Source organism: Corylus avellana, chromosome 1 (assembly GCF_965113065.1).
Source record: "Corylus avellana chromosome 1, dhCorAvel1.hap1.2, whole genome shotgun sequence".
Lineage (NCBI taxonomy): Eukaryota > Viridiplantae > Streptophyta > Magnoliopsida > Fagales > Betulaceae > Corylus > Corylus avellana.
This window is the reverse complement of record NC_142490.1, coordinates 20081779-20153867: the sequence shown is the minus strand read 5'-3', so window position 1 is coordinate 20153867 and position 72089 is coordinate 20081779. Positions and strand designations below refer to the sequence as shown.

Genomic DNA, 72089 nt, shown 5'->3' with positions numbered 1-72089 from the left:
TTAATTAGCACACCCACAAAGTTTAAGAAAAATACATTTTACCCCACCTGGAGACATTTTAGGGCTTAATAGACGCAAAAATGTCAAAGTAATACTTTGGGGATAAAATATATTTTCTCCTAGATAAACCCAATTCCATCTTCTCAGTGGTAATACTTCAGACCACGCACCACCTCACTAGGGTAGGGGTCTGACCACCCCTCAAGACGTTTTTGAAGGTAGCTCAACCACTCTCTTGAGAGTTTTCAGTGGTGGCTCAGACCACCCCTAACTTTTCATAGGTGGTCTAGCTACCTCTAAGTTATTTTGGAGTCATGCATAAACATTTTCAAGGGTGGTCAGACCACATCCCAACTAAATCACAAATATAAATATATAATCCAACCCTAATTACCTTGCAACTGCTAGGGAACATTCTCACTACGATTTATACAGAACAGCAACCTTAAGCTAGCTGCAGTAACATATATATATATATATGCATGCACAAATAAACGAATGAAGAACTAAAACACGTGAGTTGAGCATGCATGCATGCATGGTGTTGTGTGGTTTTGCAGATCTTGAGCAATGGGGCATATAAAAGCATCGAGCACAGGGCAACTGTAAATTCAGAGAAAGAAAGGATCTCAATCGCCATGTCCTTCAACCCCAAATTCGAAGCAGAGATTGGGCCTGCAACTAGCATGTTAACCCCACAAAACCCACCATTGTTTAAGAGGATTGGAATGGAAGAATATGTGAAAGATTACTTTTCCCATAACCTAAATGGGAAATCATACTTGGAGAAAATGAGAATCAAAACTCATGAGGAAGACAGCACTACTACCACTACTACTACTGCCTGATGATGATAGAAAATGAAAATATCGTATGTTGTTAATTTGTGTGGCAATAAAGTCCTATGACTATAGTGTGTTTTCGAGTGGTAAAAATAATCCCATTTGGCTACAGCTCGAATGGGTCTAAATTGGTTAATTTGCTTAACTGTTTGTTTGAGGTTATGTTGTCTTATATATGATGCTTTGTAGAAATGAAAAATAAATGCATATATATAAATAAATAAATTGTTGTTGGTGTGTGACATGAATGTTTATTTTCTTGTTGTTTTCCTGATGGGCATCTAGCATCACGATTTAAATGATATCATGATACTATGTTGTGGAGCATCTTAAGCTTGAGAGGTCATGCTAGAGACAATTCCATAAGTAATGATCCAAGTAATTGAAGTTGAAACTAATTAAAATGACCCATTCTTCTTAGAGGGTCATTTTACTATTAAAATAATCTCTGGTGAGGTTGTTTTGTTAAAATGACCCCATTCCAAAACGTCCTTAACGCTAAAGTTTTTATAGTAAAAGCGGATATATATATATATATATAAGTTTAGATCAAGTCAATAGTCCTGTATAAGTCTGACACAATATATGAAATGATCATCAAGATCACGCACGTTGACCCCCTCAACAAAACACAACCTTGTCTTTTTCTTTATAGCTAATGATCCTTGTCTCAGAAACTGCAGTACCGTCTACACATGCAGTTTAATTAGAGAAGGAAGAGATTGAGAGGAAACTCAATTATAGGTGAGTCATCCCTAGATTGGGAGAGAGAAATATTGATATGCGATTTTTTTTTTTCTAATTAAAATATTGATATACAATTGTATCCTCTTGATCTTTTCAAAAACAAAAAAGCCTTTGAACGAGGAGGTCAACATATAAGAGTCGTGATTATAATGTTGTTGAACAAGCAAGCTAGCTAATATCCGGTTCCTGTTATTTATTCTAATATTTAATTGGAAGATGAATTGAATTCAAAATACACCAACTAGGACATGTTTGGTATGGAGAATAGACTTATAAAGGCTATTCTTATAGAATAGTCATTCTTTTGTTTGGTTGCACGAATGATTATTCTCCTATTTATAGGAATAGCTATTTCTATCATTTTTTTTAGAGGAATAGTTATTCCTTAAAGAATAGAATGGGGTTTTTTAGAAAAGCTCATTAATTTTTTTTTTGAAAACCTATTTAACAAAAAACAACACAAAAAAAAAAAAAAAAAAAAGGTTCAATGGATGGCTTGTAAGAAATTACATTTAAAGTATGTCCCTTATGTCACATATATTATTGTAATTATAAAATATATATAATTACGGTGTTCAATAATTTATTCCAATTGTGTGAAATCAAATATTCTGAATTAAATTGCTGATTTAATTCTTGTGGAACAAGTATTTGATTTCATTACTGATTTGATTTTGTGGAACCAATTAATTGTATTGATTATTTATTTGATTTTTTATTTCTTGATGGGAGGAATAATTAAGGTAATAGCTCTTATTAAGGGTCCCTGACCTACCTATAAATAAGGCTTGTGTATTCCATCAATTGGCACTCACGGGTAGGCATAGGTCAGAAGAACCTCTCAATTATTGTTTAGTTTTAGTTTGGTTGCTGTGAAGTTGTTTTCAAGCTGCTTAAGCAAAGCAATGGCCGGAGGTACATATATATTAAATTATTTCCGCTGCTAATTTTATTGCTAGTATTTAATATATTTGTTAATTCTTACATGTGATATCAGAGCCATCTCTGTGCCATATTTGCTCAGCATTAAGTTGTATTGTTTATTATGCTCGATTTGTGAATATTGTTTAGTTTTATATGTTGTTGATAATCTGATTGCAACAAGACATGCAATTTTAACACTCTGGGTGTTTTATTTCTGAATTGGTATTGCACGTATTGTTCTATTTTGAATTAAAACTAACAATTTTTGGGTGTTTTTGGAGAGGCTTTGACCATATTGCCCTTCTTGTCCCCGTACGAGAACCCTTACCAAAATCTGGTTCTAGCCTCACCCACTGCCACTGCCTAGCCACCGTAACCCACTGCCCTGGCCTCCACAAGCGACGTTTCGCCGCATAAAGGAAGCAGCCGCTGGTGTAGAAAAGTTGGAGGTCGACGATGGGGTTTCATGGGCCCAACCCTTGCTCGGCTGCAGCTTACTAGAGCAGCGGCCATCACGGCCACTTGTGAAGACAGCAGCGGCGTTGGCCGCATAAGGTGAGATGCTGACGGTGGAAGCCCCATACGGGGCCGCCTGTGATGGACAGAAACGGCGCCCACACGGGCTGCAGATTTCTGGCCAGAACGGCGGCCATTTCACCGGGGCTAACCACAAAAAAACAAGGTATGGGTTTAATTTATCCCAAGCCCGATCCAGTTATAAACAAATAAATAAATAAAAAAGGGGAAAACAGTTTGGGCTATAGTGGGTTTAGAACTTGGGTTCTTGTCACTTCAAGACCATTAGGCTATTCAGTTTATTATGCCTATAATGTTACATTTATCTTTATCTTATGATTTAAACTCCTCAATATTAAATTACTGTTTCTTTTAATGTATGAACTTAAGGATATATTTGTTCTTTTAATTGTTTGATGCCTAAAACTGAGAATAATTAACTGAGCCTCATGTGTTGGTGAATGTTTATGATACTATCCAAAATTACAATTGGAAAGCTCTGGCAAGGCAAGTCTTGGAACTTAAGTGTGCCGTTGTGCGCCCCCTCACTTACCTGGGAGACTATTCGGTTGTACTTTGAAAAAATACTGTTTACCCACTGACATGTTGGTTTTGTCTTTTATTCTTGGAAACTTTATTTTGGCATCTATACAGTTATTGATGTTAATGAAGTCGTGATTATTATAATAATTTTGGGAGAGCCACAGCATCCTGATTTTATGATGATAATTGCATCAAGATCATATATGTGAACTTCATAAGGAAAATTAACATCATGTTGTAATTAATTCATAAATTTAATTACTAATCCTCACAGGGACGTTATTATTTTTATGACTTTATTAGAATAAGATAATAAATTTAACTTTAAAAATAAAATTTCTCTTAGGCCCACAGGTACGGAGAATTTTATTTATTAATGTTAAATTTATTAGTCCTATTAATAAAGAGTAAATTTCATGTGTGATGCAACCTTGGCCTATAGGTAGGTTAAAATTTACTATTAAATTAGCATTGGTTAATTTAAATAAATTAGATGTTAATGAAGTCGTAATTGTCATAATAATTTTGGGAGAGCCACATCATCCTAATTTTATAATGATAATTGCATCAAGATTATATATATGAACTTCATAAAGAAAATTAACATCGTGTTGTAATTAATTCATAAATTTAATTTGCCAATCCCCACAGGGACGTTTTTATTTTTATGACTTAATTAGAATAAGATAGTTAATTTAACATTGAAATAAAATTTCTCTTAGGCCCACAGGTATGGAAAATTTTATTTATTAATGCTAAATTTATTAGTCTTATTAATAAAGAGTAAATTTCATACGTAATGCATTTTTGCCCACAGGTAGGTTGAAATTTACTATTAAATTAACATTGGTTAATTTAAATAAAGTTATTTCATAGCATTAAAGTATATTATTTTTTCTTGGTTATTGGATGTATTCCTACTGCTTTAATTATTAGTATTTTATGTTCCAATAATTCCTAGTGGCAATTTTTCATGATTTAAAAGAAAATGTGCTTTTCACTTTGGGGTATTTGGAGACTGAATTGGCGTTTCGTATGGATGAAATCAAGTACGCCACATGAGATTATTAAGCATGAACGATTGTAGTGATTTAAATCGCTTAAGTATCAATGTTCATGAAATCTCATATCAAGAAAAGCATTAGGGATTTATTCCTTAATGTTTTAGGGCCAAAGAAAGGTCATTGAGGAACATTTAGTGAGTTCCAATAAGGCTTTGGCCTCAACCCTAATAGAAAAGCTTTAAAGTAAAACTTTTTACAGTTTCAAAATGTGTCTGAGCACATTATGGAAATGAAGGACATAACGGCTCGATCATTATAAAGTCCCTAAAGGTTGAGATTTTTTGAGTCATTATGGTAAATTTTATTTTAAATTCTCTCATCTAAATATGGTATTTTTCAAATATCTTATAGCACACATAAGGATAACTGATCAATAAAGAAACTTCTAATCATGTGTGTTCAAGAAGATGAGAGATTAAGACATGAGAATCTAGAAGTTACTCATGTTATAGAAAAGACCTTGATAGGCAATCATGTCCAATAATGGATGAATGAGAACAAGGTGCCAATAAAGTGTTATGGCAATTAAGATACTTGTTTCTCTTACACTAAGGAAAATTATGGGCATATAAAGAATGATTGCATAAAGTATCATAAATGACTTGAAATAAAGGTAATCTCATATATCTACTGTGTCATGAATCTCTTTTATTGACTCTCCTAAATACTTGTGGATTGAATTTAGTTTAGTGGTCCACGTTGTCAACATAATGTAGGGTTGTCTAAATAATATTTGTTTACAAGTGGAGATTGTTGGGATCTATAGATTAATTTTAAAAATTCAGTTATGTCATTTTGACCTTAATAATGTTTATATATATATATATATATATATATATATATATATATATATATATATATATATATTCCACAATTCTTTTAGAAATTTAATTTCTATTTTAGTTTGTTAAAATCAAGTTTGAACATTATTAAAATTTTTGAGTGGAATATTAATTGATCTAGATCCCAATTTTTTGGAAAATTAATCCCTGCATATAAATGTTGACATAAAGTAGAGTCTTATGAATGAGAAAATCCTCTATGTTATGGCATTGGAGATTGGAATATATCTCTATAAAGAATAAAATGTCGATAAATGACAGAGTTTTTTACGACTCTTTGAAATTTATCATCTTTGGTATTTATGTGGATTGCATTAAGGAAAAGCAGACCAACTATACCACTAAAGGTGCTAACAAAAGGATTTTTGAAATTTTCTTGAGATCATGTACAAGTGTAACATTTTCCATACTTCTTGCCTAAATGGTTAGATATATCCTATCTATTTCGGTAATAACCATATAAGGTTTATGTATCTCTATTTTCTAAATCATAGGGTTTGGGCATTAAATGCTTCAAGTACCTATAAGGTAGAAGTAGAGAAACAAAACAAAAGGAAGTCAAGATCGTAGGATTTGATAGAGGTAGATAGTATTATGGTAGGTACATGAAAAGGGGACATGAAAGGTAATACTAATATTCTACTCTCCTAATGGAGTGAAGCCTTGAAAGCCGTTGTGTGTACATTTTAACTGGGTTCCATTTAGGGTTGTCCATAAGGCACCTAAATTAAGGAATGAAAGGAACTAAGTTTAAATTGTTTACACATATGGGTTTGTCTTGCTATAGTGAGGAATATTATAGGTTATACTGTAAACTCAAAGGGGTTTAGGCTTTACTGTTCTTCATTTAGTCCTAGAATTGTTGAGTCTAGATATTCAAAATTTTTAGAGGACGCTGAACTTAGTGGGAGTACTAATCCTCAAGGGATTAAATTAGAGAAAGCACAAGAGTTTACTGAAGCCCCTTCACATGAAGGGTGTTGATTGTGCTTAAGGAAAATCAAATTGATTATCTTGAAACACAATCGGTTTCAAAACAGTCAACTCATAAGGAATAAGTTCAGAATGAACCTACTCAAACTTTGTCAAAAGTAAATGAAGTAGGATTAAGAAGATTCTCTAGAATAAGGTGACCAACAATCCCTAGTGATTATGTTGTATACTTTCAGGACTCTGATTTTTATGTCGAACCTAAGGACGATCCAAAAATTGTTTTCACATCATTTTGGGTGGAGATAACTTCACATTATGTTTCAATGTCATGAAGGAAGAGATAAAATCCTTGGCTAAAATTCAAGTCTGCAATCTTGTTGACTTACCAAAGGGAGTTGTAGCCATAGGCTGCAAATGGGTTTACAAAACCTAAAAGAATGCTTCCGGGTAATGTTGAACGATATAAAGCTAGACTTGTAGCCAATGATCTTACTCAAAAGGAAGGCAATGATTATCATGGTATAAGTAGCTCATTTTGGTTTAGAGCTATATCAAAAGGATATGAAAAACAATTTTCCTGAATGAGGATCTTAAGGAGGAGGTGTACATAAGACAACTTAAAGGTTTTATTGATAACAGTCAGAAAGCTTGCAAATTAAGGATATGAAAAATAATTTTCCTGAATGAGGATCTTAAGGAGGAGGTGTACATAAGACAACTTAAAGGTTTTATTGATAACAGTCAGAAAGCTTGCAAATTAAGGATATCTATTTATGGACTAAGATAGGCCTCTCACTAGTGGTATATAATTTTTTACAAGGTTATTGCCTCACATGGTTTTATTGAGAACCTTTTTAATCATTGTATATACCTTAAGGTCAGTGGGAGTAAAGTTACATTTCTTTTAGTTCTATATATAGATAATATTTTGCTTGCAAGCACTAATTTAGGTTTGCTACATAAAGTTCCTCTCACTAAAGTTTTGAGAGAGATTCAGAATGAAAAACTATGAATCTTCAGTACCACCTATTATTAAAGGGGATGATAATGTCCCAAAATGTATTGGAACAAAGGCAGATGAAATATATTCCATATGTATGCATAGGTCTAAATTAAACCTGACATTGAAATAGCAGTTGGACTATTGGGTCAATATAGTATTATGGAATATGCAAGAAACCAAGAACTACAGTTTAACTTAAAGATACACATACCATTAGGTGGTGTTTATTCAAGTTTGATTTTTGCTAAATGTGTAGATAGTAGAGAATCAACTTCAGTATTGAAGATACAGTAAGCAAATTACAGTTGCTACATCTACCATGAAAGCAAAAGGCATTACATGAATTAATTATACAGGCATTATGGTAGATACATTTTTGTTAAAAGTCTCAAGATTTTCGATTTTATAGTTAGACCCATAAAGATCCATTTTTGTTAAAAGTCTCAAGATTGTCGATTTTATAGTTAGACCTATAAAGATCTTTTGAGTTAATTTTACTGCAGTTATCTTTTCTAAGAATAAACTGAGTAGAAGCAGAAATATGTATATTGGCATAAAGTATTACTATGAAAGAGAACATTAAGTGACAATAAATGTCTATTGAGCATATAAGTATTGAATTAATGATTACGGATTTCGTGACTAAAGGTTTACCGGTAAAGAAAGTATAAAGTCATGTGGAATATATGAGATTCATTAATTCATTTGTGCTTAGTTTCTCTTTAATTGGTCTATAAACATAAAGATAATGTTATAAAGATTTTTGTGCGCATATATATTATTTTTATCCGTGGGGATAAAATTAAAGTTGGACCCGAATGACTTACAGGAAGTTCATTCATAAAGTACATTATCCATAAAGTACTCATTTAGGGAGGTATTGCACATCGTGATACATGGAAGGGGCGACTTACCATATAAAAGTTTTACCGCCATGATTCTTGTGTAATATTCCTTGAGTGAGTGGAAGGATTCCATGAATAGTTGGAATAAATAAAGTATTGACCATATCATAGAACTGAACACCATAAGGAATTTATGTATCATAAGGGCCAAGTGGGAGAATGTAAGAAATTCCATTTAAAGTATGTCCCAAGTTCCTTATGTCACATATATTATTGTAATTATAAAATATATATAATTACGGTGTTCAATAATTTATTCCAATTGTGTGAAATCAAATATTTTGAATTAAATTGCTGATTTAATTCTTGTGGAACAAGTATTTGATTTCATTACTGATTTGATTTTGTGGAATCAATTAGCTGTATTGATTATTTATTTGATTTTTTATTCCTTGATGGGAGGAATAATTAAGGTAACAACTCTTATTGAGGGTCCCTGACCTACCTATAAATAACGCATGTGTATTCCATCAATTAACACTCACTGGTAGGCATAGGTCAGAAGAACCTCTCAATTATTGTTTAGTTTTAGTTTGGTTGCTGTGAAGTTGTTTTCAAGCTGCTTGAACAAAGCAATGGTTGGAGGTACATATATATTAAATTATTTCTGCTGCTAATTTTATTGTTAGCATTTAATATATTTGTTAATTCTTACATGGCTACCTAGAAAAACCAAGGGGATGGTCTCACCACCCACTAGCCCCTCCTCGACGGACTCCAGGGGTAGTGAAGACCACCTCCATAGCTCGCAGGTGGTCGTAGCCACCTCCGATACTCATCGAGAGTGGCCTTCTCTACTCCCAATGGCACTAAGGGTGGTCACACCACTCTTGAATCTCCTCAAAGGTTTAAGACAAGGGGCTCTAGTGCTCTAAGTGGTCTACCAGCTTGAGGTGGAGAGGGCACAGCACAAGAAAGAGATAGATGCCTTGTTGGCTGAGAACAATGCGCGGGTAGCTCAGCAAGTGGCGAAGCAGATGGCTGAGAATAATGCGTCGGTAGCTCAACAGGAGGTTGAACGTCAGGCAATGTTTAACGCCCATTTACGCCAGCTCGAGGAAATGATGCGGTTTCACACCGCACCAGATAGAGCTTCCCCACCCTTTGCGATGGTGCGATCGTCGGTCGACAGTGGATCAGGTAATGACATTTTTTAATGGTCAATTTAGGTTTAGAACTGTCCTTATATATATATATATATGTGTGTGTGTGTGTGTGTGTGTGTGTGTGTGTGAACTTCTAAATTTAGAGTTTGGATATGTTATAGTTATTCTCATTAATTAATGATGTTGTAAATCCTGTTGAATTTGGTTTATATATCATGGTTGGTTTGGTGGTGGATGTGGGTTAGAGCTTTGTATTTGAAGTGTTTATTGGTATTATGAAATGGACCACTATGTTCCTTGTAGAATATTGAGAATCTAGTGTATGTGATTGTGTGAGAGTATGAAACGATCAAGTCTACACTAGATGAATATCATAATTTTAAGTAGTTAATATAACATGATATGAATATATATATAAACTCCTATGTGTTAAATCTCCTCAACAAATTAAAATATTATTGGAAGATTATCAAAATGCTACATGCATTATATTTATATTTCAAATTGTTGGCTTTAATTTGGTCTGGTATGAAATAGTGTTGGTTGAGATAATTATTTAAAGTTATTCATGGGCGTATAAATGGATATAACTGTATCGCACAAAGCAATACATGCATATCAATATCATTAAAAATAGTTGTTCAGAAATTGAATTTTGTAACTCTAAATATAAATGGATATAAATGCACTCAATTCTAGAGAGGGAGCTTTTCCTTTTTCTTTATCATCTCTTCCATTGAACCCCCAACATTAATAACCTATATGGAAGCTCTATAATTGCAATGGAAAATATAAAAAGCTCCCATGTCTCACATAATTGCCATGGCAAAAACGAAGCTCATATTCTCATATTTATAAATTTAACAAAAGTCTTGATTGCTCTATGACCATGCATATATATATATATATATATATATATATATATATATATATATATATATATTGACTTAATTTTTTTTCTTTTTTATATGAATTTTCTGTTAACTTCAACGTTTTACCTATTTTTGTTATATCACTTACTGTTGGGTGAATGTTCGGGCATTTTTCTTTCACTTTACATGGTGACGTTGCTCAATGATTGTATTATCATTTGCAGCTAGTGAATTTCATTTGTTTGGTGATTGTTTTATCGGTGAATATTGTTTGGTGATTGTTTGTTTTATCATTTGCAAGTAATGGACATAGTGGAGAGGATGCTATCGATGTCAATGATCAACATTGAATGTCTGGTTGGCTATTCACACTTATATATAAGTTACTTTGTTGATGTAATTGTATTTCTGATAGTTTTATTGATGATAACATAGATAGTTAAATTGGTGTATATTATGTTATTTGTGGTTGGCCGTTTGCACTTGGTATATATGTCATTTTTTGTGTCTTGAAGTTAGTTTTGGTGGATAGTTTGTGATTGATGTTAATGGATATGACTTATGTTATTTGATGGAAAAATTGTAGGATATAACTTGTGATTAATGGAAAAATTGTATGTTATTTGCATGGATCGATAGATAAATTGTATATCAAGTTAATTGTAATCCAAAATTCGGGCACAGTCCTGAAAAAATTCAAAAAATATATAGGGGGAAGGGAAAAAAAATTTAAAAAATAACCAATTTTTCTTATGTGTCTTTTTATGACACGTCAGAAATTCCTGACGTGTCAGAGACCATGACATGTCAGGATGTCCTGACGTGTCAATAAAGACATGTCAGAAATTGTTCTGACGTATCTCTACTAATGCGTCAGAATATTTTCTGACGTGTTATTTTTGACACGTCAGAAAATATTCTGATGTATCATTTTGGCACATCAAAAAATTTTCTGACGTGTCTAGATTTAACACATCAGAATATCAGGATATGTAAGTCAGCAAAAAATTGGTTTTTTGTAGTGCAAGCGAGCTGGCAATCCCTTGAAGTTGGGAGGTCACCAAAAACTTTTTTTAATAAATTATTATTATTTTATTTTATTAATAAATCTTGGATAGTTTATTTTATTTTTATAAATGAAAAAGTACACATATTCCGCTAGCTCCAACTACTGGCCAATTCATTGTCAATGTCTTCACTAAACTACCAAAAATGTCATTCTCTCCTCCGAAGCCAGCAAAAAAATAAAAATGACCATAAAAATTTTTCAATAAGACAAAAAAAAATGTCATTAAAAAAAAAAAAACTAAAACTAAAAAAATATTAAGAATTTAAACAAAAAGAGTATTTTTTTTTTCCTAATTAAAAAAAAAAATGATTTTTTTTCCTTTTTTTATAAGTTTTTTTTTTTTCTCTGTTTTTAGTTTTTTATATAATTTTATTGAGGGTTTTTTTTTTTATTATTATTATTATGGGGGACATTGACCTTTTTGGGTAGTTTGGGGGGTTGGGTAGCTTGGGGGGCTGGGGGACATTGACACAATGGAATAGTAGTTTGAGTAGGGCACGTGTATTTTTCTCTTTTATAAATTTTAGATATTTTTGGAATTTCAACTCAATTCTAATGAAAAACTATTTGTTGTCGCCAAATTAAAAATTGAGAGCCCCTATTGTCTAGTCCAAGTATAAACTAGCTTCTTTGCAGTATTCAATAGTAGATCAACACGTACGTCATCTCGGAACGAGAAAAAGCACTAAGATATATATATATATATATATATTCTACTCTTCGATCACCAGGGATCTACGCATAAACCCAACCCATCAAGACTAAAAAATACACAAGGACTCAGACAGCAGAGACATTAAATTTTAAAAAAAAATTATGGACTTCTGGTGATGTACGTGGACAACATGGAAAAGGGCAAGAAAGGCAAAATTGAACAACGAAACAAAGCACCGCCATAGCTGAAGATGACTATGTTTGGCATGTTTCGGAGTATAGGTAAGGTGAAAGGGAAACTGCGAGCAGATTTTCCACGCAATGGTTGGCGGCAAAGGAGATGCGTCAAAATTCTATTAGTTGCTGCAAACGAGTGAATTTACACTAAGAACCTATTTGGGGATTGCATTTGAGAAATAGAACTTTTAGTCCAAAAAAAAAAGAAAAAAGATTTTTGGAAAAAAATGTGTTTTGGTCATTTTTAGGCCTTTAGGATTCTTAAAAGCACTTTTAATTTTTTTACCAAATGAGTACTGTTTTCTTCGGACATATTTTTTTTAGTGTTAAAAGCACTTTTAAGCCTCTAAAAAACAATCACAAACAAGTCTTAAATCTTAATTGAAATTATTCCCTTAAAGAATATGAATGGTCATTCAATTCCAACTCCTTATATTCCCAATAATAGTCTTTTTCTTTTTTGAAAAATATGGAACTTCCATGAATGAAATTTTATCAGCATAAAACTCTTACAACATAGAGCATACAGCTCTAAAAAATCATAGCCAAAAGCTATGAAGGTTATAAAGTCATAAAAATGACTTCTAGATTCCACTAACCCATATACAATTACATTTAAGAAACATATCTGCTTCATGCATACTAGATCTAGGACATGGATAGCCCAAATATAAAACAAAAATAAAAAACAATTAGAAACTAAAAATTCGGCCGTGAGAGTTAAGCCTCCACACCGATTTACTCCATCCCCAACCCAAAGGCCAAGACTAACAAAATAAAACACAAAAACCCCACAAGCAGCAGAGGAGGAGTACGGCATCGTAGATATCCCTTTGGAAGACATGCCTTGGCCAAAGAAAACGATTAAATCTAAGGTTGAAGAGACTAGATCTGGATCTAGATCTACAAACTAGATCTAAAACAACCTACTAGAAACGGAGACTGGTGACGCCTAGAGAGAAGACACCGAACACTGCTACCGTAACTCTTGAAGTTCTTCTTAGCGTTGTTTAGAAAAAAAGAAATAGAAGGATTCTAAAGAGAAGGTTGAGCCTCTCTCTCTCTACAATAATAGTCATTTCTATTCCTAAATGAATTACAATTCCATATGCTAAACATACCATAAATTATAACATATCGTAATCGAATTCTCTCTAGTTTTTCTTCTTCTCCCTTTTGATTCAATTATCAACTAGTTGTAGTTCAATCGGCTGGGACCACGCCTAATGAAGCGGAGGTTACTAGTTCGAATCCCCCCTCCCCCCTCTTGTGCGGACATGTCACAAAAAAAAAAAAAATTATCAACTAGTTGTTACTCGTTAGAGAAACAAAGGTCACATGTGAATTATAGGAGGAGTACCCATCAACAACTATTTTAATGGTCAAATATAGAAGTTAAATAGTCCATTTTCTAGATATGGATCGATAAAGATCAAGTTCAAGATAATTATATATATTAGATTTTGTGTTGAAAAAATATATATAAATGTTGAATAACAAAACTTTTATATTACAAAACCTTAGAGAAATTGGACTTGCCTTCCCTTAATCATCATTTTTTTCTATCCGCATGGTTTGACAAAAATTTCAAGATTTAAGGCGATCTTCGAGAGTCACATTAATTAATGCTTGAGAGTGTCTACATCAATCACTAATTGTGGTTAAATTTCAATTAGAGTAACATGCTCTTAAACCTTTCATTAATTATAGCTTTAGCTTTTAGCAAGAATATTCTATATTCTTTCTTAACAAAAAAATAGCTATTCAAGTGGGCGGCAGCGATAATCCATATATGCAGTGTGTAATGACATTTAATTTTAAAGTTAAAATAAATCTTCAGCATACCATGATTTTTTTTTTTTTATATGAATAATAATTTTATTGGGAAAATTTTAGAAAATTCTACTGAACTTTCACTTGTTTTGACACTACCGCCCAAAGTTTAAAAAATCTCAATTAAGGGTATTGAACTTTTAATTTCTTATAATTACCCCTTTCCGTTAGGATTTTTTATTTTTTTAAAATGCCCAAAATACCCCTTCTTTTTTATTAAAAAATAAAAATTGCAAAGATGTTGCAAATATTTTTTTTATAAAAAATAAAATAAAATAAAATAAAAACTCCTGAATCTTCACATGCAATTTCTTTTTTTTTTTTTTAAAAAAAAAAAGGGTATTTTAGGACTTTCAACAAGATTTAACAGAAAATTTTAATGAAATTGAATAATTGAAAGTTCAATATCCTTAATTGAGAGTTTTTAAACTTCAAATGGATACTTTTAAAACGTGTGGAAGTTTATGGGAGTTTTGTAAAGTTTTTCCTAATTTATTTTTAAAAAAAATGTAAGAATCACATACTTTAAATGCAGGTGTCAATTTAAAAGTTTAAACTGAAAAAATATAAAAAATAAAAAAACTCTCCAATCTACCTCGAGACAAAACTATGTGCAAAATCCAAATGATGATGATGTGCATGAGAAAGCCCTTTCCTCCCTCTTCTTTTTCTTTTCTCTCAAAAATATCAAGCCTCTTTATTTACATTACTAAACAACTTTCTTCAATATTTTCCCACAAAAATTTCAAAACGTCTTCATCTATATATCACATCAACCATTTTTTATTATTATCTAAACAAAACAAAACAAAAATAAGAAGAAAAAAAAATTCTCAACACATCACATGAAAATGGATAGGCCAAGCTAATGCGATAACGATAAATTAAAGCTCTCCTTCAAATCGGGTCATCAGAAGAAATTTCTTCTTCTAACCTAATTTCTTGAGGTGCCACATGTGACACGTCAAGAAAATCATCATATAATGAAACATTGCATAATTTTTATTATTAATTAATAACCATATATATTTTGTTACCTAATATTAATTATTTCCAAATAAATTAAAGAATACAAATTAAGTACATATATCTAATAACCATATATAGTGAAAGAATTGCATAATTTTTATTATTAATTAACAGCCATATATATTTTGTTGCTTAATATAATTAATAACCATAAATTAAAGAATAAGCACATATAATAACCATATATAGTGAAAGCATTAATGCATATAAGAGACAAGAGCATTAACTAGTTTTATAAAATTTGAAGGGTTTTGAATATATCTCTTAATATATGACGACATATACCAATTACATATATATCAATTAAATTTTGTTACTTAATATAGGTACAAATAATTAATATTATTAATTAATTAATTTTTGACGTGTGAAATAATGGCACGTCAATAATTATTGACGTGTCAAAATAATACGTCACTATTTATTGACGTGTTTAAATGGCACATCAATTATTATTGACGTAGCGCATTTAATTGACGTGCAAAAATGCGCTACGTCAATAAAGTTTTTATTGACGTGGCAAAAAAATGTGTTACTGTTTGTCATGTAAAAAACACACCCTATTTTTTGTAGCAATTTGTGAGACAACGATCAACACCTTGAACTTGTACGATCGAGCCAGTACTCTCATATTAACTTTGCCATAACCATCTGTTTGGTGGACCTCAGCCCTATTGGAATATGCCAACATAAATAATGATTTCATTTTTTTGAACAATTCCATGGAATAAGCCCCCCGGCATTAGCATGTCACAATCACAAACGTCAGTTGCCTCCTAAATAGTAATTAAACTGATTAATTAATCAAATAATTGTCAATAAATGCGTCAACTTTATAAAAGAAAAGGAATTGGATAATTATGCACGTTTTTTAGAAGCTTTAATTAGAAATTGTAGGTACGTACGTAGGTGAAAACATCCATTACGCAACCTGGATAATTTCGGCTAATTTAGGTCATGACTTGACTAGCAACTATATATATTATAATTATAAGTTGAAAATTTATGTCTTCCTAGTGTGCTGGAGAGGTTTTTCAGCAACATGAATCAACAAAAGGAATTTTTGTTAAGTTTTTGCTCACGGGGTTGATATATATATATATATATATATATATATATATATAACTATATTTTTATTCCACAATAACGGACCCATTGAATTGAACCATTGTCAATATATATATATATATAACAACAATAAAAATGTAGTCCTCAAGAGGTAGCTCAATCGGTTAGGACCATGCCTAATGAAGTGGAGGTCACTAGTTCAAATTCCCCTCCCCCTCTTGTGCGGACATGTAAAAAAAAAAAACAATAAAAATGTGATTTTTATGATTACTCTAACTTAATAAATATATTAAGTTAATGATGAAAGGCCACCCACTCGTTTTTTTTTAATTAATGATGCACATAACTCAGGCCTTCTTTACAAACAAGTGCTAAATTAGGAAGTATAGCACTAAATGTACCTTAAATTAATGGCATTTCCCCTTTAAATTAAAGCTTGCTTTACATCTTGTCATGAATTTGTAAAATATGTAGATAAATCAAATCAATTATATATTCATTATTCCATCAAGGCCTATAAGTACTGTCCTGTTGTGATTTATTTATTTTCCTTTTGTTTAATCAATCGAATGAAACAATCAGTGATTGCGGGCATGATTTTCCTTCATTTTTTGTGATTTATTTATTTTCTCTTAGGGGACGTCAGATCGAATAGACGATTTGAATGAATAATTATTTCATACTTTTATTTCTAGTAATATCGAACACAACATATTTTTCCTTGATCTCAGTTGACTTCCGTTTCCTTGACCAGATCCCCCTCCCCCCTCTCTCTCAAAATGTTAACAAATATTTTAAGGGTTTTTTTTTTCTTTCCAAAATTTGTTTTAAAAATTACTTTTATTAACTATGGATTCTAAGAAAAAAAAAATTAGTGCATCCCGACCCTCCGCAAATTAAACTTCAAGGATTTTACCCCCCCGAATTAAGACCACTTTTACGTTTTAGCCTTCAAAGTTCAAAAAATAACATCTACCCTCTACAAATTAAGGCTAAAACACAAAAGTTGTCATTTTTTATGGGGTAAAGTGTTTTTTTTTTTTTTGAGAGTTTAGGTGGTTAAAAGTGGCATGCAATCCGCGTGACCGACATTCCATCCGAAAAGACGGAGAAACTTGTCACTGTTTGATAATTTGTACGGAATTAAATGTTACTTTTTGAACTTTAAATGCTAAAACGCAAAAATTGTCCTACATGAATTTCTAGTTTGTTTAATTGACCCATCCAGGTTATATTATATATATACTTCATTAATAACATTTAATAGTAATTAATTACGAGCTATATTTTTATTATTTGGCAAAGAAACTTCTCCAGTAGTGATTCAATTGTCTGGCTATATAATGAAGAGCCATCATCACACCAATTGACGGTGTAGGGTGCAGCACTTTGGCAAATCAATGGCAGCCACGGGTTCCACTTCTTCTGATCATTTGGTCCTGACCATAGAGGAGGAGCTCGCCAAAGATCCTCATATCAAACTCGTTCCTGAACGCTATGTCCGGGTTGATCAGGACCCTCCAGTTGTCGGAACCCTCTTCTCTTCAATCCCAACCGTTGACATGAAAAAACTGGCGTCTGTGGAAACCAAAGACTTTGAAGTTGAGAAGTTGCAGAGAATTTGCATGGAATGGGGGCTCTTTCAGGTCTCCTTGCTTCTCATTTTTATATAAACATTTAACGTAGAAGTTGTTTTATATATATTTATGTAATATGTTGTTCTCGTATAGTTGGTGAACCATGGAGTCAGCTCTTCACTATTGGAGAAGCTGAATCATGAGATTGAGGAATTCTTCAAGCTTCCATTGGAAGAAAAGATGAAGTTCAAGGTAAGACCAGGAGATGTTGAAGGCTATGGAACCATCGTCCGATCTGATGATCAAAGACTTGATTGGGGTGATAGGGTGTATATGATAATAAATCCTATTCATAGAAGAAAGCCATATCTCTTCCCAGAGCTCCCTTCATCTTTCAGGTTCTCTATCTCTCATTTTTCTTTTTCTTTTTCAAAAACCCGGGTTTGATATCCTGGACACCGTATAAATTAAGTGTCTATTAATTCCGCACACAGGCCGGATAAAGCTCAAGTTTGCATGGACGTAGAGTCGAGCTTTAGACCTGAAGCTTCATAAATCATAAGGGCGTAGTGCTCGAGCCAACTCCATAGAGAGTTCTCTCTTCTTCTTTTTGTTTTTTTCCTATTTGGGGATCGAACACCTATATAATCTATTCATTTTGGGATTTCATCCCTAAAATTGGATTAAGGGCATGTTTGGGTGTGCGTTTGAGGTGCCTAAAAGTGCATTTAACATTCAAAAAGTTCGTTTGAAAACAAAAGTACATGTTTGGTAAAAAAAATTGAAAGCGCTTTGTCCAAAAAGCCTAAAAATGGTCAAAATGCACTTTTGGCAAAAACTTCTTAAGAATGAAGCTTTTGCCAAAAAGCGTTTTTTGATTTAAAAATTCTATTTCTCAAACACAATTCCAAACAGGTTTTAAGACCAAAACCATCTATTTGGGGAACAACTAAATATCCGGAACACCATGCAAAGCGTCTCCTCTACACAAGTCGGGTACGTAAAGCTCGAGTTTAAGCTCAAGTAGAGTCAAACTTTAGACCTGATGCTTTACAAAGCACGAGAGCCAAGCAATTTACAGCTCGATCGATCCCCAACCTTTTCAATTTCTCTCATTTATTTATTTTCTTTTTGTTTTTGGGTTTCACTAGAGAAACGATGGAGTCTTACTTAAAGGAGTTGCAAAAGCTTGCAATGACACTACTGGAGCATCTGGGAAAAGCCCTAATGATAGAAATGAAAGAGATGAAGGAGTTGTTTGAAGATGGAATGCAATCAACAAGGATTACATATTATCCTCCATGCCCACAACCGGAGCAAGTTATTGGTATCACGCCTCACTCCGACGCCACCGGCATCACCATCCTCCACCAAGTTAATGGAGTCGAAGGTCTTCAAATAAAGAAAGATGGCGTCTGGATTCCTGTCAACTTCCTCCCGGATGCCTTTGTTGTCAACGCCGGAGACGTTCTCGAGGTTTGATAGTTCTTCATTCCTTTCCTAATCTTTCTCTTTTTCAAAAGTTAACAGAATTCTGATAATTAAATTCCGTTCACTAAGTTAACAATTCTGATAGCAAGAAACGTTAGAGCTATTTAAGTCCGTGTCACATTAACGGAATCTGTTAAATTAGTAAACGTAATTTGATTATATGGACTAAATTGTTTTTTTAACATACCTCAGAGATCTATGAACTTTATAAAACATATAAACCATAAGAACTAATTTTGCATATTTCTTAAAAATTAAAATAAAAAATAATAATAATAATAAATAAAAAAAAAAAAAAAACATGTGCTAAATATAGAATCTGGTCAACTTTTTTGGAATCCCTAGTGCTATCATATTCAAACTTGTTTATCTTCATAAAATAATAAAATAAAAAATATGGTTGGTGACCAAGACCAACACATTATATGATAAAGCAGTCAGATCTTTGTCACATGGAGATGCTCCCTCGTTTGTGCACTAAGAGCGAGTCAAAGGCAACTGAGATCTTCCTGTGACATGATTGGAGTTCTGCTGATATTACTATTATTTTAACCTAATAATATACTAAAAGAAAGAGTCATGTTCTCTTTGTATTCTTCTAAAATTGATGTAGTTTTTCAAATTATTATTGGATCAAATTAAATTCTATCACAAATATAATTGTAATTTTAAAATTTATATCAATTTTGAAATGATACAAAAAAGACGTGAGAATGTCATTTAACATTACTCTTTCAACCCAACTTTGTGTTATTTGGGAGCCTACTGATCATGTGAAGCGATGCCCAAAAACAATTAAAGATACACAAATAGAATTTGTCCAATGAAAGGTGATCGATTGGAGCTTTAAACCCGTATACAGACACGGAGGGGTGTAAACCGCTTTATATGAGTAGATAATATCCGAATTTTACATTTACATTCGCACTTTGTGGCCGGAGAGTGAATTATAGTAACGAGTATATGTCACCCAAGTATCTACCTTAATTCATTAAATTTGATGTGACGAGATCCCTAACCAAAAAATTCTTCCACCAAATATTATGGGAAGACCACACCACATCGAATTTGGTGGATAAAACATGGAAACTTAGGTAGTATATAGCTTTAATATTTAGTAACTGTCTGCCCATCCAAGGCAAACAGAATCCACCCATAACTACACATGTACTGATAATTTTTGTAGTAACCGCCTATGACATCTGCTTTGCATTTTTTGCTCTTTTTTATACTTTTTTGGTTTTTTTTTTTTTTTTCTTAAACTATGGACTTTGACATATTTTTTATGGGTATGTTGTTTTTCAAAAGTTTTTTATGAGCTTTCTTAGATGGTCTTTTAGGGATTAAATCCCAAAATGGTGTTTTTTATAAGACAAAAGTATTATTATTATTATTATTATTATTAGGCGGAGGTGGATATTAGCTAGCTATATTCCGCTATCTCCCAACATTTTTGCAAATGACAGATATGGTATCCACCCGCCTGGGGTTAAGGGCTGAAAATCCACTCGTAACCAATGTAGACAAGTAAATAGTAGATACAGGACAATTTTTAACTGTCCACCTGAACACCCCTGCTCATACGACCTATCATGTCGTTAACACTAGAAATTAACGCTATCTAACAACAATTCCTTGTAGACAAAATTAGTGTTATATGACAACAATGTAATATATAAAAGCTTTTAAATTCACCAAAAAATGAACCAAGAAACAATAAACAAGAACTAGTATCTCTTTAACATGTGCATATTTTTGCAGATTCTGAGCAATGGGCTCTATAACAGCGTTGAGCACAGGGTAACTGTAAACACGAAGAAAGAGAGGATCTCTGTTGCTTTGTTCTTCAACCCAAAATTTGAGGCAGAGGTTGGGCCAGCAACTTCTTTGTTAAACCCAAACAACCCTCCATTATTTAGAAGGGTTGGAATGGAGAAGTATGTAAAGGATTTCTTCTCCAGGAGGCTCAATGGAAAGACATATTTAGAGCATTTGAGGATCAAAGCTGAAGGCAACAGTGCTTAGTTGATGGCAATTAGATTGTGCAGTACTGTGCTTCCCCAATACTGTATATCATAGGTGAAATAATTGAAAGATTTAACACAAATCAAGTGAGTTTTGTAGCTTGACTTTACTGTTTATTCAAATGTCTTTATAAACTAAGTTCAAAAACTCTCAATTTCACCATCTCGAACTTCTAATTTGATGTAATTTACTCCCTCCATTAGAATTGAGTGTTAAATCCTAATGGGGACTATGAAAAATACCAAAATACCCTCATTAGGTCATAAGGGAATAATTGGCATATGGAAAGCACCTCAAAACCAAGAAAGAAAAGAAAGGGAGAAAGAGGATTACCTTGACTCGACACTTACTATGGGAACCGTCTAAAAGAAAAGACAAAAATAAAAAATAAAAAAGTGAAGGATCGCTCTATTTGGTCGAAAGCTTTAACCATATTAGGCTTGACGGCCATCAATATTGTTATAATTTTAAAAGTTACATTTGTAACACCCCTACTCCAAATAATATGATATTGTTTGCTTTGAGCCAAGCTCATACAGTTTTATTATTGGGTTTATTCTCAAAATGCCTCATAGCATTTAGAAAAAACATATTACATATAAACACATCATCTTTTCTACCCGCAAGTAATGTGAAACATCACAATCACTCCCTATTAGGACCCAGCGTTCTCGCTAGCGATCTTCATGGGCTTATGCACGCTCCCCTCATCTCAGGTTGGGTTACACCCCGCTCTAAATTTGGTATGAGGCCTTTTGGGTAAATTCAATAATAAAATCGTGCAAACTTAACCCAAAGTTAACAATATCATATCATTTAGAGCAGGGTGTCACAACATTTGTTTCAAGAGACACAATGAGGACACAAAGAAAACTTTTAGCACTAATCTAGGCATAGGACTCTCGAACATATTTGCAAACGGATTTGGCTTCTATGCTGTAGTACAAACTACCACATAGCTGCGGTAGTGCAAAACTGCACTGTTTTGGTGCAGTTTTGGGCTACGGCATGAAGGAATTAATGGAGGGTAATGGGTGGGCCCCGCCACTCAATAAAATATAATAAATAAAAATTATAAATAAATCAATAATTAAAAAACTAAAAATATTAAAAAATTAACACAAAAAAATAGAGGAAAAAAGAAAACCAAACTTGATTTCTGGTGCTCCTTCTCTCTCTCTCATTCTCACCATGGCAGCCGAGAACAAAAAAATTTCTGAGTCACCGAAAATTTGTGTTTCAATCTCTAGTTTTGCACTACCGCATAGAAGCCAAATCCTTTGCAAACATCATATGGGCCCTAAACTGACCCAAAAACTAAGAGAAGCCCAGCCCAACCCATTTGCCACTTGCTTATGCATGCATACATATCTCTCTGTATCTGCAAGACTGAGAAAATAGGAAAAGAAACGTCGAGAAAGCGAGAGAAAGCGAAGAAAAATCCCCGAGAAACGAGAAGAAAGGAAGAGGAAAATGGTGGTGGAGGAGGCGCTAAAGTCAGCGACCACCGAGGAAGAGATCAACACCAACACGAACGCAAACCCTAACCCGAACCCTAGGGCTGGCGGAGCTGGAGAGGAGGACGAGGAGCCCGAGTAGGGAGAGATCGTAGGGGTAGACGAGGACTCGAAGCAAACGGGCACGGCTTTGGTGGACCAGCTCCACCCGCTCGAGCACTCGTGGACCTTCTGGTTCGACAACCCCTCTGCCAAGTCCAACCAGGCCGCTTGGGGTAGCTCTTTGAGGCCGATCTACACCTTTGCTACGGTCGAAGAGTTCTGGAGGTTAAATCTTTTCTGTTTTTGCTATACTATACAATATGTGTGTGTATTGAGTTTTTGTTTCTGGTTGGTCTTTGTTTGGGTGCTGAGGAAGTGAAAGATTTGGATTTTGGAGGGGAAATGGAAAATTTGAGGGAAAATGGAAAGAGAAGTTGGCAAATTGTTGTTAAGAGAAATGAGGAAAAGAGAGTGTTGTCTGTTTAGAGTTAGGTTGATTTATCACTGTTTCTGTGCTAATGGGAATGAATTAGCTGAACATTTATGGATCTTGAATTCAAACTATGATCTGTTTGTGGTTGCTGAGAATCAGGAGGAATTGGAAAAGGAGGGGGGGGGGGGGGGGGGGGGGGGTGTTGAATTTTGTGTTATTTTATGTTTGTTTTAGTTTAAAAGGAATGTGAAGTTTGTCACGTTTGGTCGGAACATTGTGTTTACTTGGATTCGTAGCTTTCTCTTGGGAACCATTAGAGCGTTTTTGATTCTTTCATGTGAAACAATCGGTTCTTGGGTGTGTCAAGTGGTAGAGACATTGTGCTTCGGTTTAAAAGAACTTTGTTTAAGTGAATTTGGTAGGTTTTTTGCAGATAGTTGAATATTGCATTCAAAACCCTAATTTAACAAATTTTTTTTTTTTTTATGGAGTATTACATGAATCTGTAGAGTATTCTGTATATTTGTGCAGATACTGGTTTTTTATTCAGTTAAATGTTGGTTTCATACTTTTTTGTTGAGATTGATCACCGTATGGTATCATATTCATGTCTATATGTGGTTCTTGTTATTTATGTGCCATACTTTATAGTTGACTGAATACACTTTTGGTCCCTGAAATTCAGAAATTTTAATTTCTCCCCCTCTAACCCCTTTCTCCCAACTATATGTACATCCATCTACTTGCACGTCATGTGATTTTAAGAGACGCAAAACTTTGTGAACTGCACCTACCTCTATTATTTTTGAGTCAGTAGACTTTCTTCATTTGTTTGCTAGGGCTGAAATCCATAATTATACTCTTAACCGTGGGATTTTTTTCCTTAATCCTTGCGGTGCAAGGTGGAACTCTTCCAAGTTTATAGATACATCAATTGTCATGGACCACTAAAACATCAACTATATAGACTTATTTTAAAAAATTATCAAATATTGAGACAGCGCCTTTTTGCTTTTTTAATTTTGGGGATCCCGGTGGGAGGGGGGTTTGAATCAAGTATTCTTTCTTTTTCTTTCTTTGATGAATATTGAGTAACCTTTCTTTTTTCCTCGAACAAACCGGTTCAAGATATAATAACTTTGAGTCAATTAAGGAGAACATGTAATGACCCATCTTTTTTTGATGAATATTTAGTAACCTTTCTTTTTTTTGATGGATGATTTATATAAATTATCCATCTATTTTTTTTGATAACGTAGGAGAACTTTACTCAGATTAATTGCACGTTGCAAACGCATACTATACAACAATCCTCACTGTTAATCAAACTCCTACGGGTAACTGACTCCACCCGCCAGAACCAGTTACTAGGTAATTCAGGAGCTTTCACCCCTAACGGGCTAAGCAGTTTATCCTCATGCCCAGGAGGCTAAATCATCCATCTTATAAGGTTTTTATAAGTAATAACCTTATTAAGTGTAAACGCAGAGTCAAATTTAACAAATGTTAAGTGCATGTGTGTGAAACTCCTTTTTCTTTAATAATTGCCCTGTAATTGTTCATTTAGGTGAGGAGGGACTTTGCTTCTGACTCCTTGAAGAAACCAAATTTGCATTACATAGATGAGAACCAGCCTATGCAAATGTTTGTTTGTTGGAATCTTCCTATTGCCATAATCTCTTGGGAGCTTGCTCTTACTGCTGCTTCTTCTAGCCTCACCTTCACCATCACTGCCTTCTCGCATAATATCCTATTTTCCTTATCTCATGCAATAGAGGGAACAAGACTGAAAAGCCCAAACTGAGCTCAACAATTTAATACTTACCGATAAGTTGTATGGAAGATGGTCCATCTCTACCTCATGTGGTGCATTTGGAACGAGAGAAATGCTAAAAGTTTTGAGGACTCGACTAGGAATTTAGAGGACCTCATTCACTTTTTCTTGTACACCCTTTTCACTTGGACTGCTGGCTGGCTAGAGCCTATAGTGATCAGCTTCCAAGATTTTCTTTTTATGTTCTCTTCTTCTTTTTCTTCTTCTTAGTCGCTCTCTTGTATACTCCCGATATACTAGGGTTGCGCTCCTCTGCGCTTTTAATCTATATATCTTTACTTATCAAAAATTTAATACTTACCGATACAGAGGCTGTCTTGCCTGTACCTCTGTGAGACAGAGAGGAGATGTTAGTGTTTCTTTCCCTTGAAATTTGACAGTATTTTATGAACTTTTTTGTGGGAGTAGTTGGCTCCATTTCTATACCTCTCTGCTAAACATTAGCTATTTGTCTTAACCTTTTTGATCTTGTACTTTTTCCTTCCCTATAATAAATTCTCTTCTATCTAGTACTTAAAATTCGTTAACAATCCCCGTACTCTCTGTCGAAACAAATATAGGTACCAATTGAATGATGGGAACCCCCTTCCCCCATTTCTCTTTGGTTTTGGCCAAAGAACCCTATTTCTCTGCACATGTATAAAATGAAAATGGGGCCTGAAGACATGGGAGAATATCATAGCATCTCATTTCATCTAAATTTGTTGGCATAGTTTGTCTGATTATGATCTCGAATCTCTGCTTCCGTAACTGCTGATTTGCCTTCTTGAACTATCAATACCTCTGGTCTCTCTATCAATCTCCTCAAAATAACTGACAAATTTGCCTGGGCAATTTATTCCTTGCACAGTGTTTACAATAATATTCATCATCCAAGCAAGTTGGGTCACGGAGCAGACATCTATTGTTTTAAACATAAAATAGAGCCAAAATGGGAGGACCCTGTTTGTGCCAACGGAGGGAAGTGGACTATAACCTTTTTTAATAGAGGGAAATCTGACACCTTTTGGTTGTATACGGTATGTTTCAGACAATCTTTGTAAGTTAACACTGAATCAAAAATTCTTTGTGCATCTAATTTTCTGAGTGTGCTGATACTAGTTGCTGGCAATGATTGGAGAGCAATTTGATCATGGGGATGAAATTTGTGGAGCAGTTGTCAATGTCAGAGCTAGGCAGGAAAAAATAAGCGTGTGGACCAAGAATGCTACAAATGAAGCTGCACAGGTAACTTTTTTTGAAGCAGATAAACCCACCAGCCTTAATCATACTGCCTTTATTATTTGTCCCCATTTTTATTTTATTTTTTTGACCCACAAGAAAACTTTTCATACTTTGTCTCCCACGTATGGATACTATATCACTGAAGCACATTAATTTTTGCTTTTGTTTATATGAGCACAACATGGATCCTTGGTTTGTATTTTACTGTGGCTATTCCTTTATTGCTCCCCTTTAATGCCCCACTTCGATTGCAAGAAGGTAGAGGAAAAGAAGGGAAATTTTATATGTTCACGTTGGAATGGTTATCGTATGACTCAAAATACTTGATACTAAGTGGAGCAATTGGGTGAGCCCATATGATCACTTGGATTAATCTATTGGACACATTTTATCTTTTCTCATTGTTCACTTTTTTATTCATGGGTTCTATATGAAATAATCCTTTGATTCTCGAAGATTCAAGTGAGAGGAATAAGAATTGATTTAGCTTCCTTAGATCAATTTAAGAAATTTTCATGGATTTCACCTGTAAACAAGGCCTGGTTGAATTGCTGTTATTGGTCATTTTTAGCGATTGTTTTTATTCTGATTGTAAAAAGGCCTGCATAGCATCTCATGCCAATTTTTTTTTTGGCTGCAGATGAGCATTGGGAAACAGTGGAAGGAGTTTCTCGACTACAATGAGACGATAGGATTTATATTCCATGTAAGGATACTTTTTGGAGAATGTACTTAATTTGTTTTCCTTTATTGGCTCTCACCTCATTTATCATAGGTTATGGGTTTTGTAAGTAATTTTCTGGTCTTCCTCCTTCAGGATGATGCAAAGAAACTTGACAAAGCTGCCAAGAATCGGTACACAGTATGATTGATGTGTATGCCAAGAGGATGCAAGATGTTTTCTGGTTGCTGCCTCATCCTAGATACCATTCTAGGGCTTGGTCTGATGAGTTGTCCCTGCTTTGGACTATTTTCCATTTTGTGAAAGAAATTTACAATGATAAGCTGAATTAGACTTCCTTAATTTTGGTCTTGGATATGCATTTTTCGTTCCTTATCTCAAAAATCCAAATGGTAAAGGGTTGCATATAAATACAAATAATGGTACTCACCATACTCTTACAAGTTCCTCACAAGTTGAGCATTACTTTATGATCATGTTTTCTGCTCACATTTTTGTTTAACAAAGGTTGATCTAAAGGCTGATTCGCAGGGTCATAGCAGCAAAGCGTGTTGATGTGGGATAGAAATGTAATTTCAAGTTTTTTTTTTTTTTTTTTTTGCGATCATTAATGGATTTAGACTAATGTGCTACACATATTTTTACTTCTCTACATCCAATTTCTCACGCCCATATGTAACTTTTAAAATTACCATTGAATTAAAATCTAATAAATATCTATTACAAATCTAATAAATTTTCGCTCTCGAAATAGATATGGAGCTCATTTTGTGGTTTTTCAATTCTATATGTCATGGCCACCAAAGAGCCTCACTAGCGTCTCCTATGGCTATTGGCTACTCTATACGACGCCAATTTCCTCCGCCGCCTCCATCCAACCATCATGGGCAAGGATGTGGGCTTCACACGCTGGCATATGGTTTTTACACACCACCCAATAGTCGTGCTCTACTCGTGCCTCGTCATCCCCACGAAGATATTTTAATTGTATGTTGGAGAGTCAATTACCAATATCTATTGGGTTGATGCAAGCCACTTTGGTGATGCAATAACATTTGTCACAATCATTAGTGGAGCTAGGATTTTGGTTGATAATATGGAAGATTAAAAAATAAGGCTGAAAATTTTACTATAAATGTTAAAAAATATAACAAATGAAATAAATAAACAACTCAAAAGAATTTAATTATCTTTTAAAACATAAAAACGCAACTTGCAATTTACATTTTCACACTTGATATTAATTTATTTAGTTGTTCTCGACGAGTTTTCGTATACTAATGACACCAAAACTTCAAAATATGGTCTAAATCGCGTTAATTTAAAATTCATAAAAATAAGTGACAACGACTGACAGTTTACATGAGAAAATATCGATTTTTTTTTTTTTTTTTGAGTGGGCATCATTTATGCATTGGTTATTGGATGAATTAGTTTCTTAGATATTTATGTGGGGTATTCTTATTTCAAACTTATTATAGAAGAAATTGATTGATTTTGTTGGTAGGATTTTCTCTTTACTGAAATATCAAGATTGTGGTCCATGTGAAAGGTCACCTTATCTAGTTAGCTCCTAAATGGATGACAAACACACAACATAGCACATACTTTATTTATATTCCTTTCCTTCAATTTAAATGCTTATAAATGTTATTGACCATTTTTTTTGTCCAAAAAATGTGAAAATACAATTTTGCCCTTATGAATAATTCAAATGAATTAGCAAGGATTCTTGCCCCTTCTCTTTGAATTTGAATCCTCTCCAGTTTATTTGTTTTATTTGAAGGGCAAAATTATTCCAAAAAAAAATGTAAAAAATGACAATTTTGCCCTTATGAATAAAACCAATTGGATTTCATCCTGTTCAAATGAACTAGAGAATATCCTTGTCCCCTTGGTACTGGGATGGAAGGAAACAAAGACCAAAGAAGACTATGGAGTTTGGAACTTAAAAGACCATCATAAACCAATCCTAATTAATCAATCAAATCCTCATAGCATAATAAATTGTTAGTTATTTCAAGGATTAGAAAATGACAAAGGTGATATACCTCCACCACTTGCTTGCTTGGAAACTTTTGAGAAATAAATTGGTCACCACGAATTGAGATCCCTAAAATTAGACTGTCTGAATTTTACAAACATTCAAACAGCTTAAGAAAAAGAGATTGTGATGCCCATTTATTCCTGACAAGTAAGCTCACCACCTTAAACTGTCCAAAATAAGTAAACTATACAACCTGCTCTCTTAAACTATCCAAATTCTAGTTTTCACCATGCAAGAAACTGCATCGGCTTGGTCCTTTCAAAATCAATTAGGTCCACAAACCTTTTTAAGGTATGGATATAGGGGTTGTTTGCTAATGGACCAAAAAAAAAAGCCCCATACTATTCGTCTTAGATTCAACTCTTAATATTCTTACTTTTTACTTCACATTAATCATCTTTTACTACTATTTCAATAAAAAAATCACTACAAAACAAAATTTTTTCACTTTTCATACAAAACATTCTTATTTTTTTCTCACATCAATCAAAACTTGATACGGTTCCTAGTCACTCTCTATTTCCAAGTCAATGGCAAACAGACCCTTCCATACAAAACATAATGTTTGACTGACAGGACCAATCCTAGAGTCCAAATTCTCTCCCCAAATATCAATCAACCTCTCATTTTCAATTCTCAGTAAACTTCAATTTTCATTAAGTCTCTACTTCAGAAAAAGGTTTGGACATATGGCTTCCACCACAAGCGAGCTTTCCTGAAAATAGACTTCAAAAGTACTTGCCTTTTGTCCTCCATTGACAACACAAGAGCCCTAAAAATTTCACATGATTTCTTATTTTTCTAATTTTTTTTAAAAAAAGGGAAAACACAAATACATTGGATTTGGATATGTGGCCGACTAGGCGACCACCTACAAAAAAATCTGGAGTGATCTTAGCCAGCCCTGATGGTACTGGTGGTGGCCACCCACCCACCTATTTTAAGGACTTATTCCACAAACCAAATGAACCCATTATACGTATCATACTTTCATTTATTTTTAAGGGTTAAATACCTTATTCTCCCTGTGGTTTAACTTCTTTATTTTTTGTCCCATAGGGTTTACTTTTTATCACAAGAGGTACCTCTGGTTTACCTAAAGACGGAGATGGTACATCCATCTAAATTTCGTTCAAAATTTCGCATAATGCCACGTCAGCACAAATAACAAATTGACATGTGTCCCTATAATTAATTTAAAAAAATAAAAACATTAAAAAATTATATTTAATAAAAATTTTTAATATTAAAAAAAAATAAAAAAAATTGGGGTTGGCCGTAGCCACCCCCCTTGGCCATTTGCGGGGTGGTTGGCCACCCACTTTGACCATGGGGGTGGCCTAGCCACCCTCATCTGGCCAATTTGGAGTGGCACGATCTATGGGGGTGGCCAAACCACCCCCAAGTGGCCAAATGGAGGTGGCCTAACCACCCCCAACCCGGCCATTTGGGGGTAGCCGAGCCACCCCCTAAATGGCCAAGGGGTGGCCAAACTTTTTTTTTTTCTTTCTCTTTTTTTAATTTAATTAAATATAATTTTTTAATATTTTTAATTAAAAAATAATTAATTAATTATATGGACATGTGTTAATTTGTTATTGGTACTGATGTGTCGTTCTGTCAAATTTTAGACGTAACTACCATCTTTGTCTTTATGTAAACCAGATGTACCTATTGTGAAAAAAAGTAAAGCCTATAGAACAAAAAATAAAAAACTTAAACAACATAGGAATGAGGTATTACACCCTATTTTTAATTCAATTTCTTTGATATTTGTAAAAAATCTTCGCATAATAAAAACAAAACATACTCATGTACCTGCACTATTTTATATAATAGAAATGAAAAAGTGGAAGATGTTGACCCATGACCCTTCACTTTCGTTGTCACAAGTGGAAGTCCTGAAAATCTTGCTCTTTTGAGAAAGCAGAAAAGCTCCATTGTCGCTGACACCAATGGCAAGACAAAAATAGTGGAAGAAGTAAATTGATATTCAATTTCTAATTTTAATATTGTGGGAGAATAATGTAAACACGTTTTTTTTTTTTTTTTTTTTTTTTTAAAAAGTGAGGTCCAATATATGTTTGTAATTAAAAAAAGATTGGTAATTTTTTTTTTTTTTTTTCTATTCGAATATCATGTTGTTTGTAATTAATCATGTTTGCTAGGTAGTCGGCTGTGAACCATGCTTCATGAAACGAAGGTCACTAGTTCGAATCCCCCTCATTTTGTGTAGACATGTCAGCAAATAAAAAAAAATTTTTTTTTAAAAAAAACAATGGAGTTGTTTTTTTCACATTTTTTAATATTCTTAATTTGACACAGATTAATATGTAAATATGAATTAAAGGTTCGATGATTTTCATTAACAAGTAAAAAATTGTACTATTTACTCAACGGTCGCAAAGATAAATGAGTTATACAGGCGAGAATCTCATATTTTTAAGTCTTATCTGATTCTTAATAATTCTCAAATACGAGTTTCACGTGATATTGAAAATCTAGATTCCGAGGCATCACATTTCTAAGTATTATTCTCTTTGACATATATATATATATATATATATATATATATATATATATTGACTTATAAAAAAATATGTGGATGTCAAGAAAAAGATTAGATTTTGTGAACCAAATGCCATGACAAAGATAATAACCCAATATTTATGATGCCTTTTGGCATTTTCCTTTCTCTTTTTGGCTCTCTTCTATGTTTTGCATATGCCATTACAGGTTTGAGATTGTCCCACCCGCCCACACATAAAATGTGTTCAAAACTGCAAATTTCATTTTATTCAAAAATAAATTACAATATATATATATATAAAATAGCATTCAAAATACACTATCCACCTTTGATTTTCTTCTTTATTGGAAATTCAACACCATTTTTAGCTGGAGTTATAAACTCCATTTACACTATTATCCATATATTTCTCTTATCCAATTTCGCTATTTCTCCATCTTTCATTCATTTTTTTTTCTTTTAAATTTACCATTAAATATGCAGGACCCACATGATCTATAAGACCTACATGTGACTCTTATAGATCCAATAGTAATTTTTTTTTTTTAAAAAAAATATGGATAGAAGATGAACAAATAGCATTTCTCGTATCCATACGATTTATAACCAAGTTTATGAAATAAACTCTAATAAACACAAGCAACGCTACATGCTACATACTACACTCCATGCCACTCTTATTTTATTGGACCGTTATAACAAAACCCATTAATCCTTATTTATTTATCCATTTTTAACAAAGACTGATCTAAAAGGCTGATAAACACTATCACATCAGCTCAGCGAAATAACGATAAATGTCATGGAATTGGTGCATTGAATTCATACCAAAAAAACCAATTGATCATAACCCAAAAGTTTTTTTTTTTTTGTTGCTATAAAAAAAAAAAAAAAAAAATTTCCATAAAATCATAACCCAAGCAATTTTCCTACTATATCTTGGTGGGGTCCCAATGTGCAATATTGGCACACATATCTGTTGTATTCACCATATAAAAAGCACCAAATCATTTGAATTTGCATAGTTTTTTTGGGTGTCACCTGCATGGCCTAAAAAGCTCTGCATATATACCATATTAGCTTCATCGTAATCCCTGGCTATAGCTTTGGATAATGAATTTCCTTATGCCATTAATAATCATCATCAAATGCATACTTCGAATGTAGATTTTTCCTTTCCTGAACATACCGCCTAAAATATCGCTCGCCAACTTGCTCCCTCGTCCCCGTATGGCCAGGCTTTGCGCTTCTATATATAGCTCTCAACAGAAGCAGGGTCAGTGTCACATTTTGTTGATGAACGTGGATTCTTCTCAAGAAATTGGCACTAGTTTACAGAACAATCCGGTGAGAGCCTTTTACTGGGTTCCTTTTGTTGCTTTGATTTCTTCAACTTCTTTGTGGCCATTCTTGCTCATGTACGCCATTGTGAAAAAAAAAGAAATTTTGGGTTTTTCATTTTGTATTTGGGTTTGGTTTTCTGGGTTTGTAGAGATTACAATAACCCTCATTTTGATTTTTCTTGATTTTTTTTTTTTTTTTTTTTTTTTTGGCGCTTGATATGTTGATGGGTTATTTTTGTTTTTGTTCTGCCTTTTTGAATTCTTCCTTACTGATTGGTTTAGAAAAAAACCCAGATATTTATTTATGATCACGCTCAAGGTAAAGTTCTTTGCCATTTCTTGAACACTCATTACTCTGTTCAGTATTTCTGGGATTGTTATTTTTGAAATTATCTTTGACAATGTTTTTGCTGAGTTGATAGGTTAATGCACTGTATGAATTCTTTTGCTTAAGAAAAATCAAACAGCTAATATGACAAGTATGGACAGTTGTTGGAAAAGTTTGTAGTTCGTGTGTAGTAGGTGGGATGATTTAGTGTGGAGAATTTCTTGTTTATTTGAAGTAGAAGAGAAAATTCACCATTTCAATGATTATGTATGACACTTTGTAAGGGTGACGAAATATCAAGAGATTGAGTCTGAACAGTTTGTTGGAAACTTTTGTAGTACTTTTTAGGCATGACCATGGAAACGTGCAAATTGCAGGTTTCTTTACAGACTGTACACATGCCAGGGAATAAGTATAACTGTAGCCCTGTGACACCAAGAACTAGATTGGAAAGGCTTCTGAGGGAAAGAGAGAGAAGGAAATCCAACCGGTGTTTCCCATCAAGTGAGGAAGCAAGAGATTGCAACGGAGAGGCAGAAATCCATGTGAATGATTCATGTTCAACTGAGAATAATAATTTGGGTCTACCTAGGGAGGAAGAGTTCTTGAATGGGGTTGCAGCTGCAAGAACTTTTCTGGCTGATGGATGCCAAAGGCAAGATGGGCGCCCTTCTAAACAAAGATTGTTGGTGGTAGCCAATAGGTTGCCGGTCTCTGCTATCCGAAGGGGTGAGGACTCATGGCAACTTGAGGTAAGTGCTGGAGGGCTAGTCACTGCACTTTTAGGTAAGTGATTGGTCAAATCTTTCATTATCCCTATTCTTTCTTTAAGCATTCTATATTATAATTTAATCAGTTGGAACCACACCTCATAAATTATATTTTCTATTTTTCTGTTTTATTTTATCTTGCAAAGCTAAAAATAATAATGATTCTACTGTTTGCCCTCACTCCTTTTTTTTTTTTTTTAAAATTTTTTAATTTTTTTAAGCATGTTTTTTTATTCTCTATTCACTGAAGTGAAGGCTAAATGAAGCCTTGAAATTCGTTTGCAGGCCTGAAGGAGTTTGGTGCCAAATGGATTGGTTGGGCTGGTGTAAATGTACCCGATGAAGTTGGACAAAGAGCACTCACTAACGCCTTAGCTGAAAAGGTTCGGAAATTTGGTTACATTTGAAGTCCCATAAAACTTAACAACTACCACAAGTATCATCTATAATATTGGATAATGTCTATGATGTGCAAGTTTTGCTCCCATTCCCCCCCAATACACAAACAAATATTGTACTGTCTCTCCCTTACTAACTTTGGTTTATTGACTGCAGAGGTGCATCCCAATATTTCTTGATGAGGAGATGGTTCATCAGTATTATAATGGTTACTGTAACAACATCTTGTGGCCTCTTTTCCATTATCTCGGGATTCCACAGGAAGATCGACTTGCAACCACCCGTAGTTTCCAGTCTCAATTTGATGCATATAAGAAGGCAAACCAAATGTTTGCTGAAGTAGTGAAAGAACATTACAAGGAGGGAGATGTAGTTTGGTGCCATGATTACCCCCTAATGTTTCTTCCGAAATATCTAAAAGAATATAACAACAAAATGAAAGTTGGTTGGTTTCTTCATACTCCCTTTCCCTCCTCTGAAATACATAGAATGCTGCCTTCTCGGTCAGAGCTGTTGAGATCTGTTCTTGCTGCTGATTTAGTTGGGTAAGCTATTCATTTTTCTGCATATTATTTGGACATGCACGATTCTTTGTTTTATTCTGTTTTTGCTTCATCATGCTTCTTTGGAGTAGACTGGTATTTGGATGGAACTCAAAGTTCTCATGCCTAGAAAGGCCTCCAAATGTCATCCAAGTTTAGTGATAGACTTTGGTCAGCTGGTAAACTATGGTTGTGTTCTTGCCTCTTGCCTTGGTTGATGTCTCCTTAGGAGCTGAGAAACTGTCTTCACCTTTCTCCTTGATTACCAATTTAAAAACTGCTCATTTTGGTGACATCCTATATGTTGCACGCTTGTGTTCAAGTCTTTGTATTAGATGCTAAATCATATTCGTTTTTCTTATTTTATATTAGCATTACTATGTTTTAAGTAGTAATTGACCACTATAACATCTCTGATGCCAATACTCCATTCGATGCCTACATATGACACTGACATATATTCCTACCACCTCCGAAGAACATTAGGAAATTCATAAGCTTCTATAATTGTTGAATAAACAAGAAATGCAAAGGTATTCATTGCCTTTAGATTATGCTGCTTTACTCTGTAATTTTATTGAGTAAGTGATTTACTTCATGATTGATTAGGTCAAATTTGAAAAATATGTGCATGTGATAAACTGCTGTTTGTCCCAAGTGTTCGTGACATAAAATTTATGAACAAGGAAATCGTATAAATTTCTCCTAACAGCACATTTAAAGATATAAAGGGTGCAATCCAACTTTCCAACAAATATGCATGGGGTTCACTAGGTGGGAACACTAGTGTATTAATTTATATGTGTGTTTGTATGTATACATGTATATTTATATGTATGTATGTATGATAGGCCTTATAGTACCATTTCTCAGAAAGGCTAGTTCCTACGTCATTTTCCCTCCTTTTAATTGTCAACTTCATACCAGTAAACAAAACCTAATTAAATCAATGGGCAACTTCATGAACTCTCTGCAGCTGCAACTGAAATGTGGTAGCTTGCTCTTGTTAGCTTCAGTCAGGCCTTTAATTAGTTTTATCAACTTCAGTGAAAAGGAGCATGCAAATGTATTATGCCTTAATACTAATTAGAGCATTTCTTTTGGGACCATATAAGCAGAGCCATTTTTCCTTATTGACGACCTCCATCATGCTAAATCTAGTTCCCCATTTTAAAGGATTTTTCTAGTTGGGGAGTTGGGGATTTTAAAGCTTCCCCTAGGAAGTGTTCAATAAGATGAAAGTTACTATAAAGTTTATATCATTGGAGATCTAGGATTCTGATAAGTTAAAAGTGAGAGGCAAAAGAAAAGAGTTTTTTTATGTCATCCTTCGGTTGCACCAGGAAATGGGGCATTCAATATCAGCCTGTTATATCAACAATACTTTTAAAAGAGTTTAATGACTCTGCTCATATAGATTTTATGTTAAGTTCTCAAGACCATAATGTTTTAATTGGTGGATATTTTAATATCAACAATACTTTTAAAAGAGTTTAATGGCTGTGCTCATATAGATTTTATGTTAAGTTCTCTAGACCATAATGTTTTAATTGGTGGATATTTTACCTTCCAGTTTCCACACATATGATTACGCAAGGCATTTTGTAAGTGCTTGCACTCGTATCCTTGGACTTGAGGGTACGCCTGAAGGAGTAGAGGATCAAGGAAAGCTTACACGTGTAGCTGCGGTACGTATTAGCTGATCACCCTCTCTCTTTCTTTGTTTTCCATTCTCCTGCAAAATCCACACTTTGTTTCATATATTTCATAGGTTTGTCAGCATTGATTATAATTATCAATATGAAGTACTCCCTTAATTTGAAACTGAAGTCCTAGAGATGCATTTTGTTATATAGTCTTTGGACGCAGTGTAAGATAAGAAGTTAAACTTTTGTCATGTATTGATGTTGCATAGACTGAAAATTAGGCAAATATCATAAAATTATTGTTCTTTCTTAATTCGATATGTTTCTTATTATGCCCTAATAAGTCCTTTAGCTATGCTCTTACGAAAAACATTTCTCTATTGCAACTATTGTTGGCTGATCATCTCAAGAATTCTAAAGCATTCTCTTCTTTATTTACAGGATCGATCTCTCGACTTTCATGCGTTATGTGCACTATATGCTATTACTGGTACTCATTTTTGTGCCATCGATCACAGACGTAGTCATTGTTGTCTTTTTTGTCTTGTCTCCCCCAAGTTAAGAAGATGGCTAAGGTGTTGAAATAGTATAAGGAGGCAAATTAAATCATTAAATATCTTAATCAATTGTTTCTTGAGTTCTCATGCTAATTAAATGCAAAATAAAGTCTTCCAGTTAGCTCATGCCTATGCTCTTTATTGTTTTTATGTTCTTGTTACTTACACTCCTTTAAATGTATCATGCCATCTGTTTTTTAAATGGTATTTTTTTCTATTGTCTTTGATAAACCATCCAATTTTCTGGAAATTGGATATAAATATTTTAACTTTCTGGCATACTGTCAGAGCACTGTGAGCACATTAACTGAAGACAATCGTAAGAGAGATGGTTACATGTTGCTATTGACAATATATTGAAGTTGTACTCAGATACTTAATTAAGGTTTAATAGAAGGTTCCTTAAGATAAATGCACAAAATGCGTGTTCCCTCCCTGATTGGCCAAATAATAATTATTACATCTTTGGTTGTCCAAATTTTAGCAATATTTGTTTCATTTGACATACATTGAAGCATTGTTGTTAACTAAAACTGTTGAGGCAAGCCATCAATATGGAGATGCAATTAACCTATCATTTCTTCCATACTGTTGTATAAAAGGCTATATTTAATGGGAGATTTGCACTCAAAATGTTTTTATTCACTCTTTCTTGTTTAGATGTAGCACTCGTAACATCTTTAAGGGATGGAATGAATCTTGTCAGCTATGAGTTTGTTGCCTGCCAAGCTTCCAACAAAGGAGTTCTCATTCTAAGTTAGGTAATTAAGCTTTCCATTTATTTGGTTTTATTTATGATTATTAGTTTATTCATAGTGAACTGTTGGCTTTTTTAAAATGATATACCTGCAAGCAAAGATGTTTTGGCCATCACTTAAAAGAAGAAAATATTACTTTTGGCTAGAGACCATCGTAAAGAAAATTAAAACAATGATGATGAGGATGAACATCATATACAATATCCAGGAAATGTATCTTTTAGTTGTTGATAAACTGTTTGTAAGCTTGAAGATATATTTGAGGCATAAAGAGAAGAATAATTTAATCCAAAAGTAACTACTTGACTGAGGGTCTAAGTGTTTCTATACATTCTATCCCATAAAAACTTACCTATTCACCCGGTGAGCTAGAGTACTATACTATTAATGCAAGAAAACATACACAGCTACAGGAAAGAACAGGGAGATTGGCCTTAAAAAACTAGACAATGATATATAAGTAGATAAGATACTTACTTACCAGTCAACATTACATTCCGTTCAAACTGGTAGGTATATTCATGTGAAGCATCTGATTTCTTGCCGCATTTAGTAGGCAGTGATTATTGAGGGTGTTTCCTGCTAAAACTCATAAGAACATTTCATATTTAGCATTAGATTCCTAGCCACTTCCTACAGGTGTTGGCTTACTTGCTTTGTAACCCTACGTTATTTCGGGACTAAGCACAACAGGCCTATCTAAATCACTTGATGATTAGAGTTGCAGAAAAGAAGAGGACAACGAGTGAAGTTGGAAGCATTTCTATCCCTTCTGAGATTATCATGACCTGGAAGAAACCCCATTCTTTGCATGCGCAGTGCATCTTCTCCCACTCAGAGTCCATAAATTCAGGGGAGAAAAGCTTCTGCATGTCGATGACTGGGACTTGGGGTAAACAAGTGGTGTCGGATATGTTTGGAGGGTCCTGATCGGGACGCACATTCCGCGGCGGCACTGTCGCCATCGTCTCCTTTGCCAACTCCTGAACACAAGGAACAGGGAGAGAGCTCCCCAGCGATTGCTCTGTTTCCATAGCTCCAATAAAACCCAGAGCCCAAATGCTTCAATCCTACCTACCCCCAATCAAGAACACTCAACTTTAAGAATATTGACACGACTCTTTTTTTTAATCAATGATAGACACAAATTTTATACAAATCTAATTGTCTGTCTTTTAATGAAAGTTACAAGGGGGAAAAAGAAAAAAAGGAAAAATTAAAAATTAGTCCTTATGGTTTTAGTGATTTATAATTAGATTTACGTAGTATAAAATTGAACTCGTAGTTCTTGAGATATGCCAAAAAAAAAAAAAAAATTTAGTCACCAGAGTCAAAGTCCGTTTACAAATTTAATAGATTCTATTAGTGTGATACTGACTTAAATAGGACAAATGTCATAATTTTATTGACTCTGATATTTCACGTTATCCGAATTTATTAAGTCGGTGAACAAAATTTGACTATAAAAACTAAATTGTTTCGCTTTAATGCCAAGTAGACGTAATTGCAAAGGAAAAACCTTCTATCAGGTCGGTCTGCAAAATGTCACTTTTGCAGCAACCAATAGAAGCCTAACACATCACCTAAAGTACAAAAAATGCACAAAAATAACCTACAACAAAATACACTAGATTTTTGTTGAACCAAGCCCTCTACATGGATTTGCACAAGATACTCGTGAGTCTGCTGAAACAAGCCCTCTCCGGTGGATCCTTTTAGAGTGATAGAATTCCTAAAGGGTTAACCTTCCACTTTTAGGTTTTAGTTTTGAATTTAAAAATGAGTTTTAAGGCATTAAAAACAAGTTTTTAGGCATTAGAAATGAGTTTTGAGGCTGGGTTTGGCTAAAAAGAGGCCGAATAGGGTGACTCACGGCTAGGTCACGGCCAAACCCAGCCGTGGAGAGAAGACCCATTAGAAAAAACCCCCCCAAAAAAAAAAAAAAAATTGAACAGGCCACAAACACTTGTGGCAGCCCGTCGGTGAGGGGGAGAGGGAAGAGGAAAGAGAGAAAAGAGAAAAAGTGGAAGAGGAAACAGTGGGTCTGAAGACGAAATCTCGCCGACAGTGATGGAAGATGAAGAAGAAAGGCAAAAACTTGCGTGGGAAGAAGAAGAAATCCCGTGTTTTCATCCTATTCCATAAACTGTGCTTCCGTTACATGTCAAATATATATTGGGTGCTGTAAAAGTGGTCTTTTACGCACTGACCGTAGTAGGAGCTCTCAAGTGCAAACGAAGTAAATCATGAAGTGATTTTGCATTTTTTTCATTAAAAAAAAAAAAAACAAACAAACAAATAAAAGCTTAGATAACATTGATCATGAGGTCACTATTTTTCTGTACAACCTACTTTACTTTTCCATTTTCTCTCACTCACAAGTGGTTCGTCCTTTTCAACTTATTAAATTCTGGCTCTTGGACTAAATTACCAAAGCCTGGTGGAGCCGTGAAGGAGGGGCCAGCTTGCTCTATCTTGACACCAAGAAAATATTTTCTAGGTAAGCCCTGATGGAGTTTTGTGGGGTGTCAGCAATGGAATTGTTCACAGGATCCTGTGCTAATAAGGGAGAGAGGTGGTAGGAGGGGGCCTATCAGTACTTTACATATCACCATCCATTCGCCATACAAGATAATTTTTGGAGTTGAGTTTAGGTGGGACTGCTGTGATAAGGTTATGCAGGTTGGACATAGAGAGGGTGAAGGATGTTGATGATTGAGCCATTTGTCTAAAGGTGTAAAAGGCTTCAAGGCTCTGATACCATGAGAAAAATAACAAATGTGGTTTAGAAATGACAAAGAGCTACTCAAAAACATGAGTTACTCCAGCCGTATCTTTCTTCTATATATTGAGAAAAATATTAAAGGAAAGACATCACCTACAACGGTACAATTTGTTCCATAAAGGAAACTCCTTGACTATGCAACAGTAATATTAGATCCTATAGGAAAGTTCATAATACAAAGGGAAATATATTTTCTTGCAGCAGGTTCTCACATCCATAGTAGCATTAATGCCTTCAACGGTAACTTTAGCATATATAGAAATATCTTCACACATCCACACCTGTAATGGCATAGCTACACCATATACCATATAGAATATGTTCTTGTCTAGGTCCACATGGAAAGTCTTCAACGGTACTAGGAATATATAGGAATATTTTCTTGTCTTGGTCCACATGTAAAGTCTTTAACGGTACTAGGAATATATAGGAATATCTTCTCTACTAATGAGAGCCAACGGTAATATTTTTTCCTAAACCAATCTCTTCTCCATAATTTTTGGTGAAGCTCAATGGGTAGTGGATTCTATTAATTCTTTTGCTTTATCAGTTCCATTCGGTTGTGTCTGGCTAAGAACGTTCTTGCTAATGTGCAACGGACGTCAACAGCAAGAGAATTTTAGAGAATATTTTCTCTTTTGTATTTAATTCTCTTTTGAGTAAGATCGGGGTGTATTGTGGCTTTTGAGTTTGAGTGATTTTATTCATACTACTCTTTGTACTCCACTCTTTTGTTAGTAAATTTCTCCTGGATCGTCTCCGCCAGTGAATGTATGCTTGTTAAGTTAAACCACTTAGATTTGGTGTCTTGTGTGGTTGTGTTATTTTTTTATTTTGTACTTTTTTACTTCTTTGGTGATTAATCTTGGAATTTGCATTTGTCACAACAAATTCAATAATAAATTTACCCGTCCATTATACGAAAATGGATGAAAAAATGAGAAGGAGAATGAAATTTGGTAGCTGGCTTGTCGTTGTCTGTGTCGTGTGCTACAAAATATAGAGAATAACTTATATATATATATATACACGTGTAAGTCTAACTCGTGCATTGGTGGGTTTTGAAAATATTTATGTGTCCTTGGCATGTACGAGGAATATTTGGATTTTGAGCAATATCAAATTTGGGTATCTAAAAAATAAACACAGAGAGATAAAGAGAGCCTAGCTGTCCAGGAGAGGAGGAGGGCCCCTTCGCACTCTCCCCCCTCCTAATCTCCCTCCCCTTCTACTCGTTTTTTTTTTGTTGGTTTTTTTTTGTTTTTGTAGGTGTTTTTTAGTCAGATATTAGCAACTCCAGCTGCTACCACCCGCCCTCCAAGGTGTTGCACCTCCTTTCACCTCCATCAGCTCCACCACGTGCCAACGCTGGCCAGTACCCATCATCTCCTCCACTTCGGTCGCTGCTGATTTGCAGGCTGTGTTGTTTGTTTTGTTTGTTTTGAATAATATTTTTCTCTTTAGATTTGCTCTCGTGAGTGATTTACGAGGAAAATGATGTAGTTTCACAACCGTTTTGGGTCGATGAGGAGTACATCTAGTCTTCTCAAGAGCAGACCTGTGCTTTTATGATTGTTGGGGCTGGATTTTCTCTGTTTTTTGTTGTTTGTATTTTTGTTTGAATAAGGATTGTGATCTATTTGGGTTGTGGATGTGATCTGTTTTCAGAGCGAGGAAGATGAGCTACCTATACATTGAGTTGAGTCTGTTTAGAACAGATCTAGTGTTACAACTGAAAAGTAGTCATAAGTTAGCGGATATTGATGTCATATATAGGTTTTGAATGTTTGATTTTTATCCAAGCATTTATGATTTGTAACCTCGTAGCGTCTGCTATAATTTTTCAGAGCTTTTTGCTCTGTAATGTAAGAGGTTTATGCTCATGATCCTTCTTTAATGAGACTGAAATTTTTTTTTAAAAAAAAAAAAAAAAAAATTGGGTATCTCTCTCTCCCATTTATTAGGCTAAGACATGGTCGATGCTAACTAATATTCATTGGGTTAGGTTTTGTGTTGGCTCATTAAATTGAGTGTCCAAAATTTTAACTTTATTTATTTGGAGATTAGGTAGTTGTGTGCTTAGGTTAACAAATTAAATTACAGTTGAAGATGGTAAAGAGTATTTGCTTAAAGGAGACGAGTTCAACAACTGATATCCGAACGTGATACATTCAAGGGAGTATTAGAGTATATGTTCTTGTGGTGTTCGGACCTGTTAGCAAACATGGTCATTCTAGAAGACCACTGTAATTGTATCTTTACAACTTCTTGCATATGATGTTTTATAGTTTCTCGCTAGCTTAGATGTGCTTATGTAATTGTATTTCGCCTAAGGTTCAGGTTAAAAGTATATGGGTGTAGCTGACCTATATGATGTATATATAGATGTGATATGTTTTAGATGAGTTTGTATTTGTAGGTTTTTGAGCATGAGTTTGAAGCATGCACATACATTCATAGCTAAATAATATGTTTCGAAGGTTTTCATAACTATAATGTTTACTTCATCAGCTGCAAACTGTTTTACAAATATCGTAAAACCAAGTGTAGCTGTTATTGTAAATTCATGATAGAAAACAAAAAGTCAGCTCATTGTGGCAAGTCAGTAATGCGCCTGGGCAAACGTCGTAACTCCACAATTGCATAAATAATGTTGTGGTTGCAGGTGATGAGAATGTTGACCAGGATACAGTGGCCTCGTGCCCGGGCTACTACGGTTGCCGTGGAATGCCACATACTTTTGTATTAGACTAGTGTGTATTAGTCTATCTCCTTTTGTACCTCATCTTAGTTATGTTTATCAACATTTGTGATGTATCTATGGCATTATGTTAGATATAACATTTTTTTTATAGCTATTCTTTTGTTATGCATTGTAACAATGCAAAAGTTGAAAATATAGATGTTTATCCCGAGATGTTATTAAGTATGTAGATAATACTAGACATTTCAACACTTTTTCTCAAATGATTTGGTCTATTTAATAAATAAATAGATTTATATTGTTTTTATTTCTTAAATGAATGTGGAGTCCAGATCATTTGAAAAATAAAATTTGAGAAAAAGTGTTGAGATGCCTATCAGCCCTCTAAGTATGTATAGCTTATTGTGGCAACTTCGCCATTGCTTATAAAAAGAGCTGTTACAAATAACAACATCCTTCCATGAGTATTCTCTTTCACTTAAAGGAGTCTCAGTATCTGGATGAGCTCAAGTAAAAATCGTGAGATTCCTTCAAGTTTTCTAGCCTTAAAATAGGCTGAATATGTTTTTATTTGAAAAAACAAACAAACAAACCATTTTGTCATGAATATGTTTTTATTTAAATCTGGCTGGCATATAATCAAACCAGATTGAGCATAGGACGATAGGAGCCACTAGCCAGCAGTCATGCATATTACACAAAAGCTTTCATGGTATTTATTGTAGTCAATGAGTTTTTCAATATGAAAGATTTAAGTCTCAAGAACCTTTCTGTTCCTCATGTTGGATCCTCATGACATCAATGTATGATTTCCCATCAAGTTTACGAGAGAAAAGTCCCTTGAAGTAATCTGCAACTCCTATTCTTTTGAACAATGCCGGTGATTCTGGAGTAATAAGGCTTGGTGCTGGACCCATATCTCCTTCCAGTCTGGGGTTGTAAAATGTAGCCATGGAGAGCCTTTCCTTTACTGAGTTAACAGTAGCCCGATGCTCAATGCTACGGTATATTCCATTGGTCACAATCTGCAAAAAACATGCATGGAAAACACATAAGAACAAGTCAAGTATATGTTTGATTCTACAAAGCACATAAAAAAGAGATTGGGGTAAATTCACTATAAACTCCTGAACTACAATGCAATTTGACATACCCTAAACTTTTAATTGCTTTCAATTTGAACTCCTGCGTCAGATTTTAAACATTAAAAGTGAGATAATAACGTTTATACATTTGACTCTTTTATAAAATTTTAAATTTATCCTTAATTCCAAATTAAAAATTAAAAAATATATATATTATTAAAAAAAAATCACAAGGTGACCCACGGTTGGGCCACCTTGTGACCCTTCTTTTCAAAATTGTTTTTTAATAAAAATAAAATTGAAGGGTAATTTTGTCTTTTTAGGGGTTTTAACGGCAAAAATTGATGAATGTGATAAATTGACTGCAATTGAAAGTTCAGGTGTCCAAATTGAAAGGTTTCAAAGTTCGGAGGTATGTCAAATCGCATGGTAATTCAAGAGTGTAAAATGAAGTTACCCCGAAGAGATTTAATTACCTCCAAAATGTCTCCAATGTTGACAATAAAAGCATTAGGGAGGGGTTTAACAGGAATCCACATCCCATCTTTTCTTATTTGGAGGCCTTCCATTTCATTGAGTTGGAGGAGGATTGTTAGGCCGACAGAATCAGAGTGAGGGTTGAGGCCAATCACAAGGTCTGGTTGTGGACATGGAGGGTAGTAGTTCATCCTAAATGCCTGCTTCCCATCTTCAAACAGGTTCTTCATGTCATTATAGTCCATTCTAAGAGCTTTCGCCATAAATTCAATGATTTTCATGGCAAGGCTTTTAAGCTCTGCTGAGTAAGCTTCTAAGTTATCTCTGCATGTGAAGATTAATTAAACTACGTACTCTCATATTTTTCACAGAGAGAGAGAGAGAGAGAGAGAGATAGAGGACCTAAATGGCAGGGCGAGCTTTGGGAACAAATGGGGCTTCCTCAAAGAGGTTGGGAGAGTGACCATGTAGAACATGTCTCCCCAATCAAGCTTTTGCTCCTCGGACACAACAAAGGCCTGTCCAAACCCCTCCAAATGTCCTGGTTCTTGCCGGTACTTCTTCTTTTCTTCCATCGGCAGCTTGAAAAATTCTTGAATTTCTAATTTCACCTTCTCCAACAATGAAGTTTTCACTCCATGATTTATTAACTACAAAAACATTTCCAATTTTTACATAAAAAGACATAATATATATATATAGAGAGAGAGAGAGAGAGAGAGAGAGAGAGTGAACGCCAAGACACAGCCAGGACTCGACTGGGACATCATAGGGACCCAACTAGGACTTCCCTGGTGTTAGTTCTTGTGTTGGCTTAATTCAGTTTCAAAATGCAGATGCTACTGTTCATGGCTCAAACACTGACATAGAATGCTCAGAATCCAATCTCCACCGTTCATAATGTAGATTCATGTGTTATGAACGTCCCTGCAAAATTTCAGCTCAATCGGACCACAAACGCCCATCGATCGGAGCTGTTGATGAATACCTGACAGGCCGGGTCCGGACCTCAATTCCCCGGGTCCGGACCTCATTTCCAGAAACTAAAATCTTGCTCCGCAAAGCCGTGTCCGGACCGCCCATTAACGGGTCCGGACCCCCCGTAAGTTTTAGGCCCAAAAACGTGTTTTTAAGTGGGTTAGGTCTAGGGTTTTGTCGGGGGTATATATACATCATTATAGAAGAGAGAGGCACGAATTTTCACCCCCAGAGAGTTCGTGTGAGGCTGTGCTTGAGTGATTATTTTGTTGTGAGCCAAATTGATTCCTCTTAGAGGATTTTTGTTAGTATTGATCGTGTGCTTAATTGAAGTCTATCGGAAGGGTCCGATAAAGGAGAATCACGTTGAAGAAAATTGTGAGCGAGGAGACAAGTTGGAGGCTTGTCGATCTTACAGAGTCAAGGTCTTGCAAAGGGTTGTAAGTGTTCCTCGTGTCTGTAATCTCTGGATAATCTTTTGATAGTGATTTCCTGGGTTTGGCTGCCCCGGAGAGGTTTTACTTTTAGAACGTTTTCTAAAAGGTTTCCTCTTCGTCACCAAAATCTTTGTGTGTGATTGTTCATATTTTGGTGAATGTTTGTTTTGATATATATCTGTTAATTCCGCATAAAATTGTAATATTTATCTGTTTAGAATTTTTCAATTGGTATCAGAGCGGGTTCACTCCGTGAAGGATTAAATTCCTGAGTGTGATCTTTGTTTCTTGTTTAAGATGTCTCAAACCCTTAACACTGTGCCTAATTTTGATGGATCAAATTATGGCTATTGGAAATCCCGTATGAGATTTTTCTTAAAATCTATAGACGTTTGGCATGTCATTGAATCTGGATTTAAAGCTCCAGAAAAGCCGACTGCTGAATGGTCTAATGTTGAAAAACAAACTCGTATGGCGAATGACAAAGCTATGAATGCTCTATGCTTGGCAATTTCACAAACTGAGTTCTCCAGAATTTCAAATTGTGATAGTGCCAAGGATGCATGGGAGATCCTAGAAACTACGTATGAAGGAACTAATCTTGTTAAAGCTTCAAAACTTCAAATGTTAGTTTCTCAGTTTGAGGATATTAAAATGTTAGAGGATGAGACATTCAATGAATTTTTTGGTAAACTTAGTGAAATTAGAAATTCCATGATAAATCTAGGAAAGAAAGTTTCTGACACTAAGCTTATTAGAAAAGTTATGAGATCCCTCCCTGAAAGATTCAGAATGAAGGTAACTGCTATTGAGTCATGCACTGATCTTAATACCATGAGGATAGAAGAGTTAGTTGGTGCTCTTCAAACTTATGAGTTTTCCTTGCCTCAACCTAAGAAAAATAAGGATATTGCCCTTAGAACTCTTAGGAAGAACTCTGATGAGTTATTTGATGAGGATTCACCAGATGATGAGGAACTTGCATTGATAGCTAGAAGGTATTTTAAGAATGAACATAGAATTTCCAAGAAATTTGGAAAACAAAAAGAGAGTACTCAGGGTAGAAATGAAAGAGACCCACGTGGTCCAAAATGTTATGAGTGTTCTGGCTATGGTCATGTGCAAAAGGATTGTGCTAACCTCAAGAGTAAAAAGCCAAAAGGTCAAAAAGCTTTCAATATTACATTGAGTGACACTGATGAGGAAGAGACTCCTAATTATATGGCTTTTGGTGCATCTTATGATTCTGATGATTCTAATCAATCAGATGTTCAGTCTGCCCCTGATAATGAATCAAATAGGGTTAATGATCTTCAAAACTCCTTTAACAATTTAATGGAAAAGTTTTCTATGCTTAGAAATACTAACTTGAAAATTGTTAAGGATTTTAAGAATCTTGAACTTGAAAGGGATAATTTGTTGAAATCTTTGAGTGATTCACATGTTGTTTGCAATACTCTCAAATCTGAAAATCATGTGTTAATTGCTAAAAATAAATCCCTTCAAAATGATCTGATTGCATCTAGAAATCACTTGAGTAAATTCTCTAGTGAAAAGCTTGATAAAATGTTGAATATTCAAAAGCAATCTAGTGACAAATCTGGCTTAGGATTTGATAAAACTGCTTCTTTGTCTTCTAACCGTGCTTCTACTTCAAAGACTGTTTTTGTTAAACCAGTGAAAGTAGAAGAATCTTCAAGTGAAGAAAAGCAAGTAGTTGCTCCGACTCCTCAAGGTAATAAAGGTAAGAAAATCTACATTGAGCCTCAAGCATCTTGCCCTACACCTAGAGTCATGCATCCTCCTAGGAAATTACCTTCACAAAGGTTTGTCCCTACATGTCATCACTGTGGCAAAGTGGGTCACATTCGACCTCACTGTTTTAATTTGAAACCTCATGTGCATATAAATAAAAATTCCTATTCTAGGAAAGAAAGTGAGGGTTTGGTCATAATGATGAGAGAAGTGCTATCTAGGCTAGATAAGTTTAAGCAAAGTCATAAGTCTAGACCTAAGATTTCTCAAGTTTGGGTTAGGAAGGATGATACCATTCACCCCTTGAGGGGGAGTGGTGATGATCTCACCTTATGTTAGGTGAGTCACCCACATGTCTAGGATTGTTTTTCATGCATATCTTTGCATATCCTAGAGCATGTTGTTTTTCGTTTTTCATTGCATTTTTGTTTTATTTTGTTTTGAAATTGTATTTTGTTTGTGTGCATTTCTTTTGTGAAAAATAACAAAAAGACAAAAATATTTTACTTTGGTTGTTTTTTTCTTTCTTTTCTTTATTTTGTCTTATGCACCGAGATACTTCATTAATTTCTCATGTTGCTTTTTATGAATTTAATTCCTTACGTCTTGGAATGTTCTTAATATGCATGAGATGAAAATTTGTGTCAATGAACTTGTTTTTGTGGTTACCTAAAGCCTGAGCTTATGTGGTACTTTTTGCCTATGCTTTATTTCTTGTGCACAGTTAAGCTTAAATTGAGGTTTTGTTTCACTTTATTTGTGAGGTCTGTTAGGTAGCCATATGAGGTTTTTGACTAGTCATATTTTTCAAATTGACCATATGCTAGTTGAACCTAGGGCTTAAAAATTCCTGCTTTCTCTGTTGTGATAAGCACCAAAAGTTTAAGGACACTTTCTCAAAGAGAAAAATAAACAAAATAGTGAAACAAATAAAATCAAAAGATCATATTCCAAAAGAAATTTATTTCACTGTGTCAAACTTGTGCAAAATATTTTACAAAGAGAATTGTATAGGATGAGAGTGGCTAGGCCCTAGTATGATAAGGTTTGACTTTTGATTTGATATACTTGTCAAAACCTCATGGTGGTGAAACTTTCTCCTCATTTTGTAAATTGAAATTTTTTCTCTTTGGATGGCTTACCCACACACCACACAAGCATGGGTTGAATGGAACATTTTCTTGGCTTAGGTTAAGCAATATGAGTTTCTAGCCATTTCTAATCTCATGTATATTTTGCATATTTGGAGCATGTTTGGATATTCATTGTGCAATACATGAGTCATTGATGTGTTATCATGTGTGTTCATTTAACTTTTAAGGGGGAGAAACATGCTATGCATTTCCAGTTTCCTGTTGTTAATTGAGTCATACATTGAGGGGGAGTTTTGCTGATGTTTCTTTATGATCACGCATTCTACGTCATTTTTTTATCATGAGTTTTATTTATGTCTTCTTGTTCCACATATGCCTTGATGTATTTTGTGAAGTGTTTCAGGAAACATGAAGACCTTTTGTCATTCTGTGACAAAAAGGGGGAGTAAATATGGGGAGATGATGGGATTGGCTCGACATTTTGGTTTTGCCACTGAATTGCCAAAGGGGGAGTTTGTTAGTTCTTGTGTTGGCTTAATTCAGTTTCAAAATGCAGATGCTACTGTTCATGGCTCAAACACTGACATAGAATGCTCAGAATCCAATCTCCACCGTTCATAATGTAGATTCATGTGTTATGAACGTCCCTGCAAAATTTCAGCTCAATCGGACCACAAACGCCCATCGATCGGAGCTGTTGATGAAGACCTGACAGGCCGGGTCCGGACCTCAATTCCCCGGGTCCGGACCTCATTTCCAGAAACTAAAATCTTGCTCCGCAAAGCCGTGTCCGGACCGCCCATTAACGGGTCCGGACCCCCCGTAAGTTTTAGGCCCAAAAACGTGTTTTTAAGTGGGTTAGGTCTAGGGTTTTGTCGGGGGTATATATACATCATTATAGAAGAGAGAGGCACGAATTTTCACCCCCAGAGAGTTCGTGTGAGGCTGTGCTTGAGTGATTATTTTGTTGTGAGCCAAATTGATTCCTCTTAGAGGATTTTTGTTAGTATTGATCGTGTGCTTAATTGAAGTCTATCGGAAGGGTCCGATAAAGGAGAATCACGTTGAAGAAGATTGTGAGCGAGGAGACAAGTTGGAGGCTTGTCGATCTTACAGAGTCAAGGTCTTGCAAAGGGTTGTAAGTGTTCCTAGTGTCTGTAATCTCTGGATAATCTTTTGATAGTGATTTCCTGGGTTTGGCTGCCCCGGAGAGGTTTTACTTTTAGAACGTTTTCTAAAAGGTTTCCTCTTCGTCACCAAAATCTTTGTGTGTGATTGTTCTTATTTTGGTGAATGTTTGTTTTGATATATATCTGTTAATTCCGCATAAAATTGTAATATTTATCTGTTTAGAATTTTTCACCTGGGACACCGCTAAGATCTAGTTAGGACCAAGTTAGTACCCTACCAGTACCCGATCGGAACCTTATCATGACCCGATTGGGACCTGTCAGGACTCAACTAAGATCCGTCGGAACTTGTTGTGGGCCCAAATGGGACACCGTTGGACCTAGATAGAACCCACTGAGACCTAACAGAGACCCAATTAGAAACCATCAGGACTCGGTCAGGACATGTCGAGAACTAGTTATGACACTGCTAGGCCTGGAGTCGGGAGACTTTCGAAATTTAAATTTTAATATGATCGAATGAAAATATATATAAAAAAAATAATGATTTTTCGTACGCGCTAAACGCCTAAAAATATTTTTCAAGAAATCAAGAAAATATTTTTCACTGAAAACATTTTCCAACAAAAAGCATTTTATGTTTAGAAAAAATTAACATATCAAAATAAAAAAATTTAAAAAAAAAAAAAAAAAAAAATTGAGAAAGAGGAGAGGGGAAGAGAGGATGACCTGGAAGAAACCCCATTCTTTGCATGCGCAGTGCATCTTCTCCAACTCAGAGTCCATAAATTCAGGGGAGAAAAGCTTCTGCATGTCGATGACTGGGACTTGGGGTAAACAAGTGGTGTCGGATATGTTTGGAGGGTCCTGATCGGGACGCACATACCGCGGCGGCACTGTCGCCATCGTCTCCTTTGCCAACTCCTGAACACAAGGAACAGGGAGAGAGCTCCCCAGCGATTGCTCTGTTTCCATAGCTCCAAGAAAACCCAGAGCCCAAATGCTTCAATCCTACCTACTCCCAATCAAGAACACTCAACTTTAAGAATATTGACACGACTCTTTTTTTTAATCAATGATAGACACAAATTTTAGACAAATCTAATTGTCTGTCTTTTAATGAAAGTTACAAGGGGGAAAAAGAAAAAAAGGAAAAATTAAAAATTAGTCCTTATGGTTTTAGTGATTTATAATTAGATTTATGTAGTATACAATTGAACTCGTAGTTCTTGAGATATGCCAAAAACAAAAAAAAAAATTTAGTCACCAAAGTCAAAGTCTGTTTACAAATTTAATAGATTTTATTAGTGTGATACTGACTTAAATAGGACAAATGTCATAATTTTATTGATTCCGATATTTCATGTTATCTGAATTTATTAAGTCGGTGAACAAAATTTGACTATAAAAACTAAATTGTTTCGCTTTAATGCCAAGTAGACGTAATTGCAAAGGAAAAACCTTCTATCAGGTCGGTCTGTAAAATGCCACTTTTGCAGAAACCAATAGAAGCCTAACACATCACCTAAAGTACAAAAAATGCACAAAAATAACCTGCAACAAAATACACTAGATTTTTGTTGAACCAAGCCCTCTACATGGATTTGCACAAGATATCCGTGAGTCTGCTGAAACAAGCCCTCTCTGGTGGATCCTTTTAGAGTGATAGAATCCCTAAAAGATTAATCTTCCACTTTTAGGTTTTAGTTTTGAATCTAAAAACGAGTTTTAAGGCATTAAAAACAAGTTTTTAGGCATTAGAAACAAGTTTTGAGGCTGGGTTTGGCTAAAAAAAGGCCGAATAGGGTGACTCACGGCTAGGTCACGGCCAAACCCAGCTGTGGAGAGAAGACCCATTAGAAAAAACCCCCCAACAAAAAAAAAAATTGAACAGGCCACAAACACCCGTGGCAGCCCGTCGGTGAGGGGGAGAGGGAAGAGGAAAGAGAGAAAAGAGAAAAAGTAGAAGAGGAAACAATGGGTCTGAAGACAAAATTTCGCCGACAGTGATGAAAGATGAAGAAGAAAGGCAGAAACTTGCGTGGGAAGAAGAAGAAATCCCGTGTTTTCATCCTATTCCATAAACTGTGCTTCCGTTACATGTCAAATATATATTGGGTGCTGTAAAAGTGGTCTTTTACGCACTGACCGTAGTAGGAGCTCTCAAGTGCAAACGAAGTAAATCATGAAGTGATTTTGCATTTTTCCATAAAAAAAAAAAAAAAAAAAAAAACAAACAAACAAACAAAAGCTATTAGATAACATTGATCATGAGGTCACTATTTTTCTGTACAACCTACTTTACTTTTCCATTTTCTCTCGCTCACAAGTGGTTCGTCCTTTTCAACTTATTAAATTCTGGCTCTTGGACTAAATTACCAAAGCCTGGTGGAGCCGTGAAGGAGGGGCCAGCTTGCTCTATCTTGACACCAAGAAAATATTTTCTAGGTAAACCCTGATGGAGTTTTGTGGGGTATCAGCAATGGAATTGTTCACAGGATCCTGTGCTAACAAGGGAGAGAGGTGGTAGGAGGGGGCCTATCAGTACTTTACCATATCACCATCCATTATATTAATCACTAAAGTTTGGGACATGTACAATTATTAGCTTATATGTATAAGAGTGCCCACCAATTTTTTTTTATTGTGTTTTTTGTCAATTTGTGAAACAATTGGCATTGACTTTTAATAATAGCATGTTGATTATACCTGCTCCTTTTGATTTAGGGTCCATTTAAAATTGTGGTTTTAATAAGTGGGATTTTAAAAATTGTGTTTTTGAAATCGCTACTTTTTAAAATTTCAAAAGAATTTGGTAAAACATGTTAAAAAGTATTTTTTTTATTATCAAATATTTGTTGTGTAATTCGCACATTTTCAAATACGTACCCCTAATTAACCTACTTATAGAAATCACATTTTTTTTCCTATTTTAAATTAAGTGTTTTTTGAATCACAATGTCAAACGCCTTACGTTTTGAAATATCTTTTAAAAACTCAAATTATTCTAGCGAAATCGCAATCCCAAACACACCGATAGTTCATTCTGATGTTTAGAACCTTTTCCCTTATTTTTAATACTACGAGTGGTTCATGTTATTTTGCAATTTTTGTTGATGATTTGTCTCGTTAGATCATAGTTTTTATAACGCTTTAAAGTTAATTAACTGTAGTAGTTTTTTTTTTTTTTTTTGGTAATTATCTGTGGTAGTTAATGTAGAGTGTTTATGTCTTCTTACTTTTCTCTACTTTTAACCTTATTTTTAGTAGAGAATTTCAAATTGAATATTTCCACCGAGTGGAATATTGAGGTTGCCGACAAATTAATCTCCATTGTATGCATGCCAACGACTCTGATGACTGACCCACCGGCCGACAACGTACTTTAATTGATTGAATATTTGCATTTATGACTTGTCTTCTTAAAAAACTGTACATTTTGAAAAACCATTGTTAAGGTTAAAAGTTTGAGCACAGGAACAAAAACTCCATGCATGCTTGTCTTCATGTATGTTTTGTTACATTAATTACCTTCCTAGCTAGGAAATTAACTTGTTGATTAATCTCATATTTGTCCAAACTTTTCTTCTTTTCGAGGAAGCATATCAATTTTTATTTTTTATTTTTTTAAATAAATGAACTCTCCATATTAGAAAGGAAGTCCTATTGATTGGTGCTAAGTCCTATTGAACTCTCCATCTTGCTCTCTCTTAGATTTCAAATTCAAAACAAATATCAAAGATGGGAAAGAGTTATTTAAGGACTTAGCACTACTCAAGCATTCAAACCTCTCAAAATTTCCTTATGAAATTTATTAGCCAAAAGTTTAACTCCACATATGTGCATGCTCAAAAGTTTGATTTTCGAAAAAGTAATCCAACCACCCTAGCAAAACCACATGCTTAGCCAACCAACCTAAAACCCAGCCTTCTCGGTTGTAGGAATTCCTATAGCCCAGTTAGCTAGCCTCTAAAAAAATTGGGAACCCCTTGACCAGATCTTAGAGCCAATCTTTTTCCCAAGGTTATAGATCCATTTTGCCGACTTTCCTTGCCTACATTGTTCTATTGGCTAGATGTTGTTCACCTTAGAGACCTTATGCGGTTATGAGTACAATCGGGGGTGGAAGACACTTAATCCTCCGGATTTTTAAGGGTTGTCAAGGGCATACTGGGCATCGTGCGAAATGCGATGCTCTTCTAGCCATTGGATCCTACCTCCGGCTAAGCTGTTTTTAGGGCCAGTCTCTTAAATAGAAAAGATAACCCTTTCTATGAACCCATGTGTTGACGTCTCTAGACTTCCTAACATGCAAACCTTTCTTTATTTTTATTTTTTTTTAAAAAAAAAAAAAAAAAGAGAAACTAAAACAAAAACAAAAAATCTTCCCTAGTGATGATATTCTACCATGGAACATTCATCAAAGTTTTGATTTTAAAAACTTACCTAAAATCTCTCCTAAACCATGTACCACATTGATTATCACAAATTGAGTTTTCAAAATAACTTAAAATCCTTCGTACTCACATGCCACAATGATTAACAAGATTTGAGTTTCAAATTTCTTAAAACTACTCCAAAAATTGCATAACTTGGAGACTTCACCCAAAAACCCTAATTTTCCTAGAAGTCTAGAACCTTCAATCCATTCAGCAATCCCTTGCTTTCTCTCAAAATTCCTTTCACCAAAACTCCAAGGCACACGTGAGAGAGGAATGAAGGAAATCTAAGTTCTCATCCAATTAAGTTTCAAAAACCGATTCTCTTTGCAAGTAAATGTCACCATGCTCTTTAAAATTTTGTTGTTCCAAATTGATCATGTTTTATTCATAACTTTTTCAAGCATTTTATCCAATGAGAATTTGATATTCTAATTGGATGAAATGAAAATGGTTATGGTAAAAGAAGAGAGAATGAATTGTGAAAATGGATCAGGGAATGTTCTCCCTCCAGCTTTTAGTTCTTAAACATCATAGTACACAAAACAAAATATTTTATTTAGGATTCTTATTGATCTCACAAGACTACCAAATAATATAAAAATGAGAGTTTTCTCTCAAATTAATTTATTAAAATGAAATTTGTCTTTAAAACACATAATTCTCACCTACTATACATGTGAGAATCGCATATTCTAAGACAGATATCAGTTTAATAGACCAAATTGAAACAAAATTTCTAGAATCCAGTTTACAGGTAATTAGAATTTGGACAATGTATTTACATGTTGACTTGACGTGTTTCATTTTATTCAAAGCTTAAGCTTATAGGAAGAGATGGATTTAACATTTTTATCAATACTTTAACAATTTCTCTCACGCTCAAACTCCATTTTTAACCTATGAAGCCTATAATGTAAAATATATAACTGATCTATAACACTAAAAATACATAAATTTAATAATATAATAAATACTTTTTAACATATTATACAACCCATAGCAGAAAGATACCTTACACACACACACACACATATATATATATATATATATATATATACTCACACAAAGTTACAAACAACATTTTCAGTTTCAAATGAAGAGCTAGCTAGTACGCCGGCACTCACGTGGGCGACCCTGAGGAAATCGCTTAAAATCAGTGCAATAGTTGTAAATCATGAAGTACTTTTGCACCCATCTGAGTCGTCTTCGCCCATTTGCATCGAGCCCTTGAGTTTGCCAACCACCAGGAGTGGCGGAGCTCGTTGACGTTGAACCACAAGAAGATGAGCCTCTAGACCACACGCAGGCATTAGCATTAAAGTCGCGGTAGTAGGCAGTGAAAGGAGCCTTGGACCAATCCGTTTTCACAAGCCCACCTCTTGTTGCCCATTGGTCTGCATTCCAGAGGCTCGAGTAAAGCTTCATGGGCTGGCTCTTGGGGAAGGGAACCCCAATGGACTCTTCGTTGTGGAATACTCTTATGGGGGTGTTATCCACCAAGAAACTGCAGAGAGAGAGAGAAATACCAAAAAATGTTACTTAAATTAATGGTGTACTAGAATATTCAAATTAATGGTGTACTAGAATATTCAAAATATTGGTTAAGAATCTTAGGACTGGGTGACGTCAAACCCTTTAATCATAACTCGCTAATTTTATGTTAGGTTTGTGACGGGTCTGCTGATTAAAAGTGTCAACTATAAATGTCACATGACAAGTTTGAATTATGCACTATATAAATAAATGCTAACCTGACTTATTTAATTAAATAAACAAGTTCCAAATTCACTAATTTTATGTGGAATTGAACTCGGGTCAAGGTCAAAATTTGCAAGATGCACGGATTACATGATGTGAGAAGTAAATATCTTACATAATTAGCTGTGGATTCCATACAAAGGAATAGGTGTGGAAATCTTTTGTTGGGTCAAACCAGAGGTAGAATTGTTGCTCTCTCTCCCCTAGCCTTTCCCTTGTGTATAGACGTTTGTGTGGACGATATAAGGCTGTCCACTCAAGTTCCCCAAGAACTCAAAATCAATCTCGTCATGATTAGTCCCCTCTGAGGATAGCTGCAGAAATTAAAGAACAAACTTGGAGCTAGCAAATTTTCTCTTGTTTCTCAATATATGTCAAAAATGGAGATAAGAGATTTACATAGTAAGCCGTGACGGTGCCAGCAGAGTTACCAGAGACGAGCTTCAGCTGCATGTCGATCCTTCCAAACAGATACTCTCTTTTGGATTGGAAACCAGAGCCAGATATTTGGTCAAGTGAAAGTGTGAGAAGCTTCCCATTATCTAGAATCTTCCCACGATGATCCCCCCACAAGATGTCACAATCTCCATCAAAAGTGCCAGCAGAAGAAACCACAAAGGAGCTCACAAAGAGTGAAACCAAGAGCAATTCTGAAATCCTATGACAAATGTATGCTGCCATCTCTAGAGATCGAGAGAATTAATTGGAATATGGTGAGATTGTGTATTTGTGTTGGGAGGAGGAATTTATAGGTAATGGAGAGAGAAAGAGAGGGGTGTGCGTGGCGAAGGGCGTAGGATGCTTGAAGAAGTAGTGTACAATTATCAATAAATATACAGAGGGAATGGAGCTGGCAATTGGGTGTCTTTAGCTAATTAGAAAGCTGTGAATGAGTTTGGAGTATACAGGGATAGAACATTTAAAGTCCGTGAAATTGCCGTTTTGTCTTTAAAATTGTGCATTTTTAAAATTAATAAATATACAGAGAGAATGGAGCTGGCAGTTGAGTGTTTTTAGCTAATAAGAAAGTTGTGAATGAGTTTGGAGTATACGGGGATATAGCATTTAAAGGTCCGTCAAATTGCAGTTTTATCTTTAAAATTGTACATTTTTTTTTTAAAAAAAATGTATTTTATTGTGGATTGAAATCTCTTAAAATTTCTTTTAAATTTAAGATTCTCAAATTAATAAATATCAGCCGTTTATCTCATCTAAGCGTCTAAAATAAGCTATATTTCAGCATTTAATGAGAAAGCTACCCTAAAGGAATTTAATAAGCCATATTTTTTTCATTAAATACTAAAACATAGCTTATTTTAGACGTTAAAGAATGAAAGAAACTGCTCAAAATTTATAAATTTGAAAGTAGAGAATCTCAATCCTCTCATTCCTTGTGATTTGAAATTCTGACGGCACACCGATTTGGCTTTGCCTTGGCAAAACAGCCGAGGAAGGCACAGAGCAATGTGCCTGCATATGATGTAACATTCTCCAATTTTGAAGCTTTGTGCATGATTATATGTGATGAGATATAGAGAGGATAAATTATTTGACATCATGCAAGAGGACACGTGCAGGCCCCTAAAGTGATGTGGCTGAAGAGGTTGCATGGAAATAAGAGTTGGAGCTGGCTAGCTATCACAGAAACGCGCGTATGTTGCATGGCCACATGACCTGGCGCCATCTTCTACGCTACCTTTAATTGCTGTGTGATTATCTCCAGAATAAGCTATAATATTTTCAAGTATATATATATATATATATATATATATATATATATATTGTAGCTGGTCTTTGGAGGTAGGGAAGTTAATTTGTATTTGTGTGTCAAGTTTAGGTCATATTGAGACATATATATAAGATTATAAGTGCGTTTGGAATTGCACCTTCATAAGAATAATTTGCATTTTTAAAAAGATCGCAAAATGTAAAGCGTTTGATATTGCGATTTAAAAAGCACTTAGTCTAAAATAGAAAAAAAAAAAAAAAAAAAATTGCAATTTCTATAAGTTGGCTAAGAGGTGCTTAATTGAAAAAAAAAAAAAAAAAAAAAAAACGAATTTAAACTAAAATCACTATTTCACATAATAAATATTTGATAAAAAAAATAAAAAAATAAAAACATTTTTTAACATGTTTTTTACCAAATGCCTTTACGATTTAAAAAATGCAATTTTTAAAATCTCACTTATTAAAACCGCAATCCGAAACGAACCTTATATAGATTAACTTTAAGTTGATCAATTTAATTAAACGGGATTAAATCTCTCAATTCTAATGCTCTAATTTTGTATTGGGTTAGCATGTACGTTATGTTAAAAATTATCTGTCATTATATCGCGTGTTAGGTTTAAATCGTGTCAAAATATAGATATAAGATCATATAAGTCAATCCTAACCAGACTTATTTAATTAAACGGGTCATACTCTTCAACCCTAACATTTTAATTTCGTGTTGAGTTCGTATCAAGTTCCGTGTATAAAAAATTGTTGGCTCTAATCTTAGTGTAGAAGAAGATATACGAGGAGTATTACCGGGACAAAAGATGGAAAGAAAAGTTAGCCTGCAACAATGGAGGAAGACGACATGTCTTTGTAATGGAAGCAATCTTGGCATATCTCAGAGGTAGCAGAATTAATGAGCTGTGTATATCATTTTGTGAGAGGTGTTATCAACAACATAATTGGTGTTTTAAGGCTGTATTTTCTTATTAGAGGAGACAGCTTGATTTAATTAGCTATAGAAAGAAGGAATCAAGATGACTTGAGAGTTGGACAAAGGGGTCGAAGTACGAGAACACACGTGAGCTGCTTTATTTCTTGAGAAAAATAAAGTGGGTGCTTTGCTTTGCAAGTTGCCAACTTTATCATCTCACGGAGTTCTATATATATATATATGTGTGTGTGTGTTTGTCATCCTAATTAACTTCAATTTTTTGTTCTACAGGTGTTGAATAATATATATATATATATATATATATATATATATATAGAGAGAGAGAGAGAGAGAGAGAGAGAGAGTATGAAGCTTTGCCTCGATCTGGTTGAGCAGAAGCTGTGGCACTCATAAAATATTTTGTGATTTTTTTTTTTTTTTTTTCAATTGAAGTGTGAAGAGGAAAAAAAATTTTTTTGATTTTTTTGAATAACCTATTCCATTCTTCAAGGGAAATTAAAGTTATTCATATCAAAAGCTATTCCTTTCCTTTTTTCTAGAATATATATATATATATATATATATATATATATATATAGGGAATATTTATTCCTTTTAATGGTATAAAATCAAATAGAAGAATAGTTATTCACATGGAATAGCTATTTCATTTTAAGAGTCTATTTCACGTGTCAAACGGGGCTTAATTAGGTCACACTGGATATGCGGAATAGATCATGCGTTAAAATAAAGTGACTATTTATTTGGGAGTATACCATTCTTAAGAATAGCCAATTTCTTACTAAGAAGAATACATATTTCTCTTTCAAAAAAAAAAAAAAAAATAAATAGCAATTCTTTGAGGAATTGAATGAGTTTTTCAAAAAATTCATTATTTCTTTTTCTTAATTTTTCTGCAAATCTAAATATTGAAAAAGAAAATCACAAACATATTTGTGGAATATAAAACACCATAACATCCGTTAAAATACATCCAAGAATCCCATCAACTCCAAAAAAAATTCTTCATTTCTTTCAATATGCGAAATCCACAACCCAAACAAAAGAGCTACCGGCCAATCTGCCCCTTCACCTCAATCGGTTAGCTTCCAAAATGACCACAAAAAAACACCATCACATCACATGCAACCCAAGTTTCCACAATAAAAAACCCAGCAAACTATCCTACAAAAAGCTTCACATAATTGGCCCTTTACCAATTCATATAAATCATATTTCATCAACTATATATCGAGATTCCATAACGCCCGATATGTATGTTTTTTTCTTAATGAAATAATCATTCCGTGTACCAAATGAGAAACATGATTCTTTATAAACGCTACAAGATAGGCAGCTAACGTTTTAGTATTAGGGTTTACTTTGCAACAATTTTTTTTTTTTTTTTGATGAATAAAAATTTTCATTAACTCCCGGAACTAAGTTTTTTACAAGACTTTGCAACCATTTTCATTAAATAAAGATGCCAAAAAACTAATTTAATTAGGGGGCCGGCCTTTATTCATTTAACTAAGTTTAGCATAGGCATCACTCATGGGCTTGCACACTCTAAGCCCATCAACTTGGCCTTTGCCTAAAGTACTTAACTTTGGGATGCTACAAAGAAATAGCACAAAAATACAAAGGATTGAAAGTCCCTAAAATATTTAAATCATTGATGGTACATTTCAGCTAAAATAACATGATAGGAAAAATATAAAAAAGTGTCACAAACTAACAGTCGTTTGCGATAAAGCCTCATAATGTTTAAAATGTACTAAAGTAGCCCATCAAACTACCAAAATGTATTAAAAATGCCACTTATTTTTTTATATTCCTATAATACCCCTATTCTTTTAACAAATAAAATAATAAAATAATTTTTTTTAAAAAAAAAAAAACAATAGGCGAATAAATCAAAAATTTTTTTTTTAATAAATAAACAATTAGTCACTATAGTTGGCCTAAATTACAAATTGTTTCATGTCATATGAAAGTAAAATCAAAGGTTCTTGAGATATTCTACAAAAAAAAAAAAAATTAGTCCCTGGAGTCAAATTCAGTTAAAAATTTGTTTTTATTTGCCCTTTTCTTTTGTATTTTAAAAAAATTGTTTGGTTTTTTTTTTTTTTTTTTTTTACAATTATTTTATTATTTTATTTGTTAAAAGACGAGGGGTATTATAGGAATATAAAAAAAATAAGTGACATTTTTTATACATTTTGGTAGTTTGATGGGCTACTTTAGTACCTTTTGAACATTGTAGGACTCTATCGCAAACAGCGGTTAATTTTGGGGGTTTTTTTATATTTTTCCGAAAGTTTTTTTATATAAGGATTGTTGTTTCATGTATAGTTTTCTTTTTGACAGAAATTCTAGCTTGTGTTGTTTGTTCTTCGATGGATAAATTTCTCTTATCCATAAAAGACACAAGATACGTGAAGGAGAGAACTATATATGGGTGCTTAGAAACACTTTGGTAAAAAGCTGGGAAAGCCAAAGAATGAGAGCATGGTGGGAAATGGCCCTCTTATTCCAAATTTCTGATTTTTGTTTTCCTGTTTAATTCAAGTTTAGAAAAAACAAAACCATTAAATTTATCATATATGAAATATTCATTTTGTTATCTAAAAGTAGTTTTTAGAAATTATATATGTTTGGAAAACCCGACCAAACAGGAAATTATTTGTGAAATTTTTTCTAAAACAATTTATCATTTTAGAGTCAAAATATTTGAGTTGTATGGTGTTAGAATATAGGATTTCTATATTAGGTTTGATCGACTTGCCTTATCAATATATTTTCCTTAGTTTTTTTTTTTTTTTTTTTTTTGGAACTTCCATTGATGAAATTTCATGAGCATAAAGCTCTTACAACATAGAGCATTCAGCTCTGAAAAATCATAACAAAAAGCTATGAAGGCTACAAAGTCATAAAAATGACTTCAAGTTTTTGCTAACACATTTACAATTACATTTAAAGAACATAGCTGCTTCATGCAGACTAGATCTAAGACATGGGTAGCCTAAATACAAAACAAAAATAAAAAAAAAACAACTATAAACTAAAAATCCGACCGTGAGAGTTAAGCCCCACACCAATGTGCTCCCTCTTCTCTAGTTTATATAATAGACTATTTGTAAGTAATGAAATAAAAGAATTTCTTTTTCTTCTAAAATCTTATAAAGAGCACAGCATCGTAGACATTGTTAACGGTATGATTTCCACATCAATAGCATCAACTAAAAATGGGTGTACAGTCAATTATCCAGCAAATGCTGCAGATAATGAAGATCAGGTATCAGAGCATAAAGTCTCGACAGATATGGCTAAGGAGCTCTACCATGTTAGGAAAGCTTTAAACCGAATAAGCAAGGCAATATTTGACTCTCGTACAACACCAAGTCACACAAGGAAAGGGCAAACAGTGAGGGATTTTATTCTTCGCAAGGAATCTCTACCATCACTTTAATCCAGATCTTCCCTCATCTTGAAGTTCTTTTTGTTGTTGTCTAGAAGAAAACACCAAATCAACCTTATTTATATTATTATCTTAGTTGATTGTAGTCAAATCGACCTTATTTATGTTATCTTCACCGGCAACTTTTTCTTTATAAACATGGATCATTTGTATTGTAAACTTATCAATTAATCCTTAGAACAATTCTTAGTAATGAACGTCGACGTCATCATAGGCATCTCCCTCCAAAATTCTCGTCTTTTTTCTCTCCTTCTGCTATTTTCTCATACTTTTCATTTTTTATTACAATTCTTTACAAATTGGGCAAGCGCCTAACCTCGAGCACTCATCCATTTGGCAAACTGCTGCTGGGAGATTAATTTTATCTCATGCATCACCAATGACGATTTCACTATATATACAAATGGGTTTGAATTTGTCCCATGCACAGATTGAGATCAAGTTGATTGTCTTAATCAGAAACGTGCTTGTTTTGTTGAGTAGTAAAATCACCAATGGCATATTTGTCAAACCATGTACATCAACTTTACAAAAGAAAAATCTGAATTTAAGCACGTTTTGTTATCCATAAGCTTAGAAAAATGTCACTTTGAGAGTGAAACATGTAGTGGATGAAAATATAAACCATCACGCAACTGCGACGGATCAAGCATTACTCGACATGCACTTAATTGTAAGTAGGTTTGGGATAGGAAAGAATATTTGTGTCTCTAGATGGTCATGATTTGACTAAATTTTTATCTTTTTTTTTTATTTTTAATTTTTATCAGATCATAAATTCAAAATTCAAAAGTTATTATGAAATAATTATGGAATAAAAATGTAATTTACATTATTCTATCATAAAATACTAGCTAGCACCCATGATCTTAAATTTCTCCTTAACTTTCACTCGTTTTTTTTTTTTTTTTTTTTTGAAGAGAAAAAATTTCATATTCATTGATAAAAGGTCGCGAGCAAGTGCTCTTACAAACAGAGCAAAAAGCTCTAAAAGCAAATCATAGCTAAAGACAAGAGCTCTACATATGTCAACAACATACCAATCAACCATTACAAAACATCCGCTAACCCATTAAATTCATCAGGTTTAAAAGCAGATCTGTACCAAACTCCTTCCAATGCATAGGTAGCTCTTATTCTTCGACTCTGAGAGCAAAGAACCTCAAAGCCAAAACTCTTTCTCCTCGACCCGATAGCCAGAATATCGATCACATCCACAACCCAAGGGTCTGAACCAAAGCAACAACAGGCAGATCAAAGAGAGGACAAAGCCTTATTACAAAAGCAGGAAAGCAGGAAAAAAAATTTTAATTAAATTTTTTTGAGATGCTAATGTTACAAACCTGCTTTATTTTTTCAGCCCTGCTTTTTCTTACAGATTTTATGGTTTCTAATATTCAAATGCTTATTACCATTTGTTATTAAGACATTCATAAGCTTTACGTTTTTTACCATTATTTGAGACGAGATAGCATTTTACTCTAAAGCAATCTTGACCGTTGGCCATTAATAAGTTTTAATATGGCTTTTGATTCTTCAATTGATATGGTCATTATTTTGTCTTATTGATGACTTTTGATTCTTCATTCGGTCTTGAGCTTTGTTTTTTCTCTTTCTGTGTATACTTGCCCCAACAGCAATGATTGTTTGCTATTGCATTTTATAATTTATTTTGATTAAAAGGGTTGTTTTATTAGTCTTTGTTATTAAAATTGTGTCCTCAATGAAGGTAAACACTATAGTCTAATTCTAGAAAGTTGTGTGTCAAAGGATCCGACTACACCGAGTTATATACTTCGAGAGACACGAATCAACCTTTAAAAATAACACTTTTGTTTGATTCTATAACATTGTGAAATCTTTACCGTTCTGCTCAAATAGATTGTTCTTAATTAGAACATGTCTAGTGGAGTGCGTTTTGGAATGTCATAAAAACTTTAACTTCCTTCTTGAGTACCAATTAATTTTTCGAATAAGAATGACGGATCTTCCGAGGAGGATTGTATAAGTTCATCTGATCAGATATCCACCTAAAAGCAGCCCCAAAAAGAGGATCAGATTTTCTGCGCAGGTTTTGTGAATTATACGGCTATTGCGGCGACATTGATTTGTAGCCGCAAGACAATCTGGCCAACGTACACCAGAATTAACTTTCCTGCGGAAAGCCGAAAGGTCATGCATGGATTCTCCATTCTCGTATATATATATATATATATATTGTGGCGATGAAAATTGCTGCGGGTAATCTTATGTAATATTCTTGTTCTTAAATCTCCCTAGACGTAATCCACATGGAGACCCCTAAAGTAAATGGGGAAAAGGGTAATCGTCAAAGATGAAAAAGTAATTTTTTTTTTCTTTCTTTCTTTTTCATTTTTCACCCTCTCTATTAACTACACACAATCTCTTAATTAAGAATTGCATCAATTTCTTAATTTTCACAAAAGACAGAAATGAACCATTTAATTAGCTTTTTTTTTTTTTTCTTTTTCTTTTTCTTTTTTTTCTTCCTCTTTTAAGGTAGGACCTTTTTATTTACACTGTATTAGGTTTTAGGGCATGTTTGAGATTGCGTTTGAGAGGCCTAAAATAAGTGCGTTTAACACTCAAAAAGTCAGTTTGAAAAAGAAAGTATTTGTTTGGTAAAAAAATTAAAAACGCTTTTAAAGGTCCTAAAAGCCTAAGGGCCTGTTTGGGATTGCATTTGATGGGCCTAAAAGTGATTTTAACACTCAAAAAGCCCGTTTAAAGAAAAACATACTCGTTTGGTAAAAAAATTAAAAGCGTTTTTAAGGGTTCAAAAAGCCTAAAAATGGCCAAAAAGCACTTTTGGCAAAAGCTTAAAAATGAAGCGTTTGCTCAAAAGCTCTTTTTAACTTAAAAGCTCTATTTCTCAAACACAATACCAAACAGGTTCTAAAAATGGTCAAAATGCATTTTTGACAAAAGCTTAGAAATAAAGCTTTTGATTAAACACGTTTTTTGACTTAAAAGTTTTATTTCTCAAACAGGCTCTTAGTGTTAGCAAATTTAGTGTCAAAATATGCACACGATTTGGGTTGTTATACTTCATTTTGTTTAGAGTTGAGTCGGTACAAAATTGGATTCAAGAAGAGAGCAAGAACCAAAAGTTTGAATGATCTAACATAAGTTTAGTTGCATCGGGTTTGATTGAATTCATGAATCAATTTAATTCAACTTCCAGAATGCCTCGATCGCAGTCTCATTTGAAAGAAGTTTTGAATGAGAGGATCTCAAAATGCGTTGATTGAAGTGTCTTTTGAACCCCTAAAGTTGGATCTATCCAGCTCAAACGTGGAACTATCCAACTGGCCGCTAACAAAATTAATTGGCAGTTGACTTTTTTTTGAACATATCTTCTCTCCTAGCTTATATTAATGACTTACAATTTCAATATATAGAGAAAGGCAATATTTCATTGATACTGGAGACTTCAAGACCTCTTGGTTCATCAAATTTTGAAATTTCAAGAACAGTTTTGAGACCATGTTTGGAGGCTAGGGTTTGCTCTTAAGACCCGAAGCGATAGCTTCTAGCTAGTTCAGTGGATCACTGGTCTCTTCTTTAGAACAAGTTCCGTGTTGAATCTTCTCCTTTATTCTGATTTGTGACCAAATAGAATAGGCTCTAATACACAACACTCATTTAAATAGATATTTAAATATTCCTAGTTAGATTAGGACTTGGAAGACTAAGTCCTACACAACCAATTCACACCCCTACTTGGAGTTATATAATCATTGTGCAATTATATATGTCAAGCCCAAGATGGTAAATATCAACTTCAGGAGGGTCCTAAAGGGAAAATAAAGTAGCTCCAATGGGTCTAGAACGCTTATCAATATGTCAAGCCCAAAATGGTAATTATCTCATGACTTGTTATACTAAAAAGTTGTAATTACACTCTACTATTTATTTTGATTAATCAAGAGCTTCATTAACTTCTTATAATTGCATTTGTCCCCTTACTATCAAAAAAAAACAAAAAATAGTGACGTTTGGAATAGTAGCATTTTTTTAAAAAGTCACTATACGTTTTACTGTTCAAATGTCCCTATTCATAAAAATATCGACATTTGAATAGTGTTACTATTCACTCATGAATAGCAACATACTATTAAGGGAGATGCCTTGCAAATTGTCAAAGCAGTTAAAATTGAGAGCAAAAATTAAAGCAAATTTGATCATATAATTAATAAAAGTGGGGATGCGTCAATTGAGATCTTGGAGGATTGATCATGTAATGAAGGATGCAAACTCAGCCGCTCATGATTTAGCTAGAGAGGCCATATACTAAGTGTCATAAATAAAGTTTGGATTAAAAAAATTTCAAATTGTATCTATGATATTGTAATTAAGGAGCATGTTAGAGCATACAATTTGTTCAAAAAAATTATCCATAATGAAACTAAAGTTAAAATAAATTTATTATCACTTTATTTCATTATCTCTTAATCATTGAGTCCGCAATTAATCTTTTGAGTATTTTTGAGTATTCTTGTACTCTTGAAATCATATTTCATTAAGTACATTTAATTTTAGTAACTCCTTACATAAAGACTACTCACTGAAGGTTGCACAATAACTTGTGAAGGAGGAGGAGGTGTAAGATATAAATATAGCTGAATTTCTCCTAATCACATGCATAGAAGAGACTTTTGAGGCAATGAATTAAGACAAGTGTTTAAATGTCAACTATACATGTGATAAACAAATAGTTTTTAAGCAAGAAAGAATCTCTTTCAATTTTTTATTTGATATAGCTAGAATAGCTCATGGTGCTGTTTGATGGTGAAAGTTTGAACTTTTTGAGGGTGACTTTTCTCCTTAATTAATTTGATAATTAATTATTTGAACACAGCGGGAAAGACCCGCATTCCTTTCCCCCTCCCCATTTGAATAGAATAGAAGGAAAAAAATATATATGACAATGATTTGAATGTTTCCATAAATAATCCAAGATTGTGTCATCAAAATTACACAAATTCTCCATTGGGAGTGGGGGAACAAAGCATTTTATAACGTTGTCATATGAAAAATATACCGGAAGGATGAAACTTAGAGCCATGGCTTTTTGTCGATCATATCCTTAATTTCAAGTGAATTGAATTACCAATAAATTTTCTTAAAGCCAATTGATAACTATATCCATATATCACTAGGGATGACATGAGGATTTCTTCTCGGGGTGTCAAAGCATAAACAAAAAATATATTAAGATTTAAGATTAAATTACTATATAGAGAGATGAGTTCTTGACTTAGGCGTGTTCCATATGACAATTGTTTTTGGGGAAGCTTCGTGGTGCTGTTTGATGGTGAAAGTTTGAACTTTTTGAGGGTGACTTTTCTCCTTAATTAATTTGATAATTAATTATTTGAACACAGCGGGAAAGACCCGCATTCCTTTCCCCCTCCCCATTTGAATAGAATAGAAAGAAAAAAAAAATATATGACAATGATTTGAATGTTTCCATAAATAATCCAAGATTGTGTCATCAAAATTACACAAATTCTCCATTGGGAGTGGGGGAACAAAGCATTTTATAACGTTGTCATATGAAAAATATACCGGAAGGATGAAACTTAGAGCCATGGCTTTTTGTCGATCATATCCTTAATTTCGAGTGAATTGAATTACCAATAAATTTTCTTAAAACCAATTGATAACTATATCCATATATCACTAGGGATGACATGAGGATTTCTTCTCGGGGTGTCAAAGCATAAACAAAAAATATATTAAGATTTAAGATTAAATTACTATATAGAGAGATGAGTTCTTGACTTAGGCGTGTTCCATATGACAATTGTTTTTGGGGAAACTTCGTAAAGGCCCTTTGAACTTCTACCCTTTTTGAGAAAAACCCCAAAAGTTCAAAAACTCTAAATTTCTTCCATTAAACTTCTAATTTGATGTAATCTCCCCCCTCTCGCATTAAAACAGACAGTAAAATGGTTGAAATGACCTTTATACCCCATAAACTTTTATAAAATTCTAAATTTATTTTTAATTTCAAATTAATTTTTAAAAAAAATTAAGGGTATTTTGGTATTTTTAATAGCTTTCGTTAGGAGTTAACACCAAAAACTAACGGATGGAGGTAGATTTCATCAAATTAAAAGTTTGAAGAGTGAAATTGAGAGTTTTTGAACTTTTAGGAGTCATCTCAAAACGCATGAAAGTTTAGAGGATTCGTGAAGTTTTCTAATTTTTTTATTTTTTATTTTTTAAGTTGATGCATAGTTTATATATAGAAGCAAATGGGTTGTGGGTTAAATGGGTATGAGATGGGTTGGATTTTTGAACTGTTCACCAACTGTTTGGACTTTCAAGTTTTGGCTATTTACTTTTTTATGAGGTTTGGGCTGAATGAAGAAGACTTGGTCGTCTCACAATTTGTTTTTAAAAAAAAACTATACAAATTTCTCCAAAATTAACTTCTTACCCCTTCAAAAAGCATTTTCTTTTAGTTTTGCCCCTCCCACACCTAAAATTCTAGTTCCGCCCTTGTGTGTTTTGTATGTCACACTAGTAAATAACCATCGAGGTCCTCAAAAGATAATTCAATCGGTTGGAACCATGCCTCATGAAGCGGAGGTCACTAGTTCGAATCCCCTTCCCTTTTTTTGTGCGAACATGTCAAAAAAAAAAGTAAATAATTAACCATCGAGGCTAGCTCACAACCGTTCAATTTTTCATATCCACAAACTATATATTACTTTATTATTTTTCATGTTTTAATGCATAAAATAATGTTTTTCCAAGCTTTCTCAAGCTATATATATAATACTCAGTGCAATCAATGCTGGTATATAGCAAATGGCCTCACTGGAGCCAGATGGCTATTGGAGCTCAAATTCAGTTCTCAGTGTCATGGAGCTTACAAAAGAGCAAATGATAGCCATCCCCCAGAGCTATATTTGTCCACATCAACAGCCTCTTGCTCTCTCTGCAGATTGCACAACTTTGCCAACAATCACCACAATTGACATGAAAAAATTGGCCTTTGGGGAGGCCACAGGATTAGAGGTAGAGAAGTTGCGTTCAACTTGCAAAGACTGGGGATTTTTTCAGGTTCTTCTATCAATTTTATTTAACTATTGGTTAATTCATTTATATTTAAATATGATTTCCCTTTGAATATATATTGATTAATTAGGATTCTTTAATGTACAGTTGGTGAACCATGGAGTTAGTTCTTCACTACTAAAGAAGTTGAAGCATGAGATTGAAGAATTCTTCAAGCTTCCCATGGAAGAGAAAATGAAATTCAAGGTAAAGCCAGGTGATGTTGAAGGCTATGGAACAGTTATCAGATCCAAAGGTCAAAAACTTGACTGGGGTGATAGATTCTACATGACAGTCAACCCTATTCACAAAAGAAAGCCATATTTATTCCCAGAGCTCCCTCCATCCTTGAGGTTCTCTCTCTCTCTCCCTTGACTTTCATGATATTTAGATCTCTGGGACACGGTGTAAAACGCCTCCTCTACACGGGTCAAATAAAGCTCAGGCTTCCGCCAATTACCAACCACTTAGGATTAATTACTTTCATGACATTTTCCACATCTTGCAGGGATACCTTAGAGTCATACTTGTTGGAGTTGCGAAAGCTTGCCATGACACTTATGGTGTTGATGGGAAAAGCTCTGAAGATGGATACAAGAGAGATTGAGGAGTTGTTTGAAGATGGGTTGCAATCAGTAAGGATGACTTACTATCCTCCATGCTCACAACCAGAACTTGTCATCGGCCTCAGCCCCCACTCCGACCTCACCGGCGTCACCATCCTCCACCAAGTTAATGAAGTAGATGGTCTCCAAATAAAGAAAGATGGGGGTTGGATTCCGGTGAGCTTCCTCCCGGATGCCTTCGTTGTGAACGTAGGAGACATCATGGAGGTTTGTCATACTTCTCTGTCTCTCCTGAGTAACGATGATTGAGCTTGTGATTGATTATTATTGTAATTTTAAAAGTCATCTCATTTTTTGAGACGATAAGAGAAACTTCTAAAATTACTTGTCTCTCCCCATTTTTATTTCCTTTTCTAAAGAAAACATGTGGTATATTGAATCTAGTCAAGGTTTTTGGAAACTTTAGCAATCATACTCTTTTAACTTTTATTGGTCCAATATCATTTCCAAATATGGTAGAAAAGTTGTTACGTGATGCACGAGTAAATTTATGGTCTAATTCAGATTTTCTGCCGTATATTATTTTAACTATAAATAATTACTACATAATAAAATATTCTAAGAAGTCAATCCCAATTCTTCATATAGAAACATTAATTTAATTTAATCATTAAGAATTATGAAATATAAATCCTAAAGTACAAATCAATTCCCTAACTGATCAGGTGTAATTGCCCCACCCTTGACTTGACTGCAACAACTTTTGATTAAATATTAAGCTTTCTAAAGTGGATCATTAGGCCAGGGTGCAGTTACCCTAGCTTATATTATCAATAGCAAATATTATTGAACAATAATTAATATTCAGGAGGATATGTACGTGCGTCTGAGGAACCAACACAAAAATGTTATATATATATAATATGTTACACATACTTTTACTCTTACACTTTTAAGTACAAAGTTTCTAACATAGCAGTGAAAATTATTAGTGAATCCAAAATCCAATAATGATTCATCCCCTAATTGTGATTTTTCGTGCAATCTTAGAGAGTGAGAGAGTGTATATAGCATTTTTTTATATATGTACTACCAGGGGCGGACCCAAGGCAATGGTTGGGGGGACGAATGTCCCCCCAAAATTTTTAAAAAGTGTCTTAAAGTATGGATATTTATAAATTTATTTCCTCAAAATTGTACTTTTGTCCCCCCAAAATTATATTTGTGTCCTTTAATTTATTTATTTTTTTAAGTTTTGCCCTCTCTTCCAACATTTTTTTTAAAAAAAACTTCAAATACCCCCATTTATTTAGTTTCCCTACATATTCAAAGCTACATTTTTCTTGGACCCATAAATTATGTTTAGTTTATTTTGCTATTTGTTTATATTATTATATGTTTGTGATGTTATAAGATTAAATTTAAGACTTATATGCTTTTATTTTATATAAATACGCACAAACACACATATACAGAGATTATATGTATCGATGCACTTTTGTATTTATAATCTGTCTTCCTAATGTATCTGAAAAAAAAAAATTCGTCCCCCCACTCCATAAGTCCTAGTTCCGCCCCTGTGTACTACCATGCACGCTCCACCACTAACATCCACAGCAGTCCAATACTCTATCGACACTGACCAAATGATACATAGGCCCTTTTCTTTTAGTGCAACTCCACTCACCTATCACTGGTACTATTCAATGACTTATAATACTATTCCCATACATAGTACTAAGGCTAGCCTATCGCTTGCTCTCTCTGTGACTCAATC

The 72089-nt window shown here is 34.1% G+C and overlaps 6 protein-coding genes and 1 pseudogene across 7 annotated transcripts in view; 5 read left to right on the top strand and 2 right to left on the bottom strand.

Annotated features, from left to right (window-relative positions):
• LOC132169379 (protein SRG1-like) overlaps positions 1–848 on the top strand; it is a 3250-nt gene extending 2402 nt beyond the window's left edge. The window contains exon 4 of the mRNA XM_059580418.2: positions 561–848. Within this exon, the coding sequence (XP_059436401.2) occupies positions 561–848 (288 nt within the window). The remainder of the gene's footprint in view (positions 1–560) is intronic.
• Positions 849–17587: 16739 nt separating this feature from the next.
• On the top strand, positions 17588–21280 carry LOC132169378 (protein SRG1-like). The gene is made up of 4 exons (XM_059580417.2): positions 17588–17833; positions 17918–18162; positions 18916–19240; positions 21017–21280. The coding sequence occupies exons 1-4, from the start codon at positions 17588–17590 to the stop codon at positions 21278–21280; spliced, it is 1080 nt and encodes a 359-aa protein (XP_059436400.2).
• A 1405-nt stretch (positions 21281–22685) lies between these two features.
• On the top strand, positions 22686–27294 carry LOC132170914 (eukaryotic translation initiation factor 4E-1-like). The gene is made up of 5 exons (XM_059582068.2): positions 22686–23064; positions 25897–26065; positions 26148–26273; positions 26911–26976; positions 27088–27294. Exons 3-5 carry the CDS (start codon positions 26157–26159, stop codon positions 27136–27138), a joined length of 234 nt encoding a protein of 77 aa, XP_059438051.2. The 5' UTR covers positions 22686–23064; positions 25897–26065; positions 26148–26156; the 3' UTR covers positions 27139–27294.
• Positions 27295–34192: 6898 nt separating this feature from the next.
• LOC132172213 (alpha,alpha-trehalose-phosphate synthase [UDP-forming] 1) lies at positions 34193–38980 on the top strand. The gene is made up of 7 exons (XM_059583675.2): positions 34193–34219; positions 34264–34353; positions 34526–34914; positions 36485–36599; positions 36999–37047; positions 37775–37875; positions 38600–38980. The coding sequence occupies exons 1-6, from the start codon at positions 34193–34195 to the stop codon at positions 37873–37875; spliced, it is 771 nt and encodes a 256-aa protein (XP_059439658.2). The 3' UTR covers positions 38600–38980.
• Positions 38981–44054: 5074 nt separating this feature from the next.
• On the bottom strand, positions 44055–51371 carry LOC132170778 (oxoglutarate-dependent flavonoid 7-O-demethylase 1). Its single transcript, XM_059581881.2, has 4 exons — positions 51047–51371; positions 45326–45573; positions 44923–45247; positions 44055–44386 (listed from the first exon to the last, which is right to left on the bottom strand). The coding sequence occupies exons 1-4, from the start codon at positions 51290–51292 to the stop codon at positions 44120–44122; spliced, it is 1086 nt and encodes a 361-aa protein (XP_059437864.2). The 5' UTR covers positions 51293–51371; the 3' UTR covers positions 44055–44119.
• A 4489-nt stretch (positions 51372–55860) lies between these two features.
• On the bottom strand, positions 55861–57418 carry LOC132172318 (xyloglucan endotransglucosylase protein 1-like; annotated as a pseudogene). The gene is made up of 3 exons (XR_015912683.1): positions 56917–57418; positions 56633–56831; positions 55861–56263 (listed from the first exon to the last, which is right to left on the bottom strand). The product of XR_015912683.1 is annotated as a xyloglucan endotransglucosylase protein 1-like (transcript).
• A 12079-nt stretch (positions 57419–69497) lies between these two features.
• LOC148588079 (protein SRG1-like) overlaps positions 69498–72089 on the top strand; it is a 3785-nt gene continuing 1193 nt past the window's right edge. Inside the window, exons 1-3 of the mRNA XM_088519049.1 lie at positions 69498–69752; positions 69855–70099; positions 70255–70579. Coding sequence (XP_088375175.1) covers positions 69498–69752; positions 69855–70099; positions 70255–70579 — 825 coding nt within the window. The remainder of the gene's footprint in view (positions 69753–69854; positions 70100–70254; positions 70580–72089) is intronic.

Bases quoted from the DNA above. Each gene is read 5' to 3' on its own strand.
- LOC132170778 (XM_059581881.2), bottom strand. From the start codon at position 51,292: ATGGAAACAGAGCAATCGCTGGGGAGCTCTCTCCCTGTTCCTTGTGTT. The intron at 45,248-45,325 runs GTCCTCTATCTC...CTTCACATGCAG, and splicing joins AAGCTCGCCCTGCCATTTAG to AGATAACTTAGAAGCTTACT. The intron at 44,387-44,922 runs GTAATTAAATCT...TGTTTTTTGCAG, and splicing joins ACATTGGAGACATTTTGGAG to ATTGTGACCAATGGAATATA.
- LOC132169378 (XM_059580417.2), top strand. From the start codon at position 17,588: ATGGCAGCCACGGGTTCCACTTCTTCTGATCATTTGGTCCTGACCATA. The intron at 17,834-17,917 runs GTCTCCTTGCTT...GTTCTCGTATAG, and splicing joins TGGAATGGGGGCTCTTTCAG to TTGGTGAACCATGGAGTCAG. The intron at 19,241-21,016 runs GTTTGATAGTTC...ATATTTTTGCAG, and splicing joins ACGCCGGAGACGTTCTCGAG to ATTCTGAGCAATGGGCTCTA.
- LOC132172213 (XM_059583675.2), top strand. From the start codon at position 34,193: ATGTTTTTTTATTCTCTATTCACTGAA. The intron at 34,220-34,263 runs GTGAAGGCTAAA...GCAGGCCTGAAG, and splicing joins TTTATTCTCTATTCACTGAA to GAGTTTGGTGCCAAATGGAT. The intron at 34,354-34,525 runs GTTCGGAAATTT...TATTGACTGCAG, and splicing joins CTAACGCCTTAGCTGAAAAG to AGGTGCATCCCAATATTTCT.
- LOC132170914 (XM_059582068.2), top strand. From the start codon at position 26,157: ATGATTGGAGAGCAATTTGATCATGGGGATGAAATTTGTGGAGCAGTT. The intron at 26,274-26,910 runs GTAACTTTTTTT...TTTTGGCTGCAG, and splicing joins CTACAAATGAAGCTGCACAG to ATGAGCATTGGGAAACAGTG. The intron at 26,977-27,087 runs GTAAGGATACTT...TTCCTCCTTCAG, and splicing joins CGATAGGATTTATATTCCAT to GATGATGCAAAGAAACTTGA.